This window comes from Leptosomus discolor, chromosome 6, assembly GCF_034619465.1.
Source record: "Leptosomus discolor isolate bLepDis1 chromosome 6, bLepDis1.hap2, whole genome shotgun sequence".
Lineage (NCBI taxonomy): Eukaryota > Metazoa > Chordata > Aves > Leptosomiformes > Leptosomidae > Leptosomus > Leptosomus discolor.
Genome location: NC_141396.1, coordinates 20415640 through 20487728, shown reverse-complemented (window position 1 = coordinate 20487728; position 72089 = coordinate 20415640). Strand labels below are relative to the sequence as shown.

Genomic DNA, 72089 nt, shown 5'->3' with positions numbered 1-72089 from the left:
GTACGCAGGCTGAACACCACCAATACACAGGCTGGCAGAAAACAATCTGCACAGATTCATTGATCACAAAGAACAGGCAGGTCTATGGAGTTTCTTCATTGAGAAATGGGTATCAATTTCTCAGTCCTGGCACAAAATCCCATACATAGCTTGATGCTCATTAAATTGGAATTTAGGATTTCACTATAAAAAACTGTCTTCGGAAAAAAAAAAACAAAAAACAAACTGGCCAGCCACATTTTTATTTGTCATCAATTTCACCACCTACCTCTTAATATTGATGCAAGTCCTACCTAGTTTCTTTTTAATATGCAAATTCAATCGTTTACCAGAAAACCCTGCAAACCCAAACCAGAATCATCTTTGCCCCTCCTCCCAGCTTTTGCTCTTTGCATTTATCAGGCTTTAAAATCCAGCCTTAGTTGGTTTTACTGGAAGACCAGTGGGAGAGGTAAGACACTGTGTTTTGTAATTGAAGGGATGAGGGCGTTGTCTTTGATGAAAGCAGCCTTTAGTCACAATGCTAATTAGTCACTGAAGTTAAATAGGTGCTTAAAAACCAAGCCAAGGACAGAGAGGTTTAAATTGCTTATTTAACAACCTCTTTCCGCTCTTGAAAATCTGCACTTAATAACTCTACTTACAGTTACTTTACCAGCATTTTCACAAAGTTTTCCAGGTCACTGAGCTTTTTTAGCCTAAACCTAATCTACAATTTTATGCAAACATCACCACCATAAAAATAATCTAAATAGTAATTTAAAAAAAAAAAAAAAAAAAAAAGAATTCCCACCCCTTTACAAACTGATAAATAAACCAGATTCCCCCTAGGCTTTATGAGTATTTCCCACAAACACAGTTTTTCTGAGGGGAGAAGCACCTTAAGATGCTGGGTGACCTATTAGCAAGAACTATCAAATCGAACTCTGATCAGGGACAAAGCTGAACTTCAAACCTGTCCAACACTGCAAGTAAATACTGAGATGAGGTATACATGAGGCAGCAGAACATAACAGAAGACGAACAGGGAGTTCATATTCTAAAACAGAGCTGCTGCTCTCACGTGAGCTTACTTGTGGAAGAAGGTACAAAGCTGGAAGTCCTCCGTTTGTTACTGTTGGTGAAGAGGACAAGGAGAGCATTTCTACTCTCCCGCAAAGTGCCCTGGTTCTTAGCAAACTTAACCAGGTTGTGCTCAATTCTATTGTTGAATACATGCATTGTAGTTATCAAAAAGCCGTGGTTGGAGCTGCTGTTTCCAACCCACTTGGAAACCTGGTAATGACAGGGAAATGAAAAAATATTGTTTCAATATTCTTATTATAGCATTACGATTAAGCAATGTTTGTATTAGGAAAAGGCAACAGGCAACAAGCTATGAAAGCTAAAAACATATTGACAGAAGTGAGGTAACCATATAGCTGAGACTCAATTGAGTTTAATATTTAAACCAGTATTTCAACATTTAAAAACACAAAATAGCATATACATTCCCCAAAGCTACATTTAGAGGAAGATAATTAATTTCAGAGAATTCACTAGTAAATAGATGAGTCTAGGAGTTAAAATTAACATTAAATAAATCCTCTCTGACTTTAGCCAGGAATTTATTTTTCATAGCAATCTTAACAACAGAGTAATACCAACTCTCCAGACTTTCCATACCATTAAAACTTATTCAAATCTAACAAACATTGCTTTTCAAGAAATTAAGTTGCGATCAAGCAGATTTATATCTAATTGTTATAATTACAGACCAATAGATAAGGTCAGGACATTCTCAAGCAAGGCTATCATGACTCAAGATTGAACTCGACCAATAATAATTCAAGCATCCTGTTCAGCCTGACCATAAAGCTTAGGCAACGAAGAACACTGTCTGAAAGTACAGATTTAAACCTAAGAAATTGTAGGTTTTAAACTATGGGTTTTTTTCCTATGGAAAGGCACTGACATACTGTTACTGTTTAAGGATATCTACAAAACAAATCTTGAAACTAACAAATAAAGAAGTCTACAGAGGAAGTTAAATGAAAAACAATCCAAGCATGATAAATTCCAGAAACACAATGTTAAAGCACACTGCACATCTGCTCTGCAGTAATGTTACCAGAATAAAAAGGAGAAATGAAAACACACAATCAATGCCATCTCCTCTGGCAGCCTAAGGACTAACACGTTTAATTCACAATGACATACTTGACCTGATGTCCCTCCTATCGACTAGGTTTGGGTTCTCAGTTTTGATCATGCCTGTGCTGCTAGCAGCATATAAACACTTCTTTAATTCAGACAGCACCAGGTGTACTTCTAAGTGCAGAGAGAGCTGCTCCCTCTGCTGCTGCCCTTCAGTTAGAATTGACCACAAAACCCAGCACAAGGGCAGCGCTGGAGTTATGAGCTGACTATCATCTTAAGAGAGTTACAATTAAGTCAGAATTCTCTGCTTACTGTTTGCGTGACGTTGAATACTTCCCAGCCTTCTGTGTACAGGGACAACAATCTTGATGCAATGAGGGTTTTTTTTTGTGGCTGACTCCCACTCTCCAAGAGCTCATACACTTCCACCTTGATGAGAGCAATACAACAAAATAATAAGAAATTAAACCAATTTTCTTACCGCAAAACAAGGAGGATGAAGATTATGCCCATTTCTGTCGCATCACAGCTGTAAAACTGCACTAGCATTCTAAACCAGGCAAAAAGGAGGGTTTGGACAGCTTAACAGAAAAACAAGTATCACTACATGTATCCACTTCCAGATATGTTCAAAAGCAGGACACTAGCCTGATTGATACTATAGAAAAATATCCCGATATCCCTTTTCTTTACTTTTTTAACATCTGATACCATGGAATTCCTCTCCGCACCTTTGTCTTCAGGTTTGCAAAAAGGCCCATAGTGCCTTTTCCCAAAGGAACAGATAACTCAGTGTCAGCGTCTTCACCTGCCCTATTTACCTATGAATTCCAGATTGCTATTATTTAGGGCAGCTCAAGCAGATAAATTTCGATTCGAATTTCAAAACATCTCAAACTCCAGAAAAGTACAGTGTGGTTTGAGATAGGTCTGACACTGGTATCTTTTGGGAGAACTCTGCTACAGAGCGCAAAGAACAGCATACTGCCAAAGCCAAAACCTTGTGTCTACTTCTTTGCATGCTGGAGGCAAAGAAAAAGCGAGGACAACCATCACATCCAAATAAAAACAAAGCAGGGTTATGTGGCAAGTGGTTGCACTCCCGATTTTCGGTATTAACAGCGAAAGCACACGTAGTAACTGACGGATTATTTCCCTGCTTACTTTGCAAAAGTGCTTCACGTCAGACCTTCTAGACACATGTGTCCTCTTCAGCTTGAAGACCCTGAACTCGGCTTTCAGCATCTGCTCGCCCTTCTCCATCGCGCTGATGTCGAAGTAGAAGTGGTACTGGTCCACGTGAACTGGAACAGAGCCTCCTTTAAGAACAACGCAAGACCCCGCAAAATAAGCTCTACCCCCGCGTTCTCCATAGCAGCCGTCGGGTCTGTCAAATCTGCGGCGGCGGGACGCGATGCGGGCGGTGAAGGGGCTCCGCAGCGGGCAGGGGGCCGCTCCCCGCTCGGGAAACGCCGCTGCTCTGCCGCGGGGAATTCAACTCTCGGCGCGGGCCCCGCCGCCCCCCGGCCCCGGCCAGGCCCCCGGGCCCACCTCGGTCCTCGAAGCTGCGCACCACGTCGCCCTCCAGCAGCCCCGGGGCGCGGGTGATGCCGTTGGCGTCAGCCACCTTGTTGAAGAGATCCACCATGAACTGGGGCGGCTTCTTGCGGCGCAGGACGTCGGGCGGCACCTCCTCGATGTCGAAGACCTCCCGCAGCCGCTGCAGGGCCGCCGCCCGCACCTCGTCCCGCGGGCCGGGCGCCAGGGGCAGGCCGCTCGCCGCCGGCAGGCACAGCAGCCAGGCCAGGCCGAGCCACAGCCACAGCCAGAGGGCCGCCATGGCCGGCGGCGCTGCCTCGGAAGGCTGCCCCGGGTGGCCCGCGCTGCTTCGGGGCTGTGCCCGCACCGGGGCGAGGGGGCAGCGGGCCTTCCGCCGGCCCCGGCCCGCCCAGGCTGAGGGCGGCCAGGTGAGTGCGCGGAGCGGTGGGCAGGGTGCTCAGTACTGATGGCCGCTTCCCCCGGGGGTGGGCGGCCGCGCCTCGCCCGGGCCATTAAGGCCCCTTAAAGGCTCAATGGGGCATCGCTCATTAATATCAGAGGGCCGCCGGCCAGGGCTCGGGGGAATGGCTGCTGGTTTCAGGGGAAGCCAGGCACCTGCGAAGAAAACCGCACTTGCGAAAAACCTTACTCTTACAATTTTTTTTTTTGGTTTTGTTTAAACCACTTTGATTTGGGCATTGCTGATCACAGGTGCTGTTCCCGGCCATTGCCGCAGCACCAAGACGTTCTCTTGAAAACAAGCGTGAGCCTCGGTGTGCCCCAGCTTTTGCCGCCAGCCGCTCTGTCCCGGCGGGGGCCCAGGCCCCCTGCGCTCACACCAGGCTCTGACTCCGGCCCTGCGGCGGCCCAGCGCGAGGTTCTGGGTCAGGGTCCGGGCTCCTGCTGGGGCAGTGCAGCCAGAGCAGCCAGGCTTCGAAGTAGTTAGGGGTGGGGGGAGGCATATGCATTCTGAAAAGTCATTTTAAGGCTTAAATAATTCCCAAACTGAACCAGCTTTCAATCATTTGCCTTTTCCTCCACCTTTATTGATGAAGGGAGTTCCACCCCGCCTCCCCAAAAACCAAAACGAAACAAAAAAAACAAACCAGAACCCTAGGTGGCCTGCATACTAAGCCTTTTTTAAGGCAGTCTTACAACTTACCGAGGAGCAATTATACATTCCTGATGGTTCACAAAGCAGTGCCTCTTCTGCTTGTGGCACAAGGCCCCGTGTTCCCTTTCCAGGCAGGAAAGCGAAAAGAGGTAGGTTAGGGGGCAGGTAGAAATGTCCTCTGGTTCCTCTGCTTAGGGATGCTGTCAGGAGTACTTGTAGTGAGCAAGCATGTAGGCCCATAGGGGAGTGAGGTGGTGACAAAGTGGCTACAGCTCCCCACACTCCCAAATTAGCCTTTTGAAGAAAAAAAAAAAAAAAAAGGTTTAATCTGGATTGTTGAGACGGCTCTGATGGAGGAAGCTCTCACCCCTTGCTGCTCTAAAGCTGAAGTTCCTAGGGCACTTGGCCATATAGCTTTTCAGCTCCAGGTTCCCTCCTAGTGTCACTCATTCCAGCCTTCAGCTACTGTAGCCACATGTTTGGAAAAAAAAAAAAAAAAAAAGATAGTTATTGTTGCTAAGTTTTTTTCACCAGGAGACAAACTTGCTGATCTAGTTTGCCACATGAGGTGCAGAGAACTGACAGAGGAAAATGAGAAGCAGTGATGGGTTAATCAGACCAGTGTAAAAGAGCACCGTTGCTGCACATAAAGCTACAGCCAACTTTGATCCTCAAAACTCTCCCGTTGTCTTCTAAGGGCTGTAGGTATCTCAGCTCATGGCTAACAGCAGCACTGGATAAAGTAATATCCATTCAACAACCTGCCTGAAAGCATGGAACGAGACTAGTAAGGTATGAGAAATCATCACTAGACGTTTTTTCAGTCATCCTAAAAGCTTTGTTTCCACTCGACTGCTTCTTCACATGCTTATCCTCACAAACCCTACCCTGCCCTTGGGCCTCTTCATTTACTCCTAGTATCCTCCCTAGGCATATACCACCATTTTTACTCTCATGGTGCTGCTTCCAGACATTAATGTCTGGAAACACATAGCTAGGGTTCCCAAACAACCTTAACTCTGCCCTAGAGGCAAAGATTTATGAAAAAATCCTCACTGTTTAATATAAACTGGGACCACAAACAATGAAATGCCTCAATCATAGTAGTGCAACTGCAGAAATTCAAGCCTACAGTTAGCCAAACGTAACCCGCTGAGTGCTGTGTTCTTTTATTTTCATATTTCTGATTAGGCAAACAACATAATGAAAGCCTTGCTGCCTATTCTTTCGTAAGACTGTGTGACTCATCACTTATGTAAGCCTTATGGAGGAGTTGGTCATAGCTCCACTGATGATACTACATACTGGTTTGCAATTAGTGCAAGGCTTCAACCTCCCTGTTCTGTACAATAAACACAGGTTCTCTCAACTTACATGTTGTGAGTAGTGTGGCTTTGGGAGCCAAGGAAAAGCAGGGATTCTGTAGGGAACTATGATAGATAGTTAACAACTTACAATTTTGGGTGGATTCTCTAAAGAGTTCAGTATGGGCATTGCTTTTCCTTCTCCCTCTCTCAAATGACTGGATAAACAGCTTGGAGGATCTTAAGAGTTCAAAGTCATCTGGCTTTCAGGTATAGCATATGGGCAAGAATGGTGAGAGTTATTATTATGTAGCCTGCCACATCATCCTTGATGCCATTATAATTCATACAGGACAGCAATATTGAAAAAGCATGGTTATTGCATGGTATCAGTGGGCAGAGCAAAATTTACTTTGGAGCCTTCATTGTGTGTTTCACAACTTTAGCTAGTTTGGACTTAAATGCAAGTCCAACCCTGTCATTCAGAAATTAAGACCTCAGCTCAGAATATACTCTCCTTTCTCCCATTAATTTCAAGTTAACACAAAGAATAAGAAACTAGAGGATAGAACAGGTTGGGAAGTTGCCTCTTTCTCAACAGAGCTGCCTGTACACTCTCTGTGCAGGTTCTGTAGTTCCTAGTTTAGTGATTCACAACAGATCTCCTTTGTCGGGGGGGGGGGGGGGGGGGGGGGGAGTAGTTTTCTACTCCCTGAACACAGCAATGATGCACTGCTGTCTTCACTGTGTTTTTTGCAGGCAGGGAGCAAGAACGCAAGGTATTTCACTTACTTCATAGCAGCTTAGACCCATTTAAAAGAGAAAAGAGGAATGACCCTTGCATGAAAGGTGTCAGACTTGTCTTCCCTTTTAATGGTAGTAGAGGCAGCAAAACCAGGGTCACCAACAAAAGTTAAGAATTACTAAGGAAAGCTTCATCTCCCAAGTCTCAGCGGAAGGAACAGGACTGTACCACATCAGCAATATCGTGTGAAGCAGCAGTGTTGACGTCACCCCAGAGCCTAGAATAGCAATCCCTTGAGGGCTGGGTGGATGGAGAGAGCCACTGAGTTAGTAAGCATATATTCAGCATTTAGCTTGAATGTTGGAACAGGAAAATTATAAATGGCCCTAAGTAGCAGAGAGTGTTTTTACCATGTATCTAATATATAAATACCTCTCCCAGAGGAGATGAACTCCCAAGTGCAGACTTGCCAGCACATCTTGGCTCCAAGACATGTGCCCTACTCAAGCCCTTCAAAAACTGGACTCTCAGCAATTTCGTATGATAGTTTTGTGTGAACTACAGTTGCTGAATTAATGAGCTAGACACTAAGATGCCATATTACCTCTGTTTTGCCAACCAGGACTTCTTTGTATTGTGCTATCATTTCTTGAAGCATTTCCAAAGGACATGAAATGTTTCTTGCCTTCCACGAAAGACCGCATCCGTCAGATGGGGAAACCAATGCAGCAGACAGCATAGCACTGCATCCAACGTCACCTAGAGGTTTATAGCAGGAGAATCCAGATCTCCCTGCTCCTAAAAGACCAAACAGGTAGATCACTCCACATTTTAAACCATCTCACTGACTGTGCAACCTAACTTAATTACTTCCTAATTTTTCCTCATGGTTTAAGTAATTTCTTGGCCCATACATGGGGAGTAAGCCCAGTTTGGATAAAGCTGCTGGGGGGTCTCTTCACATCTCATCTTTTCATGGTCTTCATGTATCATTTGAGAAAGCACAGTCACCACCAGCACAAGAGACTGCATTGTCTTTCCTTGCCGAACCACTAAGATACGGCTGTTCCTCGACATCTCCTCCCTCCAAGAGAGAAAACTGCCTAAACTGTTATTACTAGATTTGACATAGGAATCACAGCAGTATGCAAAAAGAATACAAGTCAGGTATTATCCAATCAATGTTATTATTCATCTACCCTGTTCCTTCTTTTAAGGATAAAATTATTTTATGTTGGATAAAAGTGTTACCCTTTCGAAAGAACATTAGTCAAGTTACTGTTTTCTCTAAGATGGCTTTGTCAAATTAGTTGCTTAAATTACCACTTCCTGTGACAGCTTTCCCTGAAGGGTACGTCCTGTAACAGTAACTTCCACACTGCTTTTTCTAGTTATGTGATGGTATGGTATATCATTATATGTGGATTTTTTTTTTTTAATAAATCTCAATGTGTAACATTTTAAAATCTATTGGAAAATTCCCTTCCTTCCCACCAATGCTGTTATGAGGATTCCCCTCACATTTTCACACTGTTGCACTGTAGTGTCATTGTTTACTGAACAGATTTTGTGTATCTGCTCAGCTTTTTCCTCGCATGCTAGTGATGGGGTATTATGGGTCCTGGCACTATTCATTCACTACCAAGCTAAGTTAATTGGTAGATGAGGAAAAAAGCCTTGATTCAATTGCAGACTGATATCAGTATAACGAAGTGCACTTCATACGTAACTTTTAACTGGGGAATCAAGACACAAAGGTCTCTTCAGATGGCTACCAAAATCATTGCCATCACCTATCTCCATGATGTCTGAACAGCACATCTCAAACTGTATCTGGAGTTCAGCCAAAATTCAAGCCCACAAGATCATTCTTTGTGAAAAAACCTGTGCAACAGGCTATTCCTTTTCAGGAACGCAACTCACCTCTCATTGTCCTTTCCATACAGCAGTATAAATAAGCACACAGAAACTGGAGAAAGGCTAACATTCTGTGGCTGTTGAAATCACATACGAGCAGCATCCCAGGTAACACACTGTTTGGCTACGATGAAGGCTAGTATCAGAAGGCTAGGTCCTTGAGGAACAGCATCAGCCCATCCATGTCAGTGGAGCTGCAGTTATAACAGCTGAGGAACTGGAAACTTCTTTGTCCTAATGACTCAGTAGCTCAAAGAAGAGAAGTGCTGCAAGATTTTATGAACAACAACAAAAATCCCATCAAGTCTTTTGAAAGTCTTATCCCTTCTGTTGTAGCTTCTTGAAAGGCAGAGAATTGCACTACTAGAAGATAGTAAAAATTAGCCAAGTTTAGCACTCTTGGAATCAAAAGCAAAGTTGACCTCGTGAATTGAGTACAACTGTCTATAGGTGACTATCATCTGAAGCCAAAACTCACACAGATAAAAGCCCAATTCTCTACAGCTTTATTTGGGAGAATAACATTTATTAGCTGTAGTAGACTCAATTCTCCACATGGTGTAGCCCTTTGAGAAGAGGCTGAGTCACAGTACAAAGTTATAGATTTAAAAATACTACTCTCCATTTTTAATCACCATTGCTATCAATCTATCCATTCAGCATCTTGCTAACAGTACTGTTGTGGTAGACCATTATTGTTCAGAAGAGTCAAACGCCTACAGTCCTTAGCAAGACCCCTTTTCTCTATTTTTTTTTTCTCCTTAAAACAGAGGTGAGTTGGCTATACAAGACTTCAGTGTTCAGCGCAAGGATGAACACAGGAGAATAAACACTTGGAAGAATGTAAAAGGAGGACAGGATGGGGGGAGAGGGAAAAAAATCTTAATAAATGAAGCCAGGTGTTTTTCTTACCTCCCTCTTTACAAATACGGTTTGAAACCAGAAGGATCAATTATGCCAAGGTTTAAGTTCTGCTGTTAAAATACCAGTGCAGCATGTTTTACCCAAACAGTGTACGCAGTCCCCATAACCACTTACAGAACAATCCAAATTTTTGCTATTTAGCTTTCTAGATTTTTGTTCAACTGCATTTGTTTGCTGAGCTTTGTGGGTGGTAGGTCACATCATCTACATCAGCATGACAGTTTTGGAGTAGCATGGTGCTCAGCTCTTAGCATCTTTACAGGAACGAAATTTTCAGTAGTTCCTTATGCTGTACTTTTTAAATTTTAATTTAAAGATTATAATTGGTGTTTGATGCTGAAATATCTTTCTTAGTAAGATTTAATGATTTTTTTTTTCCAACTTGATTCCTAAATTAACATCTGTATTTTGATCATTCTTTATCCCCTTTTTACTGAGGTAAGAAAACAAATTATAAAAATGCAAGTATTACACATGAGTGATTTTTGGAATCATACACAAATAAAGTAGCAACTACCAACTGCAGTACTGAATACTTGGAAACTAAGAAGGGCAAAATACAAGCTTTTAAAATTATTACATATCTATAAACTATTTAATGGTAAACATTTAACTACACAACATCATTCGTCAGGAATTGTTTCAGACATTCTTTGAAGATGTGAAAGGAATTCACTTTACACAGGTAAAGCTAAACAAACAAAAATTTAGGTAATGCTTTATGGAGTAAAAGTAAGATTATTCTGAAATAACTCTTCTACTTTAAAATGTATAGCAGCTACGTTATATTCCAGAACAACTTTTACTTATAAATCAGCCTGTAGACCTTTAATCACATACACGTTTGAGATTAAATACTTAAAAATAATTGAGTATTACACTAATATTCATTCAGTCTTTTAAACATTTTAAACAAAAGCTAGGACTAGGAAAATACCTAGTTGCTAGGATGCATAATTTGAAGTTGTATGAAAAATGGAAATGTAGTTAAAGATAATATGAATCATATAGTCAGAGCCACACTAGGCAGCAAAAGATGGCTCCTCCACCCCATTCTTCCCCCAACCCCCAAAGACGACTTCTAAAACAGACTTTTGGTTTTGCTTTTTTAATAAGTCCATAAAAGCCAAGGATTTATCAAAAGCACATGCAAGTCCATTTACATGAACGATCAGTGAGAAGCGGCAAACTTTCTCTAGTACAGAAAATACGTCTTTAAGATTGGAAGTAGTAAATAAAACAGGACACCAGAACTGACAGCTAAGGTGACAACAGCAGCTTTGCTGACAGCTGAATGCCTGGTTTGTTCTTCAGGCATAGGGATGCGTGAGGGCATGTCACCCAAACCCAATTAAAATTCCCTATAGCTTTGGAGAGAACAGCAAAATTGGTTTGTTTTCACTCTTTTACTGATCCATTTTAAGTCGTATCAACAGATCTACAATTTTGAAGTGTTTTTTAATTTCAGCCAAGATTCTTGGTTTCATCTTTGTCCTGAAAGAGGGAATGTAAGTGAATATAAACGGGATCAGAGAGGGATATCAGGAAAAGATGCAACAGTCCCACCCTCGAACGCCATGAGGAAAAGAAACAGATTCTTGGACTGTCTGCCCTCTCCAACTCCAGTGTGTGAAAAGCCAACTGACCAGTTATTGAAACAGTGAGACACCACTTTTTGCAAATCTCTACAGGTCCTTTAGCACTGAGCAAAAACAAGAGGAAAAGCCATTGGAAGTATCTTAAAGACTTTCTTTAGGAGAACAAAGTAACAGTTTGTATTCTTGCTTTACCATTCATCTTTCAATACTTGTACTTTCACTTGAAGTAAACAAGATAATTTCACACTGAACAAAAAATAAAATTAGCTCAGCTTTCCCTTTTCTCAATAGCTTAGGGACAGGAAAGACATTAGGCATATTTAACTGTTCTAGTTTAAGCCATACAGTAATTTAATGTTGCTGCAAGAATGTGGTTTACTTCTCAAAGTCTATCTCTCCCCCCCCCCCCCCCCCCCCCCTTAAGCCATTTCCCCCCCACCTTAAGATTTTCTTATGTAGCACACTAGTACCTTGAAGACAGATCCAATGTAGTACTTGGGTTTGCTACAAATAATCCAGTCCTACCTTCCTTGGAAGAAAATAGGTATGAGAACTTGTCTGACTGTCAGACCTATCTACAGAATAGGTAGACCTGTAACTTCTGTATATGCTCCAATTGTGTCTCTTGCCAAAAGTGATTATGTTTAGTAAAATACAGTGAAATCATTCCCCCTCTGACCAACTAACACCTCAGTCTTTGTCAAGGTATAAAATTTTAAGTGCTAAGAGGGAATTGGAGAGTTTTTGACATAAATTACAGAGACCCATGAATATTTAACGGGATTTCAACTATCAGCCCACATACAGCCCACTATGACAAACATAACAGTTACTGGTAAGAAATACTGTACCAAGCAATTGCCAGTAGTATATAGGACTGTAACAGAATTGATGATTATGGTGTAAATGGATTTTCCATAATATAATAAGTTTTCCATAATTATCAACCGTCAGTCTTCTCAATATCCTGCCAGGCTTTCCATTTTTTGTGATTAAACCTCCGTGGCAGTAGAAATATTTCCCAAGTTAATTAGTGATGTAAGTTACACTGCATATGCTAGATGCTGGCAACAATGAAAGCAACAACATTAAAACAAAATTCTCACTACTGATGAGGGTGTCATACAGTAACTTTGATGCACTTGTTGGTACAAGCAAATCTCTCATGCTGACATTTTTTGATGGTACACTGTGTGCCCCATGACCATTCAAGTAACATACAGAAAATCAAGGAAGTTGTCCTTGGGATTTCACAGAAATCAAAAGTCTTACAACCCACAGCAACATCCATGGCTCTTATTGCAATAAAAAGTCAGTATGTATTCTTCATCCCATTTTTATTAAGATTTCTTTTAAAGAAAAGGTGCCTATATTTTGTATTGTTTCATCTATGAGGTAGATGGCATCTTCATATAGTGTAAATCAGAAATTAAGTTAGCTCTGAGCCTGCAATGAGCACCTTGACTGCTCAAGTCAACTATTAAATCATGAATACGAAATAATTCCTCGTTTTAAAAGACAATCAGTAAGTCTTTGAAAGGAGGGTGGTGGCTGAGCGCAGACAGGTGCCTTCCCTTGACAAAGTCAGCGAAATTCTGGCTTTAGCCTCCAAACACCTTCACCGTTTGGGCTCCTATGGAAGGTGCAGAGATGTCGGAGAAGTTCTCTAAAGACACAGGACTGTGCTGCAGGCAGTTTGGACTCAAATTCATGCAGTAGCTCCTGAGTGCTAGCCTCGCCGTCCATGCGGGCCTGGAACGCGATGAAGTTACGCATATCCACAAGCAGTTCATCACATTCTGTTGAACCTGGGGCTGGGGCAGGTGCTTGCTGATAATTCTCATCTCCCTCATTCTCTGTCTGTTGTGGTAAAAGAAGGCGGTTTCTTGCCCTCATCTTGGCCAATAAAGATGAAGAGTCTAGTGCACTGGATGATGATTCTCCAGATTTTCCATCGAAGTGCCCATTGGAACTACACTTCTTTACATTTTCTTTCTTTATTGTATCTGCATCCTGCAAATAAACACACAGACTATGCAGAAAGCTGGATTTTGAGATCCACAGAATCTGTTAATCTGCCTGCTGTTTAGACTTAAACAACAAACATGAACACTCAGAAGCTAGTCACCTGAAATACACAATAAAGAGGTATGTTCTGATGTCAACTTTAGAACATAGGAAGTGAAAGAAAAGCATTGCTGGTCTTGAGACAGATAACCAGACCATTTTGCAATTCATGACTGCTGTATTTAATTAGACTTCATTGAGATGCTATATCAAAACATCAAAAATCAAATTCATGAGTGACTAAAAATTCTAGAATTCTACATAATCATACCCAAATGGATGAGACACATTCACAGCGTAAATCAGATTTGTTGCATAAATCAGAACACTTCACAATTATCGGCTATTAAAAGAGAAATGTTAGTTTGTGTCTCTTACCTTGCGCTTCTTTGCACGTGATGCACAAGTGGAATGTGAAGAAAGCAGCATGGAGTTTCTTTTTTGACCAAAACGACTCCTAAAAACGCACAAAAGAGCTAACTCCATAAAACATCCTTCTCAAAAAGGTTAGGATAGTTTTGCCAAAGACACTGACTGGGTTTGCATGTTAGAGTTCTCAAGAGAATCACAGAATCATTTTGGAAAAGACTTTTAAGATCATCGAGTCCAACCATTAACCTAACACTACCAAGCCCACCACTAAACCATGTCCCTAAGCACCATATCTTTTGGTGATGGTGACTCCACCACCTCCCTGGGCAGCCTGTTCCAATGCCTAACCACTCCTTCAGTAAAGAAATTTTTCCTAATATCTAATCTAAATCTCCCCTGGCACAACTTGAGGCCATTACCTCTTGTCTTGTCATTTGTTACTTAGGAGACGAGACCAACACTGGCTTCACTATGACTTCCTCTTAGGTAGCTGTAGAGAGCAATAAGGTCTCCTCGCAGCCTCCTCTTCTCTAGGCTAAACAATCCCAATTCCCTCAGCCACTCCTCGTAAGATCTGTTCTCCAGACCCCTCACCAGCTTCGCTGCCCTTCTCTGGACCCGCTCCAGCACTTCAATGTCTTTCCTATACTGTGGCGCCCAAAACTGGACACAGTACTCAAAGTATGGTCTCACCAGTGCCGAGCACAGGGGCACGATCACTTCCCTGGACCTGCGTGTTACACTATTGCTGATACAGGCCAGGATGCTGTTGGCCTTCTTGGCCACTTGGGCACACTGCCGGCTTATGTTCAGCCAGCTGTCAACCAGCACCTCCAGGTCCTTTTCCACCAGGCAGCTTTCCACCCACTCATCCCCAAGCCTGTAGCACTGCATGGGGTTGTTGTGACGCAAGTGCAGGACCTAGCACTTGGCCTTGTTAAACTTCATACAATTGACTTCAGCCTATTGATCCAGTCTGTCCAGATCCCTCTGCAGAGCCTCTCTACCCTCCAGCAGACCGACACTCACACTTAAATTCGTGTCATCTGCAAACTTACTGAGGCTGCACTCTATCCCCTCATCTAGGTCATTGATAAAGATATTAAACAAGACTGGCCCCAAAACTGAGCCCTGGGGAATACCACTTGTGACTGGTTGCCAACTGGATTTAATTCTGTTTACCACAACTCTCTGTGCTCAGCCATCCAGCCAGTTTCTAACCCAACAAAGAGTACACCTGTCTAAGCCATGAGCTGCCAGCTTGTCCAATAGGATGCTGTGACAGACTGTGTCAAATGCCTTACTGAAGTCCAGACAGACAACATCCACAGCTTTTCCCTCATCCACTGGGTGGGTCACCTGATCATAGAAGGAGATCAGGTTGGTCAAACAGGACCTGCCTTTCATGAACCCATGCTGGCTGGGCCCGATTCCCTGGATGTCCTGCACTTGCCATGTGAGCGCACCTAAGATGAACTGCTCCATAATCTTGCCCCTTAGAGAGGTCAGGCTGACAGGCCTGTAGTTCGCCAGACACTCCTTCCGACCCTTCTTGAAGATGGGCATCACATTGACAAGCCTCCAGTCTTCTGAGACCTCTCACGTTAACCAGGTTTGCTGATAAATGATGGAAAGTGGCTTGGCAAGTTCCTCTGCTAGCTCCCTCAGTATTCTCGGGTGGATCTCATCCGGCTCCATAGACTTGTGAGTATCCAATTGGCATAGCAGGTCATTAACTATTACTTCCTGGATTACAAGGGAATCCTTCTGGTCTTCATCCCTGTCCTCCAGCTCAGGGGGCTGATTACCTTGACGGTAACTGGTCTGACTATCAAAGACTGAGGCAAAGGCAGCATTAAGTACCTCAGCCTTTTCCTCATCCTCAGTAACAATGTTCCCCTTAACATCCAATAAAGGATGGAGATTCTCCCTGGCTCTGTTTTTATTGTTAATGTATTAGTAAAAACACTTTTTATTATCTCTTGCAACAGTGGCCAGACTGAGTTCTAGCTGAGCTTTTGCCTTCCTAATGTTCTTTCTACATGACCTAACTAAATCCCTGTGCTCTTGAGTAGCCTGCCCCTTCTTCCAAAGGTGGTAGACTCTCCTTTTTCTCCCAAGTCCCAGCAAAAGCTCCCTGTTCAGCCAGACCAGTCATTTTCCTTGCCAGTTTGTCTTATAGCACATGAGGGCAGCCTGCTCCTGTGCCTTTAAGACCTCCTTCTTGAAAAATGTCCAGTCTTCCTGGACCCCTTTGCTCTTTAGGGCTGACTTCCAAGGGGCTTTCTCAACCAGCGTCCTAAACAGGACAAAGTCTGCCCTTAGGAAGTCCATGGTAGTGGTTTTGCTGCCCCTCCTTACTTTGCCAAAAAATGAAAACTCTATCATTTCATGGTCGCTAAGCCCAAGATGGCCTCCAACCACCACATCACCCACCAGGCCTTCTCTGTTAGTAAACAGGTCTAGCGGGGCATCCTCCCTGGTGGGCTCACTTACCAGCTGGGTCAGGAAGTTCTCTTCCACACACTCCAGGAACCTCCTGGATTGCTTCTTCTCTGCTGTGTTGTATTTCCAGTAGATGTCCGGTAAGTTGAAGTCCCCCACAAGAACAAGGACTGGTGATTTTGAGGCTTCTGCCAGCTGTCTGTAGAACACTTCCTCAGCCTATTCATCCTGGTTGGGTGATCTATAACAGACTCTCCAACAGGATGTCTGCCTCATTGGCTTTCCTCCTCATCCTTACCCATAAACATTTGACCACTCCATCACAGTTGTTCAGTACTATGCAGTCAAAACACTCCCTACCATAGAGAGGCACCCCACTGCCTTTTCTACCTTGCCTGTTCCTTTTGAAGAGTTTATAGCCATTCATTGCAGCACATCAGTCATGGGAGTCATCCCACCACATTTCTGTGATGAGCCCTCTGCCAATCTTTCTCCTCTACTGTGCAACAATAGTTCTTTCTTTGTACTTCAGAGAGGACTTCCTAGGCTTGTAATATGCTTTCATATCTTTAGTAAATATAAACCATGAAACTCTTACTTTAATACATGGTACTGTAAATACCTAGTGCAAAAAAAAAAAAAAAAGACAAATCCATAGCATCCTATGGAACTCTGAACTTACTTTATTCCTGATGGTGCACCTGAAAGACCACTCATGCCTGTCCAGGTTGGCACACCAGAAGCAGCTCCTAAACATTGTTGTCGAGAGGCTTTTAAGGCTCTTAAGGCATCCTGGGCCACTCTGTCTGCTTCTGCTTCCACCAGCACATGATCTGCACTGGAAGCTTCCATAATGGCATCATGCTTCATAACACTGTGTACGCCTAGAAACCAGAAGATACAAGAAAAGGTGAAGAAGGAGATCTGTTAATTTACATGGTTATCTGCAAAATTAAATATTCACCATTTAAGTGAATGCCACAATCACATTTTTCCTTTTTCAAGTTGATTACATTCAGCACTTCAGCATTGTCATTTCCAGTGAGAGAACCCCCTTCTATCAGTTTGGCAATCAATTTGACAGCAAACCACTTCTGGTGTGCTGATGAGGTCATTATTCACAACAGACTTGGCAATTGTATGGGAAATCGATCATTTCTATTGTTACAGACAGGACAGACAGAAGTGAAACCCTTGTGTAAATGAAGGTTGGTTACATCCCTATTTCCAGAAGAATTACTGCATTACTTCTATATCCGGAAGTGTTTCTGGAAGGCTGCAGATCTCCCCAAAATGTTTGTGCCAAGGTAATCAGCACATTCATAACCAAAGCATTTCAACAATGAACGTTTTAATGTTTCACTACAGTAACAGAATAGATAAAACACATTTTGCATTGTAGCTCTAACCATCAGATTAACAGAACTGCTCCTTCTCTCACTTGTGTAAGTTGTAGATACCTCTGTTTAAATACCTGATTTTTTGAAAAGTTTCTCCAAGACGTAATCATCATTTTTCTTTGAGTCTTCCTCCTTCTCTTCACTGTTCTCCCTTCTGTATTGCTTTTGTCTCACTAGGTGAGGAATGCGCTCGCCTTCAAATCTGCCATCTTTGTGATGTTTCTTCTTAGACTTATCTTTGTGGCTCTCGTGTGACAGTGTATCCACCCTATGCTTTGTTTTTGAGGTACGTTTATAATGATTATTATGCTGATATATGATTAATTGCTGATCTTCAGTTGTAGCAACCTGCTTTTCCCAAGAGCCAGCTGCACCACATGTAAGGCTAAAATCTCCCTTGACATTTGCTTTAGCTGCCCCAGGTACTTCATCAGCCACCACAGCATTCAGACATTCGGCATTCTCTGAAGACCCTGCATCACCAGGCAATGACTGGGACACAGATTTGTCAGGTCTTTCCAAGCTGTCCTCCTTGCTTTTATTCAATGAATTTACGTTAGTAGCAGCTTGTGTATTATCTTTTGCATAGCTATTTTGGTCAAAGGTTTCCCAATTTCCTTTGGTTTCCTCACTTGTCTCTATAGCTTTAGAATAATTTGTCATGTGAGTGGTTGAGTAGGAATTGCATGACTTGCTGTACTTCGGTGAGGTGCTTTCTGTAAGATGGACATCACCTTTACAAGTGTCATTATCAGGTGGCTTTTCAAATTTCCGTTTCAATTGCTGTTTTGGGACTTGAACATCTGAACCAGTACCTGAGGGACAAATGAAATTAGTACCCATTTATCAAACACTTCCAACATTTTCTTCTTTTAAACAAACAGGAAAAAAATGTGTACCTGCAAAAATTGCACTTGTTTCTGTCCCCTGAGACACATCTGGGCTGCTCAGAGCAAAAAGTTCATAAAGATCATTTGATTTGAAAAAGCGTCTCTGCTTAGGATCTTTCAGCACCCTGTTCGTTAAGAACTGTTTGAAGATTTGTCTAAAAAAGAAAAAAAAAAAAAAAAGTACTTTGTGCATAAAAATGTGTAGCTATGTTTAAGTACTGAATACAGTACTTAAACAGAAAACTGTATAAGCACAAATGTTACCCTGCAGAACAATTAAGCAGTGGGAAGATGATGTTAGTTTCCAAAAGACAATCTTGAGTTAGTAACTTTCAAACAACCAACTAAATCGTTAAACACAGGGATTTATTGTTTTGCAACAACCCCATTACACAACAGGTAATCACCATCCTGAATTGTCCTATGAGGCATCCCTTAACTAAGCAATAAATAACTTCACAGCTAGATTTTTTTTTTTGTCCATTAAAATTGAAAAGCTTGCATATATTACCATAAAACTATCAGAAAGCTCCTGAAAGAAAAAACAAGGGGTTGTTAAAATGACAACATTTTAATGGTTCAATTGGTTGGAGGAATCAAAAGCAGCAGAGTAGCTCAGTCTGATGGTGATGACTGGATGACAACCACTTGAAAGGAAATCAGACTTGTGGTTGAGAGGAAGGGATAAAAGAGCCCATCTGCAGAAGACTGAAAGGAACAAATCTGGGGGAGAACTAAGCTGCAAAAAATCTTCTAGTATTGGTACATCTACTTCTATACCATGTTTGTACTACAACGCTTTTGATTGCAAGTTCTAGGCACTATTTTCCTGTAGAAGAAATACATCCCTAAATAAAGCTCAAAATCAGTTCTCAAGAAGTAGTGTTCTTACGGTTTTGGCTCTCCTGGCATTAAGCAGGGAAACTGTTTTTAATCCAATTGGCAAAACCTAAGTTTAAACGTAGGTGCCAGCTACTGTAGTGCACCCATCAGAAGACGTTAGAGTTTTTAAGAATTAACTGAGCTTCGTCGCTTCCTGCAAGGATGATCACATATTTGCAGCGAAGAAAACACAGGCAAATAGAAAAGACAACTTGCTTAAAGTTCAAAGTCCATTGCACTATTCTGGAAATAAATGACTTTCTGATGGCTGTCCTGACCCTTAGAGCCCAATTTCTTGATGTGGTCAGTGTTGTTCAAACAGAAGTGTGCCAGAGGGACGCAAGCCAACCAACAGCGGATGCTTTGTGTCCATGTGGTAAAACGGATTGAAAAAAGCATTCAATAAGTCCAAGTATTTCATTATTTAGAGCTTTTCATTCGTCTGCATTTTCAAAGAGGATATTCCAGTTCTAAAGAGTAATGCCTATACAGATGATTTCCATGTACATTCATTTGGAATTCATGTGAGTGAAGCTAACTACTAAGAAAGCTGGATGGGAAAGCAAACTAAAAAGATTTCATTGATTTCAAAATACTAGCACTTTAAGGCTTTAGCTACATTTTGGCATAAATAACATGAATATGACTGGTGGTTCTTGGGATTTAATTCTCCCACTTTGGAACGATTTGGGAATAAAATCAAATTGGGTTTGCAAAGTAGTAAATGGATGTATGTCTTTCATATATCTTTATGTATCCTAAGGACAATATAAAGAACTTGTTGATTTCAATTTGCATTTCAGACTTGTTGAGTCTCATGTTCTGTCTATGCCTCATACTCTCTCATTTACAATGAATTCTGGATGTGCTGGACACAGCTGTGGAACAGATTGACAAGGTATATTTAACATGTGGGTCTCGGAGCTAGAGAGGCAGCAGCACAGCCCTGCAGCTAAGAGTCCAATATAAGATGACGACCCCCTTGTCAACAGAAATTTAAAAGTTTTCTGTGACATGCCCATCATGACCAAGGTTGGGGATTACAAGCCACGTGTGCACATGGACAGGTACATCACTATTACACCACCTCAGATGCACTACGAACATTTTCTTGAGCATAAGGTTGTATCCAAGAAATTGTTCTGACTGACCTGTGGTATATCTTCTCTTCAATAGTACCTGCAGTGAGGAGCCTATACACAGTCACCTGTTTCTTTTGGCCTATTCTCCAAGCACGTTCCCGAGCCTGGAACACAAAAGGTTGGTTACCAGACATTAGCTTCTTAGTTCTCTGTCAAATACAAGTCTATCAATACCATTGTTTCAAACCTAGTTTGGACATTTAACAAATCATTCAAGAAGTTACATAACTGTGGTATTTCTACAGCATTAGGACAACTAACTCATCAGGAGAGGAAAACAATTTAGAAAGTTTACATATGTAAAAAGACAAGTCTCCAATTGTACCAAGAAATCTATGCAAAATAATATAATAAAAAAATAATGTTAAAATTAGAACCCGTATCTAGGATATGTACTTTATATAGACTTATTCCAAAAGAGATCTATTTCACAATAAAGCTTTAATATACACATTTCCTTTGAAATTTTCTTAACTGAAAGCTTTCCTACAAACATCTTGAACCAACTCCTAAAACAGACCACCTGAAGTCGGACTACACACTTGCAGGTCTCAGAGCTATGTAGGACTTCCATCAAAAATAGTTTTTTCCTCTCAAACATGTAAGACCCACATACTGTTAAGGGATCTGCTAAACCAGAGTCTTATCACAATATCAGATAAAGAACAACTTCTTTAAGGTACTGGCTTAACAGCAGCTTCTAAGGGCATAGCTACATATCTTTATTTAGTGACAAAGGCAATGTAAGCAACGCTTGTTCTCCTTTTCTTACCCTGCATTGCCACCATAAACAGTCATGCCTGTTCAAGAGCTTGCACAGCTGTACTGCTGTATTCTCTCTTCAGCACCATCTCGTTTGTTTATTTATTTAAAAAACCCCAGGCCATTTCAACTGTTTGTTTGGACACACTCTAAACAGACTACATGAATTGACAATATTGAAGAGTGGTAAGGTATTACAGCATAAAGGGGATGTGGTGGGAACCACTTAAATCGACTTTGCCACAAGAGTAATCATAATGTGGAACTGCACCCTAAGTGACCAGTGCTGGGAACAGCAACTTAGGGAAGAGCAACATAGTTCTTTCACACTGTTTGTGGAGATAAATGTCATTCAGTCTTCAGTTTTATTTCAACTTTGCTGGTAAATGGAGTGTAATGAACCAAACTCACCTGTGTGTCTGTACTGGGATTCCAGTCAGGATCATAAATAATAACCCGGTCAGCACCAGTTAAATTAACTCCAATGCCACCAACACGAGTTGTTAGAAGAAAAATAAATATGGATTTGTCCTATAATACAAGAGAGAATTTACTAAAGACGGAATTACCGAAGTACAAGATATATTTTTTTTTAATTTCCTGTTTTTTTTTTTTTTTTTTTTTAAATCATCAGCATTATTGGCAAAGATGCAAAGGGAGCCAAGAGAAGGAATACATTTCTTTGTCTGCCTAATCTCTCTTGACAAATAAACATAGTTTGATCTAAATTTCATTTACTGTTGTTCAATAAAATTTCTTTTCCCCCTTTTCAACTGCGTTTTTTTTTCCTCAGCAGAAAACTCAACTTAAGAGGGAAAAAAGCAATGACTTTTTTCCCCCCTCTCAAAGACAGTAGTTTCATTTGACTGAACTTGCCAGTTCTGTCTCTCAAGCCTGAAGTAATACATTTAAAAACAGACCAAAAAGGAATGCAAGAACTCAACCATACTCACTAATAGGCATTAGTATGTGGGACGCAACATCTCACCTCATTATATCTCGTTATAAGGGGCTGTCTGGAAGCTATTGTTGTGGTGCCATCCATCCTGAGGTAGGAATAGTTTCTGTCTCTCACAAAGACTTCAAGTATCTGCAGCATCTGTTGTGACGGAAAAAAAAAATTAATGAAATCCAGACATGAAGACTGACCAACTGTCTGATCAAGTCATAAGAATTTCTGGTAATAACTGTAGTGCCAGTCAAAAAACCAAGATGACAACCAAAACCTTGTGAATCTTAAATGAACAGAAAATTCCTTGACTTAGGTAACTGGGGAAAAAAAAAGTAGTTATTTCACTGCTGAATGCACGAGTGGAATGTTTGTGCTTGGTTTGGGAAGTCCAGAGCCATGGTCTCAAGACAATTAACCATGTAAATGGTGCAGCATTCCAAGGAAATCCATGGAAGCAAGACAGAATTGTGAATACACAGGGAAAACAAATAAAGGACCCTGTCTGTGCTACTGGCCCAAAGCACATAATTCTGAGGATTAGGTGTGCACATGTACTAAACAAAGTGAGCAAACTGACTACCGATCCTATCCTGAAACTACACAGTAGGGACAATAAATATATCGCCACTGCTTCAGCCTGGTATTGTCTGGGTACAACTGATACAAGCTTTGACCCAGTATATTGAATTTGGGCAACATTGCCACAACACTGTGTCATTCCAGTAACATTTACTGAGCTTGGGAACTAGTCTCCAATTATTTCAAAGACATTAGTAATTTTTTTTTTTTTTTTTTTGAAGATGTTAGTTTTCTGAGAAGGACACGACCAAAGGTGGTTCTAATTACAAGTCTTGTTGGGACACACATATGCACTTCTTATTTTTAGTAATAACTAAAAGAAATTAGCTCATCTTACCTGTCTTGACTGAGTAAAAACCAACACTCTGTGACCTTGCTTGTGCCATATTTTCAGCAAGGATTCTACTACTATCATTTTTCCAGAACGTTTCCAATATCCAAACTGATCTGCTTCCTCCACTTCAGCATCTGGTACACCCTTCAAAATCCTGGGACCACCAGAGAAGAGGTCAGGGTGGTTGCAAATCTTTCTCAAAGCTACTAGTCCTGAGAAAATCTAAAAGAATACAGGGGGAAAAAAAAAAAAAAAATTCTTGACAAATACTTGTATCTATATGGATTGTGGCTGAGAAAAATAAACAGGAATGGATCAATCCAGTCATCATCACAAAGTTTGTTTTTAATAGTGGTTTGCTTTTTAGAGAAGCCAATAAATGCGAATACCCATTTCATGGAAAATTTTAGCAAAAATCAGTACAAGAGGTCAATGAAATTTTATTTTCTTGTGAGCCTATTCTGGTGGCAATGTTAAGAGATTTCTGCAACAATTTCCACATTAGGAAAAGTAGTCCCTAGCTGTAACTCACGGTCAAATTTTTCCTACTTAAAAGGAAAAATTCCGCCAAGTTGCTTACTTGAAATTATTGTGTCCTTCCTTCCAACCCCCACCATGTTAGCAGGTAACATAAGACAGACCTCGAGGATAGTAAGTATCCCACCAGAACGCACGGTAACAAAGAACACATGAGTAAATGTATTTGCACAAACATACGAAGCTGAAAATTAGCACTTTCGATGCTGTGTTAGAAGGGTTCTGTTTGGTTATTCATTCAATAATATTACAAATGTTATTTATTCTTCTGATATAATAGGCACTCATAAAAATGAACTAGCTTGAACCAACAAATCCCTCCATCTTCTGTCACTACAAGTTGGATAAGCCTGCTCATGATTTATGGTTTGTTTTGTTTACAATGGGGTTTTTGTTTTTCATCTGGGATTCACTGCTGTCATCACAAAACATCTAATAAAAGCATTGACATTTACTGTTCAAAATTTGCAGAACTCCAGCAAATATGATAGCCCATTCTGTAACATCTTAAGAGAAATTTCTGCAGATAGTCTTGTACAAGCCATCTCTTGAAGATCAAGTTCCTTAAAATAATTTTCATTGGGATAAATGAAATTATCCCATGCTAGGCACTTGAAAAAACTTGGCCACTACACCTTTGTGAGATCTGGAAAAATAAAAAAGTCAAAACAGTGGTAAGGTCAACATCTGCTTTGTATGGCACAGAATATACATGGCTGTACTGACCGACTGTACAACTAACTGGAGCCACTGGGATTGAGGGGAGAAGGGATTTCACAGTTCACAAGACAAGGAAAAGTGGTAAATTACATACTATAACCAAGACATATTACTTCTCTTACAAACAATAGATCTGTATCCTGCAGCTAAAATGAGAGTGAAAAACATCCACTGCATGCATACAGAAGTCAAACAGACCAGATGTATGCAATGTAGGAGTCACAGGGAATAGCAGACGTTTTACACAGGTAACAGCAGGCATTTGAAACTATTTCATTTACCGCTGTCACCCTGGCCACAGCAATTTCAACACTTACATCGTGAGGATGCAGGCAAAAGATGTTGAATTGACTAGTAAGACAATAACTACTTGCTCTGATCTATGTTAAGACTCTGTGAAATCATCTACTGTTCATCACAGTTATCAAATTTGAACTGTACTCTCAGGACAAATTGCTCTTTTCCTTTGCTTCACTTCTGCAATTGGTTAAAAGCATGCATATGGTTACCTACACAAGGTCATCCAACAAGCCATAATTTGTTCCCAAGATCACAAACATATTGCAAAGCCCATTCCAGTCCTACTTTTATCTGGTCATGTCACTACATGTGGATCACTAACTACATATTTCATGGAAAACCTTGGAGAAGAAAAAAAAGCAGAAATCCACAAAAGCAGAACTGTGATCAGTGTGTTTGCTTCCCCTTCTGTGCAGAATCCAGCTAGAAGAATGCAAAGGTCAGTCCATGACTTTATCCATCAAATTCTACCTGTCATTAACCTTAATTAATGCCAACCTGCATGTCTCCATTGAGAATCTGGTAAACTTCTTTAGAGTTGATGAAATTTTGATAGACTTGACGCTGCTCATCTGTCAAACGGCAAAAGAGGACCTACCAAAACAAACAAACTGCTCAAGCTCAACCTGTAAACACCAAATAGAGTGAATTTTAAAATTTTACAATGTGCTTCAATGAAGATTCACAGATGTCTGACATACTGAAATATTAAGTAAAAGATACTGCATAGAAATCATTAGAAATAAACAACTTTATTTATAGAATTCTCTAGAGAATGAACAAAACAATTAAGATGGGTTTCATGAGTTTCTGTACCCTTCCCCAGCTGTTATTTTTTCCCTCAAATTGCTTTAGTTTTGGAAGTGCTGTCATTTTCAAGTTTTAAGGAGGTAACTGTGCAATGTTAGCATTCTCTCAAAGCTATGTTTATAGGAAACGCTTTCTATTGTACGTCTGTTATGTCCCTTACAACTTGCAAGTTCTTAATACCTTATGGTAAGGTTAGCACATGTAATCTGTTTTGTCATTAGCCTTTGAGTGTGAGCATATAATGATTTTTCAGATGGTCTGATGGGCTAAAATGGAACAAAATCACTTGCTCACATCCTGCAAGGCACCCAACAGTATGCCATAAGTCAAACTTACGTAAGGCCCTGTGATTGACAAGGACAAAAATGAAATTTGTTTCATCTGTTTATGATTGCATTCTGTAAAGTAGCCCAGACTCTTTAAAGTATATAGAAATCCAAAATCTGATTAAAAAAAAAGATCATTAGACTGCACAGCAGAAACTGAGTATGGCCTACTCATTTATTATGTACCTTTCCTCACTGTCTTATAAAGACTAGGACATCTACTTCTCTTTTAGAGGGAGGAGACAGGAAGGAAAAGAGTGAGGAGAGGACAAGAAAGCCTGAAGCACTGAAACCCAAGTGGCAGAAGAATCTAATAATTACTACAAGTAGGTATTTGTAGGAGTTTCAGTTGACTAAATAATCCTTTCAACCTCCTCTACTTTAAACCAAAATTTTTCCTAAAAAATATCCCACCTCTTTGTAGAGCAAAGAGCTTTTTAGATCAAAAGGCTAGTATTTTGGAAATTTATTAGAATGTACAGGCCCAGCTAGCTTGCAATATGAACAACTGTCATCAAGTATTTCTCTACTATTTGCTGCCCAAATTAACCTTTTTACAATGGAAACAATGTTAAAGTGTCCAAGGGATGCACCATAGAAACACTCCACAGACAACTCATCTGTATGCACCTGTGACCTTGGAGGACAGTATTAAGCAGACTTGACTTCATATATCCTTTGGTTTTCAAGATGAGAGTGTACTTGTATAGACCCTACAAGACTATGACCATTTAATACTCAGAAGACAAGTGAAAAGAATATGCAACTTGAAAGCTCTACATCTTATCTTTGGTTAAAACAGCATTTCATCTGCTATTAGCACAAATTATTGCCAAATGTGCACGAAAGATTGGATTTTGGGGAGGGAGAGTATAGATCTAATACTAAAGATATGCAAACCTGTTCATTTTTATCTGGAAGTGAAAGGCTCATTTTTACATCAGCCTTCATTCTTCGCAGCAAGTAGGGGTTTATGGTGTCCCGTAACACACAGGCGCATTTGTATGCAGTTTTTACCTGAAAAAAGAAAAGGCAAAAGTTGTATTATGATTCTTGATATTAATTTTAGCAACAAGCAAAATTCCACAATTAGTATTAGGAAAATCCTAATAAAATGAGATGGTTCATGATTTATGTGGATCTACAACATAAATTGCAATAAAATTCATGTTAGCAACAATAATATTGAATAAGTAAGTCTTCCTCAGATACCATTAATTTACCTTTCCTAATTTAGTGGACTTTAAAAGAGACCACAAATGAGAGATTTCTAGAAATCAATCCAAGAAGTGAGTATAAACTTGCACAGAATCAAAATCCTCGTGAAAAACTGCTAATACATGTACTGAAGATCAAAAAAGAAGCCTGCAGCAATGGTGGTTACCAGACAATAAGTGAAGATTAGTGCCCACTTGAGACTTAAAAAAAAAAAAGAAAAAAAAAATCAGTACAAGAAAATCCCCATGATCACAGAAACTAAAGGTCACTCTGGCCTTAAATGGAGCATATGGTTCTATAATGGGTAATGGATGTGTGAGATGGGTATTAACTGTACATAATGGCTAAAAATACCTTAATTTCTCTTAAAGCAAAACAAAGAATATAATAAATGATTGATATATATAAAAACCCAATTGGATGTCCAATTTAGTAAATTACTAAGCTTTAGACATGAGAAGTACTTAAAACTCAAAAAGAAAATAAAACTTCAGAAATGTTATGTGTGCAAAACATTACAAAGAATATTTAAAAGGATACAAGTTTATTAGCATTTATCTGAAACTTAGTCTGCAGATTATTATGCAATTTATCTATCAGCTATTTTGAAAAATGTTTAAGAAGTCATAAATACTGAGAAACACAACTACAAAGATTATTAAACATTAAAAATAATATTCCAAATAATTTTTACTTTCAAAATTAAATAATTTATCTGCTTTCAGATTTCCAATAACTACTTCAGTTTTTTTAAATGAAAAGAGTTTTCAGTTTGGATTTAATGATTCCTCTATTACATGATTTGCTGAAGTTTGATATCAAACTGCTAAGTTCTATTTAAATACATCAAAATAAAAGATAAGTCACCTCTCACTTCAATTTGCTTACCTTTACTTTATATCAAAGAATACTTCTCATGATTTAAACTTTAGGGCTTTTGACAAGAAAACCTTGTGTATAAGCTATACCCCTGTATAAATGGAATGGTCTAATTTAGTTGAACAGTTCTTTTCATATACACAGCAGCAAAACACACATGCAACCCTCTTTTGGCTTAGTGTCTAAAACATACAGCATGAAGTACATTTAAAAGTCAGTTTAGAAACAGCCTAACAGTTTCCTTCAAGCAAAGTTATATTTTTGAGCTATTTACCTGGACAGGAGAGGCATTGGAATATCCTCCCATGGTTATTGGAACAGAAAATTGCTCCATGAACACAGGTAGTGTTCCCAATTTCCCTGGGAACACAAAGTCAAAAAGGGACCACAGCTCCTTTAGGTTGTTTTGCATAGGGGAGCCAGACAAGATGATTCGATGGGGTGTGCGGAACTATTAATAAAAAAAACCCACAAAACAACAAAAAATTTATTTTCATGGTTCATGGTGTAACCTCCCTCAGAACATATTCAATTTCACCATCAATGAATTCTCATTTTAAAATATGTGGCCTCATATTCCTGAAAAAAACAGCTTTCTGCAATACATTATCCATAAACTGTTAGCAGAAAATGAACACCAGCAATTTGACATTTACCCCTAATGGTAAATTACTATACAATTTTAAATAGTCTTTTTTTTTTTTCTTTACCATACTTCTGTAAACTTCCTGATGTAAACTCATTAAAATCGTAATGTAAACTAAATAGTCAAATATAGACCATTGTGATTTATGCTTTTATTCTTTATTAATGGTCAAACATGTATTTTTATCATAAAGTAATACAGACTACTAGATTTTGGAACCTCTCCTCAGAGCAGTTAAAATCTTCCATTTATTTTTTATAAAGTACCTGCTTGCATGCAAGTGTGACTGCGGCATTCGGATTTCGGATTTTGTGACCCTCATCCAGAATCACATAATGCCAATCATAGCTGTGGATGCTATCCTGCATCAGTCGAATGTACGAGTAAGATGTAATTAAAATTCCATGGCATGAAGCAATTTCATGGATTAGTTTCACCTAAAAAGCAAAAGGCGCATGTTGTTAGTAACAGTGAGACAGAGAACTCAGACCACTGAACTGCAGGTTTGATGTCCAAGGTATGCATAAAAAGTTTTGAAAAGCAGATACAGAATTTACTTTGCAAAGAAAATAAGTATAGACAAAATTTTGCTGATATGATTCTTAGCTCATCTGTGAAAGAATGAAACCCTCGAACACTGTGTTATAACAGATCAGAATTTGACCTGAAGCCTGGTCAGAAGGAAACAATGGAGGGGTTTGTTGTTTGTTTGGTTGTTGGTTTTTTTTTTTTAAGGCTATGTCTGAAACAACAAACATTAACTTTGGTTAAAGTAACCAGTTTCTTCAAGTTCTCCTATATTCACATCACAAACCCAGCTTTGTGTACTGCATGCGTGATCTAGAACGTTAGAGGACAATTAAGCAAGTGAAAAACTGCAAAATAATCACAAAAGCCTACGTGGTTAATTCTAAATTCTGTCCAACCTTCTTCACTAACAGGATTAATGTATTTGTTATTAATTTTCAAATTTTGTGGTTCTCTTATAAGCTATATCCTTTCCCCAAGTTTTTACTAGCCTTTATAGCTGTAAATTGTGTAGGGCAGGGACAGTCTGTATTACCTTCCACAGCATTCACAGTATTCAAAGCTCATCTTCCTTGCATTTATCCTCCACATATAAATCCAGAAGACTTAAACAGAAAATGATGGGCTGGAAGGCAATTTTGCATGAAACAAACAAACCCAATGTAACAGGAAAAAAAAAAAAGCAGAACCACTACAAAATTTGCTAAAGGAAAGACAAACCCTTTATTACTAGAAATGCCTTAAAAAAAACCCCAAAAAAACCCACAAAAGAGAAAAAGCCACCTCAAAGACTCAGATGGTGTTAAAAGTCCATGATCTCTTGTAAAATTTCTTGCTCAGACATACCGCAAGATTCAAAAAGCTCTTCTGCATTTAACTGTTCAAGAATTTCTACATTCTGGTTATCTTCTGATAAAAACATGACACATTTAATTTTGACATCATGATTCTCAATATTACAGAATATGTAATCTTTAGAACAATTTGTATTACAGACAGAGGCAGGATTTCTAGGCAGGTGTGGACATCCAAAGCTTAATTCTACTTGGTACATTGCCCACAGTCTGCAACCATGTCCTACAGTCTCAGCAATGGCTATCACAGAATACTGTAGACATCTCTACCCAAACACTTAAGACAAATCATCTCGAGCGATTTCAAATTAAAAGCTTGTAAAATATGTAACCTCTCCTAGTTTTTGCAATTAATAGGGTATGTCTGCAATTAGCCTGACTTACAGAATGCTACACTGTTGTCATTAAAAGATGTTTTGTGAAAGTGCTGCTGTTATTATAGAGGCTCAAGAGACCAATCCCTCCTAGAGGGCAAACAGTGGACTAGTAGAAAACAACAGCCATAAATCACACTGTCAGATAGCAGAGAGAACAGAAGTGAAACACAGGCACATGAAGGCCATTCACTGTAAACACACCACAGCAGAATCCTAGTCAGGATTTACTGAACCTGTAATTAATTAAAGTTTCCTTCAAGCTAAATTTTTAATAAACAAGGATTTGTGCTGACAATGAAGAAATACAACACCACAATTTTATCAACTCACACCACAACACTTATTAACTCTTGTTTTACTGCATTGGGTACTTTCTCAAAGGTTGCTTTCGCTTTAGTTACAGCCCTTGGAATAATTTTAAATATTTTAAAATAAGATAACAGATTTAATATTGCATACACACTGTTTTGAGGCTGTGGCATTCCAGAATTTATCATGTATTTTATCATGTATTCTTTCATTTACAATTCCTCTTTGGTTAGATTCAGGCATGTTTGATTTTTTCCCTCCCCCCCCCAGGAAATACACTTTAATGAAGTATTTTAGGGCATGCACTGGTAAACCTAAAAAAAAAAAAAACAACAACCAAACCAACAACAAAAACACCCCCAAAAAACCCACACCATATAAAAAATATCAGCTTTAGAGACAAATCCTACTAATCCCAAAAGATTACACAACAGTTATGTAGCTTTGAAATTCTGAACTCTGGCCTTTAAAATATGCTAACAAACAAAGGAAAAGGCAAATAGATCAAGTAATTCTGATCCTGTAGTTCTGTTCAGCATAGTGTTTCAAGCCTTTACAGTTCAAGGACAGTACTTTCTCCTAACGTAGGGTTGCAAGTTGATTGCGTTGCCTTGTCTTCACTGGGACACATGCAACATACAAAGGCTGGAATATTTTTGGCAAGCACCATTTCTTAAGGCTAAAAAGTTTATGATTTATGCTAAGGACACACCTCTAAGCAATTTTTTTTTTTTCTGGCTGGTACCTCGCTGTAGTTAGAAGTTTGTTTCTGAAGCTACAAAAACCAGACTCTTTTTTTTGACTGATGCTCACAGAAATAAGGTTTATCTTTTTTAGCATAGTCTTCTAAAAAAAAATAAAATGTAAGAGTACTTCAACTTGTCTATAATATTATGTATTAAAAATGGTAATTTTCTTAAACAGAAATGTGCATGTTAAGACTGAACTTAAAGAACAAGATTAATGATAACTACAAAATTCTCTAAAGATTCAGATACCTTTAAGGCAAGTGTGAACTTACGGAGATAATATCTAATCACTTACACGACCATATATCACTTCTGAATCAAAAATGCATTCTTCAGCATGCTTACCACTATCTCATAAACAACCATTAAGCCCAGAGATCTATAAATTTAACCTATAAAACCTCTTTATTATTTCCCTGCCCCCAACAAAACAATCTAAATGGCACCATGAAGAGGCTTCAAAAGAACACATTACAATGTTTAATAATGTAAAAGTTGCAATAAAAAGAGCTAAAGCACTTACTACATATTTAACAAGAATACTACTTCTTGTGGCATGATACTAAGTTTATCCGAGTTCGGCTCCTAACTCAGAAATAGAGCCTTTGGCGAAAATAGAGGTTCCATACGCAGTCATGCCAATAATGCTAACCACTGCAGCTTATTTTCTTGACATGTAGATTGTATACTCTACTGTGAGGGTAGGTGGTCTAAAATCTTCAGTCGTCTTCAAATATATGGTTCAACAGGTGCAAGCATCATGAACTGACAATGGCTTTTGAGGGATTGTGCATTGTGTGTCCAGCACTTGACCAGAATAAGGCAATGTTCTTCACTGAAAGGGCTGTCAAACATTGTTGGAACAGGCTGCCCAGGGAAGTGCTGGAGTCCTCATCCCTGGAGGTATTTAAAAGATGTGTAGATGTGGTGCTTAGTGACATGGTTTAGTGGTGGCCTTGACAGTGCTAGGTTAGCAGTTGGACTCAATGATCTTAAAGGTCTTTTCCAACCTAAATGATTCTCTGATTACCACCAGAAATAATTGTTAAGCTCAGTGATACCTGCTCTAAAGATCAAGAAATGAAAAAGTTCAGCCCTGATCTTAAAAAATACAGCCTCCTTCCACATGCAATATGTTAAACCAAGATAACCAAAGTTCACGTTGCCATTCTATGATTACAAACGCTCATGTGACATCAGAATTTTTGAAACAACAGGACAAGCTCTTTGTACAGAAGACTTTTTCCTACTTACGTAGAGCTTTCTTCCCCTTAACTTCTATACCATAAATAAAACAGTACTTATGATACACTACATTAGATTTACTTCTTTATTTTCTCTCATCCTTAGAGGTCTCGGGGCACTTGATACTTACAAGTCACTTTAAGCTACATCAGATTTGAGTGTAAACCACAGTAGAAGGTTAATAGCATAAGACAGCACCACAGGACGTATTTAATCACAAATGCTGTACCTTGTTCAAACTGAAAGCTGACTTCACAGGGGAAGACTACTACTTAAATTTGGGTTTTCCTACTGCTTCCAACTTAAGCACATTTACCATCATAGAAGACCCAAATGACCTTCTGTGATCACAAATAATAATAATAAAAAAGCAAGTTTTAGATTTCATCCAAATGCCTTAAACTAGCTCAAAAGTCTGGAAACCTATCCAACTTGCTATTGTGTCCTCCTTCCATCATCTAAAATACCAACCTGCCTTCCCATGTGGATAGCTGAAGGCCTCTGAACTATTAGTCATACTTCAAGGGGTGAAACTGGAACTTTAGACTTCTCTCCCTGACTGCCAAAATCATCTACCATTGTTGTTTTAGCAAAGGAATGAAGTAGTCTCTCTTTTGGACCATCACATATGCTAAAAACCTACACATATACCATAGCAGCAGAGATATCTAAGCAGGATGTCTCGATGACTCATGTGAAACAGGCTGACCAGATTTGCAGCCAATCTTGTGCTTACAATTTAGGCTGTTATTTCATGCGATTATAGTGGAAAATCCTAAGGTTCTTGCAAAGAAAACCAAAATGGACAGGGAAGAGAGGATATGCCAAGGTAATGATCGGTCAGCCTTTCACTTGCCACACTGCTCAGAAGTCCTTTTGTAACACTAAAAAAGTGTCACTAACTGCAAAGATGTGTGAGGTATTGCCTAGCACCAATTTATGATAAAACAATCAGAACAGATGTCTTCCCCGCTCTTCACTGTCAAGCAAATACTTCTGTGTGCAAGTCTAAAGAACTGGGAGACAGGACCTTGCATTGCTGCTTAGGTACCTTAGAAGGTGCAATAGAAAATACCAATTCGTAAAGCATATAATTTCACCAGTGCTGGAAGATTTAGTATTTGCTAATATTTCAGCATTCCTGACAATGTTATGGCAACAATCACACAGATCCATCTCACCTAAAAGATTAACTTAAGTTTTATCAAATGAAACTTCAGCTGTTGTCTCTCTCATCTATAAAAGATGGTCTTGCCTTATGGAACACCTGTCATTGCTTAACTCTTTTCCTCCAAAATTCTCCTTTAATAGTTTTAAGACTAATCTTTCTCTGTTCCTTAGAAATCATTCGTCCCTCTTTCACAGGCCTGTACGGAACAAGCTGCAATACTGTGTTTTACCATGAACAACCTGCTGGCCAACTACTACAGGATAATGCATTCCTCAAAATCCATTAATATATTCACTGTCTGATGTCCAGTTAATTTGTGGGACAATTATGTTCTTCCGCCAGTCCAGACCATTCTCTGTTAGCCCAGAGGCTTAAGTGACCTTTCTCACTCCAAATCAGGTAACAACGTTCGGTTCCCCAGTCTTGTCTCCCGGCAAGTTAGCTGTCCAGCACAAAACTCTTCTCATTTGCTTTATGATAAAACATGATACACTAACACAACAACAGGCGAATCCTGGAATTACCAGTTTAATTCTGAACAGGTCTGTGCAGCATTGAGACCACAGGTGCAAAGCGACTTGGCTTCTGACCATGTAAAATTAATCTCAACCAAAGAATAAACATATGTTCTTATGCAGTCTAACCACAATTTTCTTATTAATTTCTTAAGTTTAAGTGAAGTCCTGAAAACTTGACTATTCCTGCAGATGGAAAGATTTGAGCCAGTCTGTCAAGTGCATTAATTAAGAAACACCCCAAAATAAGCACACACAATTTAATTTAGGAAGACATGTAAGAATGTTATTGAGGTCAAAAGACTTCTAGGGCTTGAAAACATACCAAGTTAATTGAACAACAGGAAGCTCTTAGCACATTAGAGCATGCTATTCCTTTTTTGCCATCTACTGTAACTGCATCAATTACCTCAGAATACGTTTAATCAAGTACAATTAAGCGCCATATCATTTTAATGTTATTACAAGAAATTCAATAAATATTTAAAGAGAAATTTAAAAATGCTTTGCTGAATCCTGAAAATCCATTTAAGCATCTGAAATATGAGGAAAAGGGAAAACAAAAAATCCAAGTTTTACTTGTTTTCTTCCTGCAAGGTACCAAGGATTGAGGCTTGTCAACTGAAGAAACAGAATAACAACACGCATATCAAGAGACTGGACAAGAAAATTAAAAGACAGAAAAGGAACTACTTGAAAAAAAGAAAAAAACAAACAAAAGTAACACTATCATTAAAGAAAATTAGCCTAGGTGGTATCAGCTGATGTATTGACCAACTGAAGAGAAATTGCCTGTGCAAGCAAAGCGTATTAAACATTAGATCAATGACATACTGATGCACAGAAACACGAGGAAAGACTTCACCAGTACTAGAAGCATGTATCTGGTATAGAAGCAGTCTAGTCATGAACTGCTAGCACGTACTACAGTACAAACAAAGCTTAAGCAAGAAACCTGTTACTATGTTTAATTTGCTCAGGAAATGCTAGTTTATATCATAATATAAGTGTACTCTGTGTCATTCCCTTTTTGTCCAGTTTCCTAACAAATCTGTACAAGACACTTAACTTTCTGTTCTTTTAAAAAAATCAGAGAAAGAGCACAAGCTTGCACAGAAATATTCAGGAACAGGAGATATTTATTTTTTGGCTAGCACAAAGGAAAAAAAGAGAAGCTTCTGGAATTACAAAATGGATGTCAACCATTACCTTTTTGCTGGTATAAGAACCAGTTTCATGGAGAATGGCGACTCTAAATGGAGGCCACCAAGTGTGGAATTCTTTTACCCACTGATGCATCACAGTAGCTGGGCAAACAATCACTGTTGGACCCAAGCCCTGGTACCTAAAATAAAGTATTCAAGGAAAAAAAACATTTAACATGAAATAAATACTCTATATTAAGTGTCTCATTAAGGTACACACATATTAAAATGACACACTTTATAGTTCAAGTGGAATATAAGCGCTATGGAAATTAATTGGCACTTTGTTTTTCTGGAAGTCTGGTTTTTAAAAGAAGGTGAAAGGGGTACTGCTATAAGAACCTATCCACTGAACAGTTAATAGATGCATCTATCAAGATAAACACAGAAATAGAAAAGCTCCTAACAATAAGGCATAAGGGAACTTCCTCCTGTGGTTAACACAAATCAGGTTCAGGTGACTGCTGTTTCTGTAAAAGAAAAGAAATCATTAACAAACAACTATTCTATTACTTCTGTGAAAAACAATGTGTAGCTAGAGTCTTACAAATGGACTTGCACACAGGTGTTCTGCTTCATGTTGGTAATATACTGTACTATTATCACATAATCTACAAATAAGAGAAGGACTCTAAAGCAGCAGAATATATCATCCATGGAAGCTTAGGTCTGAGCTGGGCTTAAATTGTCTCATAAGTTTCTTATTCATAATCATATGATTGTTTCTGAGAATTACTGAGGATGTTTGAAACAAAGTCTTTCTGTACATTCAGAGCTACTCTTAAGATTAAGAAGAGAAAAATCTCTTGCACAGCAGCCAAACAAGAAATATTATCATCACAAACAAACACCAACAATCATACAGGAAATGTACTGAGTAGTGGTTACTAGTACTAATTTTTCAAATGTATTTTCTCTTTAAAAAACATAACAAAATGACTTTGCATACAAAGGCAATAGCTACAGTCATCACGTACTGATCTAGGTCTAGCTGACTATGTACTATTCAAGTGGTACTAAATAAACAATTCAGAAGATCACAGTATACATGCAAGATCACATGCATATAGCAATAAAGAAAGATTTCTCAGACAGCAGCAATACTCTGCTTTAAAAAAAGTCTGTTAATGCCTTCAGAAACTACTGACACAAAGAAATAATATTCTTTATTAAAAGCTTATACATATGCAGAATAACAACCTGGATGTGCCTTATATCTTTCATTATGAAAAAATATTACATAACAACCTTCATAGTCTAATTTAAAAAATTCCCAGCAATCTAAGGGAAAGTTAGAAGTTGGAGATGCAAAAAATAGCTTCAACTATGCTACAAACCTAAATAACCACTGCTACTGCTCTTAATGTCTATAGTAAAAAAGCCAACTTTCCCAAAATATATTAGTTTACCATTCTTCATGGGCAGTAACAAACTGCCTCTGGTTTTTCCCTTGGTCTGTCTCAAACAAGCTCACATGCTGGTTTTATCCAGGGTCCTTTTCCCCCCCCTCAGCTTACATGAAGAGTTCGCACTCCCGCTCCAAGTGGTTGTGTGAAGTCTCTTCTGTGTCTAGTCTGGCTCTAATCACTTTCCACTAGCCAACATTTTATTCTTCTCTTGAGAGCTTTTACTTATTTATGTAAGAGAGTCATCTAACTTCTAGTCTGTGCTGTTTCACAAATCTAAACAAGCCACGCACTTCTCCTTGCTACACTTAGGAGGCATCCCTCATCGTCCTTATCACTGCAACAGATCTGCTTTGCTGCCCATCCAATTTATATTTGTTTTTCTTGAACAAAGGTGACACTAATAACATTCTAAACTAAAGTCTTACTGCTGCCTTGTACTAGGATACTAATACTGCCCTGTTCCTACCCCAAATATATTGTCATAATGTATCCTCTTCTTCACAGTTGCATTGTACTAATATCACATATGATCAATATACCTCAATGTCTCTTCTTCTGTTGCTTCTGGTTTATAAAACCCAAATTCACAGCAAGCATCCTTTATTAGTTCTTATTTAATTGGGTGTGATTAGATTTTCAGATAAGATCTATTACTGCAATTTACTACCAAGAAAAAGAAAGCTGTAGTCATACTGTATTTATAGTCTTCACATACTCAAAAAATTAGTAGAGGAAAACACGTTGCATTATAACCAACTATATTGCCAAGCACTGGCAAATCATGCCTTCAAAATGAAACTGAAATGACAACTAAATCCTAGTGAAAATAAAAGAACAGGGCAGCAAGAGCAATACAAAGTATCTGGGGCAATGGATTTTTATTTATGTAAGCAACACGGAAATTAAACTTTCTGTCACACATAGCAGAGATTGAGCCTCAATGTTTAACGTGTATGATCACATCTCAGTATCTTGAAGAGCACAGATGAGTAAATAATCAGTGTATAAACTTTATGGCAGAGTTTCTCATCTGATCTCTCAAATAAATGAAGCAAAGTCTGTAGTGAAAGGCAAGATCTTTGTCAAATGAAATAACATATTTGGAAACAAGCAAACTTGTGGACCCTCAAGCCCTTCAACAGGTTTCAACAACAGATTTCAACAGAGATATAGCTAGAGATGGGTTACTTGAAGTTTGTTGCTGCTGCTTTGTTTTTTCTTGTGAAAGGACCATTGGTCTGAAAGCTGTTGCTTATTCCAACTATCTCAGCTTGTCTAACACCCTTACACCATCACAGCTGCAACACTTCTATTGACACCTCACATGAAACTTAGCTTTCCCCAGCTGTATAGCTCAAAAACTATTAAAAGTGAGACATTTAAAGTTTTTGTAATAGTACTATTCCATCTAACAAGTAGTTCCTTACTTCAACTAGTCTTCAGGCTCCTTCAGAATCAGCAAAACACTGGAATCAGAAGCTGTTTACAAAAGGAAATTTCTACTCACTTTATTTTACATAATACTTTTGCAGAAAAATTTCACTGATAGAAAATAAAGCTGAATATTTTGAATATCAACCAAAGTGACTCTATTGTCTTAATAATCAGGTGCCTCCAAATACAACAATCTTTTCCATTCTACACAAAAATCTCCATTTTACAGAAGTCTAGTTGAGGCTGGGAAAGCCCACAGTGCCAGATTCATACACCAGCTCCATCTACACATCAAGGTAGTGAGATACAAGCCAGGCTGGAAGGCATTTAAACAGTGCTGATAACACAACTATGTCCACTCTTAATGCCTGCTTCTCAGTCAGACTGACCAGAAGTTTTTCTGCTTACTAGACTACATGGCTTTCAGACAGAAGCTAGCTAGCTGGTGTTAACTGCCTTCCAGTTCAGAGTGCAGATGGGGAAAACACTTGACTATGCAAAGATCAAGCTGTTTAGACCTTCTGCCTTACAGCACACAAGCAAAATCAGAGTAAGTTTCACCAAAAAATTAAACTTTGTTTCCTCCCATGGAATTATTATCATGATGAACTTAATGACATGCACAGCCAAAAAAATGAAACTTAACACATTATCTTACAAGTAGAAAGAAAACTGCAGCTTAGCTGTGCAATTATATTTTGGCCTTTTCAAAGTTTCATTGTAGTTTCACCACAGTATCTCAGGTCTGTAACTGTGTAATAATGTCACGAGATGTTCCTGAAGGATTTCCATCAACTCAGTGGTCCTCCAACTGGGGCAGGGAATATACCTACACAAAATAATCTGTAGAGTAGCACCTTTAAATCAGGCAGCCATACCAAAGTAAATCAACTGGTTTGAGTAATGGAGGACCTGGAGTTTTTTTTATATAAAGGGTACAGTAGGAAGCAACTGGAGAAAAAGACAGTAATATTTCCTCTTTAAATTGTTATTTTACAATTAACATACATGCTGAACATAATTTAAATATGCCTCTCTATAAAGTTAATTATTTTTGTTTTGTATAGCAATATGATATTTGCTTAATTGCATGTATTAATTTACATCAGGTAAACAGGCTGACAGAACTAGAAAAAATCAAGTATTATTCATGTGTGCAATTGTAAATCCAAGAACACCAACAAGTATCTTTTCTGGTAATTTCACCTACGAAAAAGGAATTTTAAAGCATTGTTCAGTAACAACAAAGCATAAAAGATCTTGTAAGAAAGGCCAGTCACTCTAACATAGTTTTAAAAAGCAACAACAAAAATGCAGATGGAAATTCCTCTGTATAAGTTACTGGTTTTACTATTACTACTATTTTTTGGCATGGATAATTCCCTGCTGATCAGAAACTCTAACTTTCATCGCAAATCAGCTTTCTACTTCCTGTAAAGCATTTACCTGGTGGCTTGCCAGAACAAATATTTTAACGTAAAATTTAATAAATGGAACTAGAGGTATTACATCCAATTTAAAATTCCATATTGTGTAAACTATTGATATTAATGTAATTGAGTTTGTAAACAATCCATTTGTGGAAGCTAACCTTAGACACCGTATTGACCCAAAATATCTAGTGCGGCTCATCTGCAAAATGAAGCATCAATGCCTGGAATTCATTAAAAGTGTTACATGTTTAATTTTTCCTGCCCTACAGCTCCATTGTCTCGTAAAATTTTTCCTTTGATGTCCCCCACTAAAAGAATTAAAGGAATATTGTAATTGAAATGTCATTAATAATTCACAGGACCCTCCTCCACCAGCAATACATCTGATGAAATATTAATTGAGCTCCACAGACTGACAGTCTGCAGAGGAGCACTTGCCTGTAATTTGAACCACGAGTCCTGATCTTGCTGTAGCTCAGACCTGCCAAGAAGGCAATTATCTGGATGGTCTTGCCCAATCCCATCTCATCTCCCAGAATTCCTCCTGCCTGCTGGCAGTGCAATTCCCAGAGCCACCTAACACCTGTCTGCTGGTACCTAAAACAGGGAAAAAGAAGATGGCAAATGTTTGATAATACAGACCATAACAGAAAGTACTCATGAATTAATCATTTGGCAAGGTTCTTATACTAGTTACAGTAACATGCTGGATGTGTGTTTTACATGAGTGCTGTATTTACTAGGTCATACATTTTTGATGCACTCAGACATTACATGCGACTTTCATTCTTTATGCAACGCTAAAACATTTCTAATTAAACTGATAGTCATGGTAATTAGAGGGTATTTTATTTCATGTATATTTTAAGTGTTAAAAGCAACTTGGAAAGCTACTCTATTAAAGCATTATCTTTTCAGAAAAGATGACATGTAAGGGTCTAGTAAATCGTATTATTTGGAGCATATACCTTGAACTGAAGGAAAAGAATGACTTGTAAGGGGTACAGACTTTACACTATACTGTGAAAACTGATCATATCTGCCAAAGCATGCTTTCTTTTTACATAAACTAATTTAATAACATTTAGTCTCTCTTAATGAAGAAAAAAGCCAACAAGGCAAAATGTTTTGGAAGGCAAAACAATAGAAACTATTCCAGTGAATGGGATGCAGCAGAGCATTATTACGTGGGAGCATCAAGGCAGTTTCTACTCTCAGTCATTCACTGGAAATTGTATAAGCAACAACGTAAAATACATTCCAATTAAAAGAAGTAGACTGGAGAGCAAGATTTACAATGGCAAGCTAAAAAGGTGGAGATAAGATGCCAGACAGACAATCACTTTAGGACGTGCTTTTTTATAATGATATGAAGTGGTGAGACCAGTAGGACTAACATGCCACATGTGTGGGTTAAACTGAAAACAGAACTGAAAGAAATGATGAAACAGTGTATTTAAATTACAATTAAAAAATAAAACAAAATACAAGTTTCAGCACTTCTGTGTCTTGTAACTTAAAGGAAGAACAAGGTTACTGACATGATTTCCTTGACGGCACGCATTCCTGGAGTGCGGAGCACAGCAAAGAGCAAAAGACTTTTTTTTTTTTTTTTTTTGTAAAATAGGGATTATTAATTTTAGGGCATTGTCTTGTGTGCATTTCAAAATAATTCTTTGAACAAATAATATTTAGGACTCCTGACAGCTAATGACACTAGTGTCTACAGAGTACTATTAAACATCAGTTTATGATGGGTTCTGTATGGATTTACAGAATGATAAACGATGACAAACAATTGGCTTCAGTAGTTAGAAAAAGATGATCAAAGAACACATCTAGTGGTTCAGACATCATACTATCTGTTGGTGTCTCAAATGCATTATACCAAGAAGCCCTTAAAACCCCCCTTTCATTAGAAATTAATTCACCTTAAAAATGCAGCAATCTAAAGCCAACAATGAAATGGCTTGCACGATTAGCTATAATTGGGTTAAGATGCTACCATTACTACATTTTATGAAGGCAAAACATTTTCTGATAGAAATATTAAAGAATTTGAGAGAACCCTAATTCCTGTCAGAAGCTGCTCCCCAGACTGATGTCCAGCATGTCTCTTCAGAAGACAACCATTCAAAAACTTCCTGGTATTATTTTGTATTATTTCCTGGGATTGTATCCAGTGCTTAAAAGCTAGCTGCATTTATAAGCAGCTTTCTCCCTCTCCCTGTATCTCCTGAGAAAGTTTCACAGTAGAGAATTAAGTTTGTGAAAAAATCTGCTCCAAGATTATCTATAAATGGAAAAGACGTAGGTACTTTCTTCGTATAATCATATAAACGTGCAATAATTGCAACTACGCAAAAGTTAGAGCAAAAACCACACCCCCCCCCCCCCCCCCCCCCCCGCCAATTGTTCATGGTTATATGGAGAGATAATAAATTCTTTTTTTTCTTATGCTTTCATTGCACCAATTTTTATGTTTTGTTTTTTACTCCAAAAATACTGTAGAAGTAAAATAAAAATGTTGCCTGGTTCTCCAAAATAATTCTGCTTGGACTGTATTTCACATGAGCAATCATGCTGTGATGCATCCCTCAAAATTCACCACAGTAGCTAGCAGAGTCTAGCTACATTTTTGCTGAGCCAAAATTGAATTTCAGACAGGGAAATCACATGCTGAAAGCAAATAATGAAGAAGCCTGGTTTCTTGTTTATACAGACAGCATTCTCTCAGGCTAAGTGCAGACAGTATAAGGCAACATTTGTAAGTCTTGGTCACTATGTTTGGTTTTGTTCCACAGCAGCACCAATGGTACTCTTGCTGAATGTTCCTCAAAGCAGACAAGTATATGGGGAAGAAAGTGCACTTTAACAGACTTGCCAATAAACAAACTTAAGGGTCTACTATTTCTACTGTGAGCTCACTTCTTCAGAATGCAATTCAACTATGCAGGAAGATCACTGACAGTATACTGCTATACACCTCCTTGGGTCAATATACTTCCATGTTTCGGTACTAAACTTGCTCAGAACTAGTTTAATGACTATTGACTATGGGCCTTCCTACATTGGAGATTTCAGCATTTAAGTTACAAGTCAGACAAATCATTCAACTCAATTGATCTTTCTAACCACTTAAGAAGTTTTGCCAACTGACTCATGCTTGCAGGGATACCCTTCATTAGTGAGGCTGGTATCTCTTAAGATTAATTTTTAGTTGCCTGCTTTATTTCAATTCCCTTTGGGTTACTCAGACCACACATCCGTTCACAGGATGATTACTTCTGCAGTATCTCTGCATAAACAACTGGAGACCACATATTGGCTGTGTACGGTCCTGACAACCAAGTCATTAATTCAATTCCATTTCAGAGCTAGTGCTTTCCTTCTGAGGAACTGCAGGACAACAGTAATAATTTCTTTGAGGTTAAGACTAAGTGGTCCTGTTGGAAGGGATACCATGCACGCCCGTTATAAATCAGGGCGTTCCACCACACTAATTATAAGATTTTTAGAGAGTTGGCTTTTGAAAGAGAAGATGTTTTTCCTGTGTGCAAAACGTTGCCAACAAAAACAAGTTCAAGCCTATTATCCATGAAAGTTAAAGAAGAGATTATGGATGAGGTTAACTTGCCAGCTGCTAGCTTGTTTGGGCTGCCTTTTGTAAATAGCTTTTTCAGATGAACTTGAAAGTGTCACTGGGCACATGGTCTCAAAAAACTGAAACAGAAAGCAGTCATGTCTAAATCTGTAATCCAGCATCAAATAACTAAAGAATGAGTTGTTGAGTGTTTTCCATCTACTAAAGGAATTAAGAATTTACTGTCTGTATTTTAAAGTTTTACTGGGCAAAATGTTAAAGACTATTTTATAATATGAATTATAAGTAGTTACTTTGAGTAGTTATTTTAAGAAAAAATTGTCTGCATTTTTTACTGGCAGAAAATTTCACTCACGGAAAAACCTACACTTCTTGCCGACACCCTGTTCTTCAAAGTGAAGTTATTCTACCACTCCATGCTTGAATTAAAAACACGCATTTATCAATAAAAGAAATGTATAAACATAAATTTATATTTATGTTTATAAAAATAGACAAGGATAGCTGCTCAATTCGTAGTTTAGCTAATACGCAGTCACAATATTCACATCAGCCAGTTATCATCCGTATTTTCATGTAACTGCATTTTGTGCTTGTAATAAGTTTCTTTGAGGCTTGACCCTGCAGCCTTTTTTAAAGAAATAATCCTACAGACACAACCGAAATAAGAGTTGAGGCACCATTCACTCCAGTAAAAGTTTCAGCAAAGGGCATCCAGAAATAACCACAACTACTACTACTAATATTATTAACAGCACACAGCAGCATAATATTAAAATTAAGTATGCAATACATACTTAAAAAGCTTTTTGAAGAGAAATCCTGGTACTTTGAAACCCTCCTCAAATTCAGTGTCACTTTCTTCAGAAAGTTCTTCAGCTGTTCGATGTTCTTTGTCCTTCAAACGTTCTTTTTGCCACGTCCTAGAGTGACACAAGGAGTCAACATTCAATCACCGAATAGAAAAGATACTACATGAAAACGACACTGAATTTTCCATCAGGTATAGACACAACAAAAATGCATTCTCCATTCTCATGATTGAAATAGTAAACCTTTGGAAGACAGAATTATGCAAGTAAATGCTCAAAGTATCTTTCAGATTAAAAGCTGCATGCACTCCTGATTATTTAGTTATAAGCCTTTTATAGCTAGTCACATTTTTCTATAGTCAGAAATACTAATATAATGGAATCAACAGTTAATATCATTAAAAAAAAAAAATCTGTCTACCTTAAATTCCTAAACCTCCATGAACCCCCCACAAAAATATCAATAAAACTTATTTTATTAATTTAACCTAATACTTCAATAACTTCCTTCACCTAGAGAAATGTGCAGCAGCGTATAATCTTATGCAGAAGACTCAGTTGGAAATACCACCATCTTTGGGGTGACATGCTCTAAATCTGTTAAGCAGCCATTATTAAGAGAATGAGTTTTTTGAGGATTTGAAATTAAAGTTATTTGTGGTCTGCAGTCTAATCTTATTTGCACTCTAGGCAGGTTAGAGAATTACCTTCCCATCCCACCGTTCCCCTGCCTTTTGAAAAGTACCAAAGGATCTTCAACATCCAAGGAAATTATAGGCTTGTGTTTTAGTAATCCAAAACCATCTACCTGTAATAGTAAAGCGTATGCTACTGCTACTTGGGTATGTACTAACCAATCAACAGCACTTCACTGACAATTCAGGTTTTGCTGGAGTTCTCCCATGAAAGTGCCATTCGCTGCAGGCACACTGAATGTGGCGTATAAACTGATAAAACCCCTACAGAAATCGGCAAGCTATAGCACAGATGAAAAACATCCTTATGTTACAAGGATACAGCTGGATACAGTGCAAAAGCAGCCATATTTCATCTCCTAAAAAGGCTGAAGGAGACCTAGAAGTATCATCTAGAAGTATCTGAAACATAAAACATGAAGACTAAAATTGTTCAGGTCCCTAAGAACTATAAATAGTAGTGATAGGCTGAAAAGAAACAAATGGAAAATTCAGGCCAAAAAAGTAAGTTAAGCTGCCTAGTACCAAAACCTACTGAATTAAGCGACAAACAGCCTCCTGAGTGTGATGCTGGAAAACTCATCTGTCCAGTCTTTCAACTCTACATTGAGGAAACCCTGGAGAATGCTCTCTAGAACAGACCTGAAGTAACTGGATGGAGGAGGACTTAACAGGATGCAACAGCTTTCCAGTACACCTCATTTCTGAATGACAAACATTACAGGTGAGTGAACAGCCCACTTCCTTCCTGGTAACATTTCACCATTTACCCATTACACAAACAGCTTCTTGTTAGCTTACGTTGCCTCTGTAGCAGCAAAAAAAATGGCAGGATAATGGATTAACACACTTTAAAAAAAAACCCAAAACATAAACTCCAACCCTCCTCTGCAAAACACACTCCATATTCTGTGAAAAAGGATTTTTGAACTGTTCAAAAACATGAGGAAATTCACATTTTCCTTTTTTTCTTATAAATTTTTCAAATAACTTATCCTGATTTTTCTCTAAAGCTCTGCATTGCTTTCAAGCATTTGAAGATAAACTGCATCTAGAGGTTAACATGCAAAATGAATTTTATTTCCAGCCTTGCTATACACAATCCAGTGTGCTTTAAGCTTACGGGCTGAGTGCCTCATGTTTTCAAGGCTACTAGCCCAATTTTATCCATGTCAAGAAAAAGAAGCATTATCATAAAAACGTTAGTTAATTTCTGGCCCAACGTTGACAATATCATCAGCTATAGAAACATAACTTAAACAGTTTCATTATCTTGAGTTGTATCCTGACCTAATTAGCCAAAAGAAGGGAAACATAAGTCACTGTTAAATTTTTTCTCAAACAACTGCCTGTAAGACAGCTACCATCCCTGACATTCTGCACTTCCAACCTGGCAAACAAATCAGAAGACACTATAAAACATCTCAAGCATGCTCCAAGTCTTTAAGACTTCAGCCATGCTGCTACTCAGCTTAGTCATGTTAAGAGCAGACACGACTGGCACAATGTCACATACAGTACTGTAATCCCTTCCAGTCTGATACAAGAAGTGACTTCTCTACTAGACAAAAATCCTGTCGGCTAAACTGTTTAAAATCAAATTTGATTCAAGTTTTCTACCTTGAACGCATCAGTAACTAAAAAAATCTCACCTTACAGGCAATGAAGGTCTAGTGTTCCCCTTGTATTTTTTAACTACATAAGCAGTTCTGGGGGTATTAAACCAATTATGCACCTGTCTTCCTAGGGACACCACTCTGAATTTTCTGGTATGAAATAAGGTGAAAACACTTGCTGTTATGTCATTCAAAATAATCTTCCACAGGATCTGCAAACTCATAACAAGACTTAAGCTCAAGATGTTTTCTCCAGTGGCAGCATTAATACGAATTTCTCTTGTCTTCCTGACCACTTACTTCAGTAAAACTTGTTGGAACGTCCACTTAAACGTTTCCGCGTCACTGGCAAATTTGTTTAAAAACCCCTTGGGTTAGGAAGAAGAGAACAGGAAGAAATTCAAAACTTCATATACAAACAACACAATCACATACCCTTTCTCATGAAAGAAAGCTAATTATGGCAGGTTTCTGGGCCAGCTTTTCACCAGTCTCTTTTGAGAAAATACTTACAGTCTGCCTTTATGAAACCAGTCACAAACTTGGAACTGTGGTATTGTTTTATTAAATGGAAACAAACACCACCATCTCCAAATATACACAAGTTACAAGAACTGTCAAAAACAATTGCACTGAAAAACCTAAGGCAACACAATGCTGGACAGGTTGAGAGAGCCACCTTCACTGGAACATATTTTTATCTCCTAAGTCAGGAAGTCTTCAGAAGGAAAAATCATGATGGGGAGAAGCAGCAGCATATGCAGGGGAAAAAAATCCAAGACTGATGAAGACAGTCTTCAGTTTTCCAATCAAAAACTGATGAGTTGCTAATGTTTATTATCGGAATGTTCTTATTTCATTATATGAAATCATGTATCCAGTTAAGTAGTAAAAAAAAGAACTTACTAAAAATATGTGTTAAAGTTTTTGCCACATATACTTTTATATATCTATCCTAACATGGCAATGGAAATCTCTGTCCTAGTCTAGCAGTCTGTTAAATGTTTGATTTAGGAAAATAACACTCATGCCCTGGAGTCTAGCAGGCAGATATAATACATTTTAAAGGCATAGCATAAAAATATATTTATTTTTGTTCGATACTACAATGTTGTGCTATCAGGCACAGATGATCAATCATTCTTTTGAGTTCCAGCAAAAGATCAACGATTCAAATTGACAAATGCTGACAGCCATTGCTTCAGATTGTGTCATTACTGGAACTGAGACACGTCAGAACTTGATTATTTTATTTGTCTGTGTTATGACAAGACTCAAACCAAGGAAGAAAACTCCTCCTTATCACATTAAAATCAAACTATTGTAGATTACAAAGCTTCCAAAGTGACAGTTAGGTAAAGAATCCATATTACACACAAGCAGGGCAAAAATTTGTACAAGAGTGCTTCTAATTCTATATTCTAATATGAAACACCACTAGCCAACACTGGAGCCTCAGTCTCCCCTGGGAAGAAACAGATTGCCCTCTAGTGTACAGTAGAAAAAGTGATCCAGAAACAACCAAGAAGAAACATTCATAACATCAGCTTGCAGCTGTCCAGGAATTAAGGCACTTTACCTTAATATAATTACCATATTTTCTTTAAGAAGTGTGATCAATGTTGGGATTTCTCTTAAAATTATTAGATACCTGGAAAATACGTATGCCTAGAATTTAAACTAATACATCTTGTACTTAATTTTCCTAAAGAAAAGTTTATTTTATGCACACTGTATATGTTACTTTACTGAAGTGTAAAATTTCATAAGCTGTAGTACTCAAGGCTCTGGCACTACACTTGTTCCAAAGATCTGGAGGGTTTTCTGCCTTCAATTACCAGTTTAAAGAAAAAGCAGTAATTTGTTGGTACCACCACGAACTTTCAAAGAAACTATTCTGTTTTTGAAAGACTGTGAACTTAATGTACAACATGGTATTAAGATATTCTACACTAAAGCTTCATTATTTTCTTTTAAAAATGTAAACATCTAAATAGCTGAAGCAATGGGAGGACAAACACTATTTGCTAGACCATATCAGTTGATAAGTTTGGTCTTGTACCTTTCCCCAGAAGTCAACCTTTGGAGAGAGAAGCAGCAGTAGCTACTATTTGACTTAACTACACAGTAACATATTGACCATTTGGTCAATAAGTTCCTTATGCACCTCAGTTAAACATCATCAGTATGCCTAAACAATCAGAAAATACAGGTTTTACTATATTATGAAGGTCTCTCAATAGCATGACTGTTGAGAAATCAATTTTATGTTGTCCGTGCTCACTGACATAAATACAATTTTATCCTCAAAGTGCAGCATGAAAGCCATATTAAGAAAGACTTAACTGTATGATATATAAGAATATATTCAGATACTAAACCCATTTCCCACTTATTGCAATACCCTAGAAAGAAATTCTGCATCCAACACAGTAATGAGCACAATTTGAGTTTTGTTTTGTTTTTTTAAAAAAAAAACAACTCAGGAACCAAGCTGAGTGTTTAATACAGTTTGCATTTGTGAAACACAATATATTTTTATTTTATACAGCTTACAGATTATTCTAATTTGCTAAATTGAAGCACTCAGCATTACTTTTCTGATCTAACTTTTTATGGTCTATATGGGTGGATTTAATTGGTAAGTCCTAACAGATGAAATACATGCAGTTAGTACCACAAGTCTCCATAAGTAAATTAAGACTGATGTAGACAATTACACACTTGAGCTTAGAATGAAAGGTGTATTCAGCAAGTGAGCCAAAATATATCTTCATTTGTGTCTTGGCTTTGTCATTTTAAAGAGCCGTTAAGATGCTCTAAGAAAGTATCTTTCAGGAAAGGTAATATTTAATCCTTTTTTAATTTGTAACACTGAAACATCAAGAGATTCAGTGACTCAGATACTTCAAAGCAGCACATGAAAACTGATCTGATTTGAGACAAACATCTTATTTTTAAGAGAATTTTATGTTTTGATTCTTTATATCAACTTATTTGTGCACTAACAGCCACAACTTCCAGATACTCAGCTGCTTGGATGTCACTTGGGAGGCTTTCCTAGCCTTGCCTCTGAGCACGTGACAGCAATTGAAGAATTCAAACAACTGTTCTCCACAAACTACACAGAATACACAAGAAGACATAGATATGGCACTTACCTCCCATAACATTTCATGTAATTCCTTCCTTGAAGCAGCAGGCAGATACGTACTGACAACTGCTATGGGAATAACAACCCTAGGACTGCTAGTTTTTTTGGTTTGTTTTGACTCCAAGCTATTACCTTATGCATATACTGTATTTGTGATGTCAACAACATAACACATTAACTACGTATATTATCAGTGGCAAAAATTACTTGGTTATACTTATGCTTTGCATTTTAATACATGCAAATGAAAACTTTGATTAATCTTAAAAAAGAAAAAAAAATCTTGGTAAGTTGCAGTTTCCACATCTGCAAAGTCTTCAGAATAATACAAGAAAACCATGCAGCAGTTTTCTTGTTGAGAACAAATAAAAGGCTTATTTCCTATGTATTTAATATGCATACAAGGTTATTACTTTTATTTTGTGATCCTAGGCAAAAGAAGCTGAAAACAGATGCATTTTCACTCCTTCCAGTCTTCAAAGAAACTGGCTCTGCCATGACCTGACAATTCCACCAGGCAGAAGGCAACAGGTTAAGATTCCACCAGTGCCAATTCTGAACACTTCTAGACCAAGATGGTCAGCGTTGAGTACAACAAAATATACATTGATAACATACCTGTTTATGGGGATCAAGTCTTAAAGACCTTCAGCACCATCCTAGAGATGGATTACCTAATCCTCTGGGTTCAGCTGGTAATAGCCAGTATGAAGGTCAGTTGGGAATGACAATATACTGCTTTTCACCAAATCTTAAACTTACCTTTTAGTTGCTTGACAGTATCCTACTTATTTACCTCACTCTCCATAACTCTGATGCTCCTTGCTACTGTTCATTATTCTTGCAACCTATGATTCAGCTTAGACATTAACCTTTTCAGAACAGAAGATTTTTCTCCCGGCACATCTGCACAGCAACATGGCTCCAGTAACAGTAATCAGAGAAAGGCAAGACCCACACAAGTGAAAAAGAACTGAAATTACTGACTGTGAGCTGAATTCTATATAGATAACTTTTACTTTTTCATGTTTCACTGATCACATCTTGCTCTGAGTGACTAGGCCAACCACTCAAGTAGCCTTTAGAAGGAAAAACCTGGGTGCTCTCCCGCCTGCCCTGTTTACTGCAGATAACACCAGCTCCTGTTCTGGGAACAGTCTCTTGTTCTATAGATGCTCTGCAGTCCCGCAGTTAGCTAATTATCATGCTTTAACAACATCATCGTAGTTTCCCCTTGACACAGACCAATCTCTTCAAGTCCCATCTCTGAAAAGTTTTAATGTTAAGGAAACTAATTTTCAATCTTTAAGAGTGTAGGACTGTATTCGGTGCCAAGCACAAGGCTCCATGTTCAGAAGACTAAAGTAATCCTAAAGGATTTTCCCCTGCCTCTCTCAGGGGCAAAATATACCATAATCTCACCCATTCGTTTGCATTCAAAAGTAAAACTGACATGAAACAAGACATAAATGTAAGCAAATGACAGCATTTCTATAGCATTCTTAATATGTTTCTTAATTCACTACATTTTATTTTCTCATGGCATTTCCCATAATGAAGATTACCTGGGGGTGTCAGCATAAAAACGTCAATGTGGACAGCTGCAGCTTAACAGCCACAATAACTGCAGCTATGAAATTTTTAAGAGATGTAGTGTTTTGGTAGCAATTACAGTTATTGATATTTCTAAAATTCATTTAGGCTTTTATTGTAACTTTAGTAACCAAAAGAAATGTAGTCTATGATATGACTTTGCTAAGGATAAATTGTCACAATCTTAACATTATTAAAAAACGTGTTTGAATGAATTTAAACCGTGAGTCATATTAAAACTTTCAATCAAAATAAATTACTCTTGATGAAAACACTGAATTAAAAATGATTTAATATTGGTGTAATTTAAATGTAAAGAGTACAGTTTTATTCGATAAAATAGTAAATATTTTACCAATTAAGTACAATTAATTTTTGTTAAGGCATTCAATAAAAAAACCATATTTCTTTTTGACCCTTTGGACAATGTTCATAAAAGCCTCTTGCTGAAATCTTCTATTCAAGAATAATAAACTATGATTTAACTTTGAAAAGCAGCATCCTGGGACTGCAAACCTATTGCTTCATATCAGCTCCTGATCTACCTTTGTAACACGGGATGTGAAAGTGAAGCTGGGCTCCTTCTACCTGAGGTTTTGTCACCAGTCATTCTACAACTGAGTACCTCTGCTATCAGAAGATACCTCTTCCTTCACAGCAACTCAGATTCTCACCACAGGAAGAGATGGTGTTTATACCTCTACTTCTTGACCCCTTCTCTGATACAGCTTCATTTAGATCTGTAAGACTTTCTATTTCCATAGAAGTGCAAAATTCGAGTCTCCCAAGCATTAACCAATCCTACACTAGGCCTTATCACTACATCAATCACCCTTCACTGACAGCCCTAATATATATAGTCTTCCTTTCACTCTAGAGCAGCTGTTTTCAAGTTGGAATCCATGATTTTCTAGAGGACTATAAAACTACTTAAAGAACATTCACTAAAGGTAACTAATTAAAAGTATGTTACCAACAAGGTGAAGTTCATTATATGAGGCTCAACCCTTATACTAGAAAAGAGACAGCATGCCAGTGGTTAGAGAACAATTAAAACAAAACAACCATTTTAGTGATCTTGATCTTTAGACTCCCAGTATATGCAGAAATGTTTCTTAACTTCACTGGTATGTCTAGTTAGCATTTTAACAGCTTAACAAATTACATGTCACTTTGTTGCCCCTTCAAAATGTTTTCCAAGCAGTTGTGAAAATGGAAACATTAGTCAGTCTTATTGTTAGGAGCTCAACAGCTATGCCATCAGTAGAGAAAGCCTCTCAACAGCACAACATAGCTACAGAGAGATCATCGACACACAGGTTATGCAAATTTCATTAATCACAGATTAGCACAAGGTGTTTCAGCTGCCATTTAAAAAAATAACTTGTGTTCTTTGCTGTATTTCCTTGCCTAACATACTAGATTCTCCTTAGAAACCTTACTCAGTTTACAGCCTCTAAGGTCATCATGACAACAGAAAACACCACTACTACCACCATTGTCAGGATCTCTTCAGATAAGGATGTTCTTACCCTCTCTCTCCTCAAAGAGAGGAAAATCACTGTCAAACAGAGCAGCTCTTTTTAGACTTGACCAACAGCAATATAAATGTCCAGTCTTCATTACTTACGTCTTCTAGTATAACTTATGCAAGAGATATCATGCACTAATAATCAAATAATATAGATACTGTCCTTTCTAGTGTAAATTTGTTACCAGTTTAAATTAAAAAGATCCTTTTAATATTGATTTTCAAATAAACCTGTTAGCCATATAAACTATATGCAATTGCCTTGGATTTCAAAAACTAAGATTCTACAGAAATGGTATGTAACTATAATTTATTCACATTATTTCTTCCTGACTAGCAGTTAATTATTTAAAGCCAAAACCAAAGCATCTCACCCCACCCCAAAACAAAGATTTCTCTCTCAGTGGAAAAGTGCCATCCCTCCGAAGACAGAGTGTGTTGTCTATCTGCACTGTAATTTTGCCTATCAAACAGAAGACATAATGTTTTTTTTTGTTTGGTTTGGTTTTTTTTTGAAAGGTATGTATATGTTCTACAGACAAAGGCAGACGTAAATATAAAGCTGCCAAGTGATACATTGTTTTATAAATACTCAATTCTGGGCACATTCAACTGTGATCCACAGTTCTGCAAACAACACACATTGATACACAAATAGCTTATTACTGAAGGATCTAGAACAATTAAGAAAAATACAAGGACTTTGCTGTTAGTTTTAAGTGGTATGTCTGATTCCTTTTGGAAGGCTATGATCATGCTGACTGTCTCCTTTTCCCCTTCAGATCCTAGCAGTGTATTATAAACATTGCCCTTTGCACGTTCAACATAATTTGTTAATGTTACTAATAAAAATGTCTAGGACTAACCTTAGTCTCTGTTTATAACAGTCTTCATCTCCGTCATCTCTCCATCTCTTTACTTTGCGCTTCACCAGTGTATGCTCTTCTTCCTCAGAGCTTGGAAAGAAGTCAGCATCATCTTCAGCATCTTTAAAACCTCTCTTCACCAAACATCTTCTTTTTCTTGGCAAATTCCTGAGTTCATAATCAGAATCATTCTCAGCATAAGATGCCTGCTGTTCCTCCTCTTCTGCTGCTTCTGGATCAAAGAGCTCCTCATCAGGTACATACTCAGACTCCCCACTATCATCCTCCTGTACACGCCTGAACTTCCTGGCCCCAAGGTACTTATATTCTTTTGGAATCTTTGCCTTTGATTGAATCTGAAGGGCATGCTTCTGAAGTCTTCTCATGTGTTTTTTTAAGCGCTTATCTGTTTTTGACAGGGCTTTACCCCTTTTTTCCTTTGTAGTAGATGCAGGAGCTACACACTGACCATTTTTGGCCTGCGCTTTCTTCTTTGCTGCTTTGTGATGGGATAACTTCCTTCTTTCAGATGACAGCTTAGCTTGGTCTGCTAAGTACTTCTCAAAATCAGACTCTTCATTTAGCATTAATTGTCGTGTCTTTCTCTCTGGCTTCTGAGGTATTTTAGTTCCAAACGGAGTCATCTGGCCAGTACGAATAAGCTCTTCCCACTCTGTTTCCTGAACAGGCATAAGCATACTCCCAAGACATGATGGACCAGGTTCTACAACAAAAATCAAAACATCCAGTGTGCCTTTAACACCTTCTGAATAAGTCAAACACAGGAACAAGGGTGTTTTGTTTCCCCTCAGCTTTATATGCATTCAGTTCAGCTTTTATATACAACTTAAAAGTCCACATTATTGTTACACACAATACTTAGAAGTTCAAAAAAGGCAAAACCCAACAAAATAGAAGGCAAAAAAAGTGATACTGTAACTTTTACTTCAAACTACTTCTCAAACTTCATATAAGAAACATTACGCACACTATCAAAACACAAATAATTCTGAAACACTCAGCATCAAGAACTACCATAAAGTTACAGTCCCCCATGGCACATGAACTTTAATGCGCTCTCTATGCTGTCAATTCAACCCACGTCACCACGTTCAGTGCAAGAAACCACTGTGTTCCCATATGCAGCAACATCGTCCATTCCTATTTTATTAATGATTTTTCAGTCCCCCTATTCATAAATTTGAAATTTGACATTTACATTACCATATCAGGACAGACACAAATCTTACAAAACACATAAAAGACTATCTTCCCACACGCTTCAAAAAAAACCCCAAAAAACCAAAACCACCAAAACAAAAAAAAACCCCCATCTTCCTACTCTAAAATATTAATACTAGGATTATGACTTTAAAAGTCAGATTGGCTGCACAGCATGTTGCCATAAAAAAAGCACTTCCGTTAAACTGTATACACAGTTACTATACATATTAACACAAACTATAACTGGTGCTTGAAACCAAAAAGGGGGAAAAAGCTCTTGAATGCAGGAAGCTGAAGAGGAATTCCAGCCTGAAATCTATTATTAGGGTCCAAAATTTCAAAACAGCTGTACCAGAATTGCCAGCACAGCATGCTACTGTATATGGTCCCATTTAAAGCACTGTATTTATCATCAAAACATGTTTAATGAGTAATGATGATGCATTGGGCATGAAACTTCTTCCTCTCTACCCCCTCAGTTTCTCAACCTACTGGAACTGCTCAACTCAATTTCTTCTGTCTTGGGCTCCACTCACTTCCTAGTTACCCATCACACTGGGTGCCTGAGTTTTACTGCATGATCCCATTCAGACAAAAAAAGGATTAAAGATGCTTTTCTACTAATAAAAGTTTGCTGAGGTTTTGACTCCTGTGAGTTTTGCTGAACCAGGAGAGACGCATGAGCCCTGTGAGACCTGGAATATACTCCAGACACATCTGCAACGGATGAATAGCACAGAGTTTACACCTCTGCAAACAACAATATAACACAAAGGTGATGCACAGATGTCAAAGGGGTTCAAACCTGCCCTGCAGAATACTGCAGATTAGTGACTGTGGCCAAGACACAGCCAAGCTGGAGTTACAAAATCCAAGCTCAGTCTGTAGACAGCAGTGAGAAAGAACACCTAGTGAAACACTGAGAGAACAAACATCCTGCTTTGGAAGGTGACTTATTTTTATCTTTTTTAAAATCACAGCAAGCCTGAAAAAAAGAGAAGCACTTCCCTCTTCCATTTCTAGTGATACTTCCCAACAGGAAGAAAAAACAATTTTGTTAATGCTGATTGATAGCATCCAGCATATAAAATGTAATTCAATCATGATGTTAGTCATCTTTATCAAATTAGCTGTGGAAAAAATGCTAAGATTTCCAATTTATTAAGCCCAATACTCTAATGTGCCTCAGCCACCCCTACTGAACACAGATTAACATCCATTTTTTAAAACTTCCCACATGAATATGCCAAGATCTGCAACTCTGCAGGTGCAGAGAATAAGCATTCTTAACTCTCTCTTTGAAAGCAAACCACCAAAATTTATTTCCTTATTGGCAAAGATCATGCAAACTAGCTTCAAACAGAAAAAGGCATTACATCAAAGAAGAAAAGAACTCTCAGCCTTCTCCCATACCTTCATCCTCCTCAAATTCAATCTCATTCACTTTATCAAGAATCTCTGTTCCACCAAGAATTGCCTGGAGACGCTTTTGTTTTGCTTTGATCTTCTTTAGCTGTTGCTCCTTGAATGACAAGCAGATACATAATTTAATTTTTAATTTGATTCAAAAACTTGCTGTCCTTTTAAACAAGACTTAAATTACTACATTTGCAGCATTTTCCACCAGAATCTCATATTCAAATGTTCACAGCATTGCATTAAAAAGAAAAAAAAGCAAAAAACCGTCACCACAACATCTGTAGGGCTCCAACCCATAGACCACACACAAGTTTGTGTGTACAATCATCTTACGATATGCGTACAGTAAGATCAGATTGTTTATACACACAAATTTAATGTGCACATTATGCGTTTTTATGCGCGTCTTTTGAGGTTACTTATGAATGTCTTGATTCTAGTGAATTAAGTCCATCAAGCCAATTAGCGAGATGCACAGAGAACATCAAAAGATTTGTCCATGAGTTGCAAGACTGGGTTAATGGTTAATAAGCCACTAAAAACGGCCATAAGATTTAATAAGATTTATTTGCCATCCCAGAAGTTTTGGAATCTTTTGTTAGAAAGAAACTGAAATTGTAAATCAGTCTATCATACCAATATATGTTTGTACAGAGCTAATTCAGGAGCAGTCACAGCTAATTTAACAGCAAAAACTACAAAATGAAGTGACTTTAAAAAATAAGTGAACACCTCCCCCCCCCCCCATAACAGATGCTATAAAAAATATAGTTCATTAGTGCTATGAAAATCATCCATAGCTAACCCTTCTATGACTGTAATATCTTCAACTGTATATTTACCAGTGACATTGTAACTCCACATTTCTAATTCTGATCTTTGGAAATATTTCCTTACCTAGAGAGGCACATACTTCAGTAAAAATCAAGTTCACAGCAAAATGAGCAAATTTTTTTTTCTTTTTGGTGAAGAATGGTTTACTAGCCTGCCCATGTCTTCACGTAGCACTTTTCAAACCACAAAGGGTAAGCATATTCATGTATAGTACAATATAATATCTCCTGCGTATGCACTATTATCTGTGTTATCAGAGTACTTTATATCATAAAACGCTCCCTGTATAGACAGCTGTAAGGAAATAGCTGTCTTCTACCAGTCATTAATTTCCCATTTGTCTCAATAACGGAAGAATTCATCGTCTTTAACCAATTTTTTTTAAATACTACAGAAGGAAGAGTACTAAAAGGCACTTCTCCATGCAAAAAGTAGCTCAAGACCAGCTTTAAATACGCTGTCTGCCTCCAAACAGCCTCCAAAACACTCTGGAGGTTATTAGGACCACTTTTACCAATTACAGTTTTCATACAGGGATTTATTTTTACACTTCAAGGACTGTTAGAGATGGCTAACAATCAACTCACAATGAGGTTTGAACTTCCCCTTCAAATAACACTTGTGTAAGTTACTTCAAGTAATATGAAAACAAGCAAAATACAGTGTCCAAGTATACGATCACTTTTTAGTGGTAAGTCTGGTCTAACGCGTTTCTTCCCACTGCTTCCAGTTACTTGTTCCTAGTCCTGTGTCACTGTTCAGTACTGTCCCCCTCACTCTCTTAATTGGCCAAATTGTGAGCACAGTGTTATCCAAGTTGCTGATATGATCAAGGTTAAAAAACAACTGAATAGTCAGTGGCAAGCGGCCTGAGATGGGAAGCATCTGAGGGCGAAGGACAGTAAGTTTTTCAGTCAGGTCTATCGTTAGAGAAAAAATTAGGGTGAATTTCCATCAGACAGTGAGCTGATCAAAGTGCTACATTCATAACCATCAGAAGTTTCCCTTTTCTCCAATCTCCTTCTTCCTATTCACAGCTGTATAGGTGTATTGCTTACATTACCCTAATACCTGCTAGATTGCTCTACAAGTGCCTTTAACTTATTACGCTGGCAGAAAAAAGCTGGACCAGTTTCTGCCAAATCAATGAGTTAAAATGGCTCACAGAAAGGAATGAGGCATACTGGTACAAGAAAGCTACAGGCAATGAAAGAGGATTAAGAATGGAAGGTAGTGAATGAAGACCACGAGAGCAGAGATTTAGGTCAACTATTGAATCATGCCCTAACAATGCTTTGCTAGTTTTCCAAATACTACTGGGAGGAATTTAATTAAATTACTGTAAATCAGTCTTTCTGAGCAGGTCCTGGAACCTCAGTTTTACAGCTTGTTCTGACATAGTAAAAAACAATACAAAAAAAAATCAGCTCTCACTTTCACATCTCTAAATCAGTTATTTACTTTTTTTTTGGTAGAAAATTTAACCATTTAAAAGCCAAGGAACAGCAACTGTAGACTGACTCTGAAGTACATAATTAAGCAAGAATTATATCACATAACCCAAACCTTTAAGCCAAAACACAAGCTCTGTATTGTCAGCAGGAAATTAACATAATCCAATCACCTTGTTATATTTTTGCCGTTTCACAGAATCTAGTTTTCTGTTTATATCTTTGTTGTCAGCAGCTTGAGGTGAAAGTTGCTCAATAATTTTATTTATTTGTTTCAGAGATGTTGTACATAATCTGAAAAAACAAGAAGATTGCAATGTACTAGTCAACTCTAGAAAGAAAAATAGCACATTATCGATTCAGACAATTTAGAAATTCCAAGAGATTTAAAAAGGTCTAAAGGTAAGTGTCTAAATAAGCACCTTACATTTAAATTACACTGGAAATACTGAACACTAAAAAGTTGTATCAGAGTATTTTTAAACAAAATTTTGCTAATATCAAAATTCCAAAGGCAAGCAAGCTGCACAAACCACTTCAATATTTAGTACTCAAAACTTACAACTTTGATGACTATAATAAGCAAGTGATAGTGGTTGCTTTTATTATTCAAGGTAAATAAAACAAAAACCAAAAATCTAAATGGGAAAACCCATGTTTTCATTTTCTAAAACTGTTTTTATAGTTTGATGCCATTATATAAGGAAGCCTATTTCTTGTATCTTTACAACATCTGTTTTACACAAAGAATGGATTACAAGATACAAATAGTTTCAAGAAGACAGACTATCTCAAAGAATTAACAGCATATCAATGTTAACACTTCAGCTATGGGGCCCCCAGCGTAAGAAAGATACAGAGCTGCTTGAGTGGGTCCAGAGGCGGGCCATGAAGATGATAAGGGGGCTGAAGCACCTCCCCTGTGAGGACAGGCTGAGAGAATTGGGGTTGTTCAGCCTGGAGATGAGAAGACTCCGGGAGGGAGACCTTCTAGAGGCCTTCCAGCACTTAAAGGGGGCCTACAGGAAAGGTGGGGAGGGAGTCTTTATCAGGGAGGGTAGCGATAGGATGAGGGGCAATGGTTTCAAACTGAAAGAGGGTAGATTTAGTTAGATATTAGGAAGAAATTCTTTACTGTGAGGGTGGTGAGACACTGGAACAGGTTGCCTGCAGACATTGTGGCTGCCCCCTCCCTGGCAGTGTTCAAGGCCAGGTTGGATGGGGCTTTGAGAAACCTGGTCTAGTGGAAGGTGTCCCTGCCCATGGCAGGGGGGTGATGGTCTTTAAGGTCCCTTCCAACACAAACCATTCTGTGATTAAACTTTTTTACTCATGCACTGCCATTTTTCATGTTTCCATACACAACATGATTCAAGTTGAACCACATATTGTAACCTAATACCTGTCGAATTTGTTTGCAAGGAAGGAGGTACTGCCCCACCATCAGAAGCAAGCAATTTGATTCAAACAGCAGAATATTTCATAAGGATACATAAATTACCATTTCAAAGTACTATGAAAAATGTCAAAGAAAACTCATTACAGCACCTGCAAAGTGGCCATTATTCCCCTCAGATGCAAAGAAAAGCACTATGTATGTCTCCTCAGCTGTCAGGGAAGAAATTGTTGGGCCACATTTCTCTCCAGCTTTAATCTGGATTCTACCACTGTTCTCCTCTACCACCTCACGAGCTATCACTGCCATCTTCACTTCTCCATTCTCTTTCAACCTTTCTGAACCATCCCATCCCTTTCTCGGTCTTCTGAAGTTGCTTTGAAGTATACCATCCTTTTGCACATTTCCTACCTTTTGGTTCTTGCTTCCTTGGCCCTAGGGTCTCTTGACACATACTGCTACTGTCCTCTTCAACAAAGCTTTACTTAACGGGACTGCGGGACTTAAACAGGATTTAACTTTAACCATTTTTTACTCTCCTTCTTCTGTTTAAATTTGTGTGTATATTATAGAATACTGCAGCTTCTACATGAATTCTGTGCCAACTACTCAAAAAACACTTCTTGCCTGATTTTACCTCGTCACGCATTCACCGTGTTACAGGACTTTAACCAACTCTATCATGCTCTACTCATACAGCTTTACTTTTGTTAATCCCTCTGCTCACCAAGCCAGCTATATCCCTGCTAATTTTCTCCAAAATCTACTTTCAGACTTGCACAGTACGTCTTATACAGACAAGGTTCTACAGGTCTGCATAAACCATTTGCATCCCCTTATGTAAATCTCATTTTACAACTTTAAGTGGAAGGGTAAGAAAAAAAAATCACAGGATACTTCTTAGAGAAAAACAGGGAAGTATCAACTAATTGACAGTATCGTGCACCATTCTTTCAATAACTGCATAATCTAATTGCAATCGTTACACTGCTCCATTCTTCCTCTCAAAGACCATCTTACTCATTATGTCCTTCCGCTACATAACATCTGAAATTAGGTTCCAGTTTTGCAAACTTAATTTCACATCTCCACACCCAAACTGGAAAATTAATGAAGTGCACAAAATTAAGCATATGTGCAACGAGAGCTATGCGAGAGTTCACCTCGGTAGCGGAGGCCTACAGCACTCGAGTACTAAAAACCAACATCAATGCAACAGAGTGAAAGATGCACAGGTAGAATTATTTACCTGCAGTAGTTCACACAGTACCTCTACAGTGAGGCTAGAAACAGAAAGGAGATCTAAGATCAAAACTCAAAAGATTAGTGGCTCCTATCCCTCAAAGTCTTCTACTATCAGTATACCATGTTAATTAAGCACTCGATTCTTCTGAGGCATCATTAAGTACTTCATACGAGCACTTGTGAGTAGGTTGTTTCGGTTGTAGTACACTCACAATATGGAGCCATCCAAGTTACAGAAAGCACGTAAACAGAAGCAGATAGCCACACGAAGCATACAGAATCAATGCAGCAGCACTTTTTCTGACTATAACTTTGAGTAACAGAGTATAATGCAGTTCTCTACTACCCAGAAAACAGACACCTATCTTGGTAGGAGACAAAACAGAAAAAGGAGATGCACCGTCCCCTACCGCCTTGATGCATGACTGAATCAGTCAAATAAGAGCAATGAAGCCTTGCTCTGACGTGAAAAATATTTTCTCCTTTTTTAAGAGGTGGGTGACTCAGAAAAGTACATGTGATCTAGTGGTTTCAAAACATCTTTTCATCTTCCAGCTTTTAAAAACAGGAGACACCAAGCCTCATTAGATAGTCAGTAACAGAAAGGAACAGTATGAAAAGACAAAATTTACCTTAAGTCATCCAGCACTGACTGATATTCCTTCTCCGCATCGGCTATTTTTGCTGCTTTATTAGCTTCATTAATTGCATTATCTACTTGCTGAAGAACTCCTTGCTCCAATACATCCTGGTCGTAGACATCAACTCCCAAACCTTTGAGCTCAGCAGCCTGTGCACTATGTGAGATGGACTGAATCTGCTGCCTGTTGATCTGTAAAAGGGATTGTCCTCTTCTGGGCACCTCCAAGGGAGCAGCCATGGAAGTGGATGGCTGGCTGGCAGAGTTGGGAACTCTAATGTTGTTACCCACGTCACTGTTACAAACGCCATTTTCTTGTTCAATTCCCACTTCTTCAGCATTATGCAAGCAATTATTGCTCGAAATAGTGACCACATTTTGTTCTTGGATGCCGTCTGGCAGGTGGCTGTTATCTGTTGGCATCCTCTGCTCAAAGGCAACAAAGAACCACCACATCAAAAGAATATTCACACACACAAAGTTCTTCAGGAAGACTGTGCCCAAATAAAAGAAGCAAAACAACGAGCATGTTTCTTTACGAGAAATTCTTGTTTCAAAACACCTAGTACCCTGCTCCTCCATGAGTCCTCCCCCAAAGGCTTCTCCACACTAACTTCCACAATCAAAAGGAAAAAGTGCCCAAAACTTCTTAAAAACAACTATATGGAATACTCCTGGAAGACACTAATATCAGGACACATAAAACAATCTGTAAAAACTACTCTCCTTGCCAGACAGTGAACTCAGACAGCGAACTCAATCTTGTGTGTAAATGGTCATGCTCCAGAACAGCACAACATAACAAAAACATATGCAGCTTAACATATCCAAACCCAAAAACCCACAAGTTTTTGACACAGGATAAGACTTGCCAGTGAAAGCACTGATGAGAACAGTTGGTTGTAGGTCTGAGTTTGACAATTTGACTTTGAAGTAGGCCATTGAGCATCTCAGCTGTTAGTAAATTAACACTGGACTGACTTACCAAGGCAAGCCTGGAGCTGGTGTTGTTTAGATTCTTCAGGCCAGGACTATCTTCCAAAAAGATATATTTTTTAGCAATTTCGGGGAGAAAAAAGTGTTATTAACTGGCAGGAAGACATTAATGAGGCAGGTGGCCTTCATCAGCAACCTCTCCGAGCACGGCGGCCCGTGGATCTCGGTCCCAGCTCACGGTTTTCTTCCATCAGCTTCGAACACACACGCAACGGGTTTGGCCCTGCATTCAGGCAACGGGTATCACGACAACGCCCGCACCGCCCGGTTCCCCTGCGAGACCGCGCACCCCACCGCTTCCCACGGGCCCCCGCGCTTCACCACCTCTCTCTGCGGGCAAGCCCGAAGACTGTCCTTCGCGGCTGGCGACAAGGCCCGGCCGGGACGAAACGCGACGGGCTCCGGGACGCGCCGCCGCCTCCCTCTGTCCCGGCCCCGGGAGGGAGGGGCCGCTGGCGCGGGCGACGCGCGACACCCCCGCTCCCGGCGCGGCACCCACCTCGCCACCACGGCCAACGGTACCAGCGTTCCACCGCTCACCGCCCGCACCACCCCGAGTGTATGCGTCACTTCCTCAACGACGGTGACCCCCGAGAGCGGCGCATGCGTTGCGCGCCAGTCGGTGGGCGGGGCGGCGGTGGCGGTGGCGGTGTTCTGTGGCCCGGCCGCGGGGTGAGCGGCCGTCCTGGGCTGTGCCGAGGGCGCTGGCAGCCGCTGACCTCTGCCGTGGGCTTGTCAGGCTGCCGCGTGAATGCGTGGGTACCGGGCAGCGCATGGGCCCGGATTGGGCTGCCGGCGGTGGCACAGAGGTGACCTGGGGCCGGCCACCCCGCAGGGGGTTGATGCCTGGGGCAGAAGTGCCGAGGCGCGGAGGAGCTGCTCACAGGGACCGCTTCAAACGTCCCGTTCTCTCCCTTGGCGTCCCTTAACGTCAGGTGACGGTCCTTTGAAAGGCGCGGGGAAGGAAACGTGATCCACTAGTTGCAAAAATTAGCCCAGGGCTCAAACGACCAAGCGTTATTGAGCAAGTAGCATAATCTGGTTGCATCGAGGGTCCTCCAAGGCAAAAAGAGAGAAGGGTGCTGCGCAGCTTGGGATCTAGCGGCAGGATTGCTTATAGGCTTAGTAACTGGTGGGTGAGAGGAGCTGTCTCTTAAGGGCTACAGGTCTCCTGCCTGCTGGGCTGTGTAGCAGCGGTTTCTTAGGTTTTCTGCATTCCTTTCTATTTTCTCCCTAATTCTCTTGTAAGTGACAAAAGCATAAAACTAGGTTTTCCTCAGGGGTCGTTTCACTTTCTTTACTTTCTTCCTCCATCCTTCTGTCTGCCCATTCTGGTGGCATGGGAGTCCTGCACCCAGCTCCTCCATTGGGCAGGGGAACTGAATTTATTTCCCGACAGCCTTGGGCCGAATGTCAGGATAAATACGTAGCAGAATTCGTTTGGAAATGTTTTGCCAATTAAATGCTAAGGCAGATAGAGCTTAACTCTTGGCTTCAGGGGACAAATTGTGCTTCAATTTGACCACAAAGTTGCTTTCTTCAACTTTCAGTTGTCCTGCTCCCTGTATTCTTAATGCCATCTTTTTGCAGTGAATATCTTGAAACAAGATGCAGATTTTAAAAAATGTATTATTATTTTGTAAATTGTTCAGGGGTTGAGACAAGGCATATGTAAGTGACAGGGGCATGGTACCTTATCCTTCTCTCACTTAATTTCAACAAAATGCTACAGACCAAGAGAGAAAGCTTTTCCAGTAATGATAATACATTTATAGTACATCTTTGATCCAAAGAAATCCCAGGTCCTACTGATGAGCCTGTAGAAGAGGAATAGCAGAAGTGGTGTTTGTGTATGACTGGATAATGTTTTAATCATGAAAGTTTAAGGATGTAGGTTAGGGTATTATAGGGAGAAAAGATAACTTTTATTAGATTTTGGACTTTGTTGTCTTTACACCCCACGTTTAGATACTTGTACACATTGATGCGATCTTCCCTTCCTTCTTCTTTAGGCTATACAGTCCCAGCTCTTTTCAGCCTTTCGGCATAGGGGAGATGGTCCAGTCCCTGCTCATCTTAGTGGCCCTTTGCTGAACTCTCTCTAGTAGCCCCATATCTCTCTTGTACCGGGAAAGTCCTAGTCTCTAGAGATGTTGATTGCTGACATTTTCTCAGCTTTGTTCTCAGCGAATTGATGGAGCTGGAGCCACGCTGATGTAGTAAAACACTGTTGATGAATGAAGTACCCAGTGATTCAAGCATTTCAAACATAATTGAAACTTTTTTTGCCAAATTAGTGGCACCTAACACACCCACAGAATCCTTACACACTTGCTCCAAGAGTAGGAGTTCTGTTACTTTTTCTCATAAGTCACCACCACTGACAGTTTCCATAAAATACTGTACCCTACCAAGTTCTCCATGTTGCCATCTCTCTGTGACGCATGATACTATTTCCTTTGATACCCACTGGTGTTGAGTATTAATGAATAACTCTCAAAATTGCTGGTGTCTTTTTTCAAACTTTATTCTGAACTATGATTTCAGGTCCTTGACTGAAGATGTTCCTTTCCTTCCATTCCCTTATTCCCTTCTTCCCCAAATGACTGGAAGACATAAGAAAACACAGAATGGGTTCTCTAAGGTCTATAAGACCAAGACCTGAAAGGGCAGCAGGCAAATAAAACAGTGCTTAGTTGATACACTCCTGTTTGTTTCCTTTGCTCTGAAATACTATTACTGCGAATGTCCTTTACTTAGTATTTAATGACTAGAATGGGGAGGCTTGTTTTTAACCTTTGTTGCCATGTTATAAGTTCAGGGAATGATGCTTTGTAATTGCTGAAACAATTGAAAATGTGGAGTGCGAAGTCTCAGCAGAGTGAGAAAGGCAGCAACCAGGGGCATTTAAGGACAGAGCAGCATCAAGCTGTTGTCAAAACTAATCTGCTGTATGGAGGGGTAGGCTTAGTTTCCCAGAAACTGATTAATGAGGGGGGAAAGATAAGATGTCCTGGAAGAAGAAAAAAAGAGCTTTATATTATTTGCTAGGAGATGAGTTTTCAAATGAATGGCTACTTCTTTCCCAAGCTCGAGAGGAAAATGAGTAAAGGTTTTCCTATAGGTTAGCAGACTTCCATGGGTTAGGAGATTACTAATGTGGGAGATGGTCAGTACTAAGTCCAAAAGAACAGGCTATAGTCCAACGTTAAACACTATTGCTTCAAGGCAGGTACTCAGAACAAAGCATTTACACTGATATCCTGACTGTGTCTCCAAAGATCCCTGGTAGAGCTTGCTCATAAAAATCCCTATTGTGCTCTGTGTATGAGGGGATATATGGGACTGAAGATGATCTTTGTGGGAGTGTTCTGAAACCACGATATGAAAATATGGGAGGCCTTTCAGGCAGAGACTGATTAATATCATCTGTCTGTGAAACACCATATGCACTGGGAATGATATATAAATTTGAAGCAACTAACTAGTCTGTCGCAAACTGTGTCAGGCTCCTGGGTGATGTGAATGAAGGCTGTTTGACTGAAGTCTGCTGAAGTCAGGTCTCTCAGCGGCTGAAAATCAGTGGCTTTTCACTAATGGCTCCGTTAAAGTCACAGCAGGGATAGATTCTATAGGCCTTTAAAGCTTGTTCTGTGGTGGTCCATCCTTGATGCATTTACAACACTATGCCTTTCTTTACCTCTTCTGCCTCAACACCTAGTTTTGCCCAAGCAGGTGAGATCTATGGTTTCTATCTGTTCTCAGCCTCAGCTTTTGCCTGGAACTGTCTGTTACAAAGGCTGTAAAAGTGCAAAAATCTGTGTTGTAAAACAGAATGACTTTGAAGTTATGTTTTCAGTGCGGTCATTTTTGCACTGAAGATTAACCTCTGGTGAACTGAAAGTTCAGTTCTGCTGTCAGCTACATACACATAGGGCTTCTGATCTTCTCACATAGCATGCATGCATGCATGTTTCTCTATACTGAAATATTTAGTTGCATGTGTCTTAATTTTTTAATTTTTTTTTTTCTACATGTAGGTGACTGCTACCTGCAGTGCAGCTACATTGCTAAACAACTGGCAGTGTGGTTTCCTGGGCAAGACAAGTTCTGCTTGTTTGGTTAGGTTTTTTTAATGTTCTTAATGTAGCTACAATCTTCACCCCGCCTTGTATGCAAGTGTTAGTGATGACACTTAATTCTTGCTGGAGCTGGTTCTGACAACTTTTGACAGGCAATAATTATGCTCTTTTACTTGAACTAGCAAGACTGGGAAATTAAACTGCGTGGACGTCTTCCCTTTCTAGCAGCCTTGCGGGATTACTGTGAAAGATCCTGGCAGACTGTGTAAAGCAGCAGCTCAGAGCTCAGCTGTTGCTTCTGGAGGGCTGTGAGGAAACACAGAAAGACTTCCAAGGAAACTCAAATAGAATAATAACTTGGAAAGGAGCAGTTTGTTTCTGTGACTCTGAATTGGATAATGAAAAATCACGTTCTGTAAATTATTGTCAGTGATGAGGGGGAAAGAGGCAGTAGTTTAATTTTTAGTCCATCATTTTTATTCAGTTTCCTACTCTAAAAAGTTACCCTGAGAGTCATGGCCTGGGAATTCTATGAGAAACACATCCCAGTGATGTACCCAGTGTACCTAGTAATAACCTGCTGCATGTAAGTCCCTCGTTCTTAGCAGGAGATGATCCTCAAGCCCTTTAGTGGCCTGGTTGTGCTGTTAAGTGTGTGCTCTGCTGACAGTTCACCGAATCTTCAGTCTTGCTTTTTCAATTAGGCCTTTCCTCCAGATTTTAGTATGTATTTTGCCAAACTGAAGGCTAAGGAACGACTTTGTGACAGAATATGCTTACAGATTTTGTCCTGAGGAAATGCTGTACGTGAACTATGACTGACTGCCAACAGAACAACTGCATAGAAAAGCTTGGAACTGACTAGCTAAGAAAAAAGTAATCTGAACCACTACCTTTTCAGAGTTAAGTGACACCAGGATTTGAATGTCTTCTTTGAGCCCTCATCACACAAGTGTTTACATGCATTAAGCTGACCTGAGATGGCTGGGCCTCAGGCGTGTGACTGCTGCTCTTATTTATGGAGCAGTCCCAGTGGACACAGGGCTTTGCTAAATATTTAAAGATGCTCCTTGTCCCAAAGTGCTTAGGCCTAAGATTTTCATCTATTCATGGAGCTTAAGGCCAGATGGGACCATTAGATCATTTTTTCTGACCTCCTGTGAGACACACAGCAAAAATTCTCACTCAGTAACTCCTACATCGGGCCTGTGTCTTGGAGCTGAGGTAGCAGGATGGCTTAGCAAGACATCACATTTTGATTTAAATACATTGAACAGTAGAAAATCCACTGTGTGACTCGGTAGATTGTTCTATGGGCTGATTACCCTTGCTGTGAAAAAACATGTTTCAAGTAGCCTGAAACACACTAGCTTTAAAAAAAAAAAAAAAAGCCAGGTGCTTAAATAAGGGACTGGCCTGTTAAACACAGTGGAGGGAAAGACTTCAGTGGAATTTTGGAAGAAGCCTCAAACACAGCTTTGTAAAATCTTGAGACTAAATTTCAGGAGAACAAACTTTCCCTTACTTGCTCTGAGGTCTGCAATGGCATGGGCACCTCGAGTTCCACCTAAAACTTCCCTAAGTAGTTATGTGCTTCCCTGTGCTATGGCTGTTCCTAGAAATGCTGCTTTTGTGGCTGAACTGATCAACTGGGTACTCTTGTCTTGCCTGAGGCCAGCTTAGAAGCTGAAAATCCCAACACTATGCTAGAGGTTTCAGTTAATCAGGTATGGAGTATCCTAGTGACCACAGCCAGCACTATTCTGTTAAAAAACAGATGGCAGTGCCAGGTTTTAGAGCATATCGGTTTAGCTTCTCTAGTTTTCAGTCGTTTCCTGATTAATTATCAGCTGTGGGTCTGAGCCAACACCCTAGGAGATTTCTGTGCTGGTGGTGATAATAGTATATGCTGAGGCATACTGACACTTTTAAAACAAAATGCTAAAACTGTGAAGTTGTGATGAAAATAGATAATAAATTATTTAGGGGCTGCATTACTTCTCAGGAGGGCACAGAACTGCCGGCAGCATTGGCAGAAATGGGAATTCCATCCACAGTAATAAAGCATCTGTATCTCTTTGTACCAGCAAGTTGAGTGGCAAGTATCTCTCAGAGCCATGCCAGTGTAATAAAGCTAATTTATCAACTTAAGAGGGATGCTAAGCTTTTTGAAAATAATTGCGTTGTTGCCAAGAAATAGCTTTTAATCTTTATATTGCAGAGAAATAGAACCAGGTTTTTTTTTTTTTTTCTCCTTCCCTCTCCCTGCCGTGGTGCATTTAAGAAATTAAACGCAGAAATCTACTAGTGCACAATTAGATTGGAAAAGTCATGACTGCAAATGGGAACAAATTCCAGAAATGAAGGTTTCTCTCACTACTTTATTGTGGTTAGATTTCTCATCCTTTGTATTTCCAACAAATATTGCTAGACTAAGGCTCACATGAAAGGAAGTTCGATTTCTCATCCTTTGTATTTCCAACGAATATTGCTAGACTAAGGCTCACATGAAAGGAAGTTCTTGACAGTACCAAATTTTTAGGAAAGCTCCATGCTTGTTTTTATTTGGGCTGCATGTTTCTCCAGAGGAAGAAAAAAGTGACTTTCTAGCCGAATCTGCTGCAGCTTGTAGAGGACTGTTCCTGAGCTTGCAGCCAGATCTTTGCTTCACATGTGCCTTTGCTATCTTTCTTGTATAGCTGTGCATACATAGCACTTTTTAAGGCCCTGTATAAAAAGCAAAGAAATATATATTGAAATATTGACTAAGCGTGTAAAGGGATGTTGCCAGAGCAATTGCATCAATCACCTGCAGGCAAAGAGGGAAGTCGAACCTGGAAGTTCATTGAGGCTTTGCAAACCAACCTTTCACATTCTGTGTACTTCGTAGCTGTTCAGCGGGAAGCTTATGATGAGGCTCTGGCCCTTGCATCCCAGAACTAGGATCTTCTGCTGCCATCTTACCCAGGCAGCTGTAAGCTGCTGCTTTCTCACCTGATGACAACCTGTGCTAGGTCTCCTTGCAGTGACTAGCATGTATGATGATTCCTAAAGCTCGCTAGCAGAGACCATGTTTGAACTGTCAGATGGTGCCAGGAAGAGAAGCATATATATATTCAAGTACTCGAAATTCTTTCACCTCATCAAAAACTGGACTGACAGAGACAGACCTGATAGCGGCCATCTGCCTGCTTTAACACTAGAGGGAGACATCGCCTAAAAGAAATCTCAAAGGCTTCTAAAATAGCTCAATTTAAAACGATTTACGTGTCTTGGAAGGGAACAAAACACTGATTTCTTTTTAAAGCCTCTGTTTTTATTGGACTACATTATGGGAGGCCTCATTTGTTGCCCAGAATGCTATTGGCCAGAGTGAAATTCAACCTTCTTGATGAGGCAGGCAGATTCAGCTTGCGCTGCTCTGCTTTGTCTTAGCTGGGCTCTCCTGGGACAACCTCATGCACAGGGCCTGGAAGTAGTTCAGCCTCTATAAATAGGCATTGCTGGATTCATGTGTGAGCAGATTTTGAAGGCCATGCCAAAGGATAAAGAGTTACATTGTTTTATTTCACTTTAGACTGACACACTCAAACAGATTTCCCTGTCTGGCCTCAGTTTGTGCTCAAAGCAGAGGCCAGGAAGATGAAATGTCAGTGCCTCACTCTGTGTTTATTTCCCACTAATTGCAAGCCTATAAGCGAAATAATAGGGATTGACTTAATGATGGTGGCTATGTAAGGATCATTGTGGTCCCTGAGGAGGCTTTCCCTCTCCCCCTTTATGCCGTTAGCTCCTTCCATTGCAGCGTGGATCCCATACCATATAAAGGGTAGATAATGCACAGCTCCCTCATTCATGGTAGGACTTCTTCCATGTCTGTAAATTGCATTTCGCTGGGTTGCACAAAAAGACCGTAGAAAACTGTGAATGGTTATTTGAGGGCTCCATAGCAGTTGACAGTAACCTAGAGTTGTATAAAGCATATGTTTTAGTGAGCAGAGAGTTGGAAGTTACATTTCTAAAGTAGGGACTGGGTAGCTGAAAATCCTGCAGGTTAATTCCAGCAAAGAGGGAGAAGGAGTATGATTACCTGTTCTTTCCCCTACTCCTTATTGTGAGGAGTAAAGGTGGTTCATGGAGAAGGGAGGTGGGATAGGAGAAAGGGCCCAGGAGCTCTGAGCATCCTGCCCAAAACTTTCAATGAGCTCTGTTCAATGGAGATGCTTATTTCTTCTTCTCCTAGACTTAAATCCTCCTTGCCTTAGCTGGTGAGCACAGCTACACCTAGCAGGGAGAGGGGGGAAAAAGGTGCTCTGAGGCTCTGAAACTTTTCCAGTCAAGTAGGAGGGATGAGACACTCCTGAGGTAGCAAGAGAGGCAGAGCTGGGATGTGCAGATAGGGACAGAAACAGATGTGAGAAGGAAATGTGTAGTGGGGGACTGGAGAGGAAAGAACAAATGTGAAGAGCGAGGGAAGGGCTGTTACGAAATCTGGGGACCAGAATTACTTGCAGAGCAGGGCAGTGCAGAGGTATATGGGTGGCTGTTTTGAGTGGACTTAAATCTTTGAATTTAAGTGAGATATAGCATACATGCTGATGGGCCCACACACTCTAAGATCACTGCGATGAAGGTCTTGAGTGACAGAAGATCTGTTGTCAGAAGGTGCAAGTTACACTCCAAAAGTATGGCAGGAATTTGAAAGAGTAATAAAATGTGTAAGTTACAGCCATCAAGACCCTGTTTAGAGTCACATTAAGCTGTTCCATGAATTTATCCTTTAACAAGTTTCAGGCAGGGCTTTTCGTCCTTTTGGCAACGCTTAAAATGTCCTGAGTCTCTGCTGAAGTGGGTCTTGGTCCATTCTTCCTATTGCATCATGCTGCTCCAGCTCAGCCATATACTGCTTCTAATAAAGGAACTCTCAGTGTCTGTCAGCAGTTTCATTCTGTTGAATCCCTTGGACACCTCATCATCTGTGATTCTCACCAAAAGCCTTGAGATATGTTTTGTTAAACAGCTAAAAGAAAATTGCATTGGGAAAGCAGCTGATGTGGTTCCTTTTGCCTTTCAGAACATAATCCTGCAGAATTGTAGTTATTATAGCATATCTCTGTTTAGAGCAAGGAAGATTTCTCAAGGTGCTCTTTAAGACTTCTGG

General features: G+C 39.1%; 2 protein-coding genes across 2 annotated transcripts in view; both read right to left on the bottom strand.

Annotated features, from left to right (window-relative positions):
• Positions 1-3979, bottom strand: part of LOC104354202 (bone morphogenetic protein 7) — a 5055-nt gene extending 1076 nt beyond the window's left edge. Inside the window, exons 1-4 of the mRNA XM_086467292.1 lie at positions 3691-3979; positions 3304-3458; positions 2452-2568; positions 1074-1275 (exon numbers count right to left, since the gene is read on the bottom strand). Of these exons, the coding sequence (XP_086323418.1) occupies positions 1074-1275; positions 2452-2568; positions 3304-3458; positions 3691-3979 (763 nt within the window). The remainder of the gene's footprint in view (positions 1-1073; positions 1276-2451; positions 2569-3303; positions 3459-3690) is intronic.
• A 7746-nt stretch (positions 3980-11725) lies between these two features.
• Positions 11726-62966, bottom strand: ERCC6 (ERCC excision repair 6, chromatin remodeling factor). The gene is made up of 21 exons (XM_009959776.2): positions 62836-62966; positions 61843-62276; positions 58743-58863; positions 56279-56387; positions 53642-54365; positions 44172-44297; positions 40209-40367; positions 35499-35634; positions 28808-28978; positions 28170-28346; positions 26699-26815; positions 25161-25256; positions 23109-23327; positions 22229-22339; positions 21652-21771; positions 20488-20582; positions 18464-18609; positions 17639-18379; positions 16847-17048; positions 13726-13804; positions 11726-13293 (listed from the first exon to the last, which is right to left on the bottom strand). Exons 2-21 carry the CDS (start codon positions 62271-62273, stop codon positions 12865-12867), a joined length of 4509 nt encoding a protein of 1502 aa, XP_009958078.2. The 5' UTR covers positions 62274-62276; positions 62836-62966; the 3' UTR covers positions 11726-12864.
• Positions 62967-72089: the final 9123 nt, after the last annotated feature.

What these genes read in the sequence shown, in the direction of transcription:
- ERCC6 (XM_009959776.2), bottom strand. Translation starts at nt 62,273, where the DNA reads ATGCCAACAGATAACAGCCACCTGCCAGACGGCATCCAAGAACAAAAT. An exon ending in AACGGCAAAAATATAACAAG is followed by an intron (nt 56,388 to 58,742) that starts GTGATTGGATTA and finishes TTGTCATTCAAG; the next exon opens with GAGCAACAGCTAAAGAAGAT. An exon ending in AACAAGTGCAATTTTTGCAG is followed by an intron (nt 18,380 to 18,463) that starts GTACACATTTTT and finishes TTTGTCCCTCAG; the next exon opens with GTACTGGTTCAGATGTTCAA.